This window comes from Anguilla anguilla, chromosome 6, assembly GCF_013347855.1.
Source record: "Anguilla anguilla isolate fAngAng1 chromosome 6, fAngAng1.pri, whole genome shotgun sequence".
NCBI classification, from domain to species: domain Eukaryota; kingdom Metazoa; phylum Chordata; class Actinopteri; order Anguilliformes; family Anguillidae; genus Anguilla; species Anguilla anguilla.
Genome location: NC_049206.1, coordinates 26955495 through 27027583, shown reverse-complemented (window position 1 = coordinate 27027583; position 72089 = coordinate 26955495). Strand labels below are relative to the sequence as shown.

Here is a 72089-nt window from a genome sequence, read left to right as displayed (position 1 = left end):
TGACTGTGCAGAGTAGAGCGGTTGATGGATGGAGATTTGACAGTGTGGAATAGCCGTTTTGGAGTCACTGTGAAGTATATAGTGTGAGATAGACACAGGATCTACTGTGGCAAGTATCTGGTGAGAACGTGTGGGACGCTCCTGTGGGATTAGGCAGACTCAGTGCAAAGTGGGTAATCTGGAGTAATCTGGGTTTATGGGCTAGCGGCTGCAGTGACGCAGGGCTTTATGTGTAGTGCTCAGTGATGGATTCTGGATGACATCTACCCTGCCTTGATACTATGGGCCAGCCACCATGTCCACCAACCCATAATGTACCTAGTTCTCACTCCTCTCACTTGTAATGTAGCTCCCCTAGCCCCAACTTCCCCAGTAGAGACTGTATCTCTTATTCCCCTCTCCAACTGACTTTACTTAATGACTTACTAACTTACTTACTTCTGGCAGTACTGATTAACTCTGGTGGAAATCAGTACTAACCTCATGAGACTAAAATCTCTCCAGGCCTAAAAGCCTGTGCTTTTTCTTCTATTTATCCTTACTGCAATAGGTGGCCCCAGTCAGACATCTTGTCAGACATTAGACACACTTAATTTTCAAAAACTATAAACCACTGAATTACACACGCATGCGTGTGCCCACAAACATGCACATTCATTCACTTTTTTCCTCCAGATGGCAGTATCAAAACATGCAGAAGTCTCCTAAAACTCCTCATGTCATGATGGACACAGATGAAATTGTTGAGGACAGCACATTATATCATTTTTTGAATACATTATATTAAAAGGCACGTGCCAAAAAATATGCATACGTTAAATAATGCTGTATTCTTATTTAATTTACATTTTCCTTTCGAAAGGTGTTTGTTAATTAAAGCTGACTGCTAGTCAGCAAATCCCCTAGCTATTGACATTCATTCATTCTAAGTGTTGAATTCAGCTCACACACAAAGATAAAAACCATATGTGTGTGTGTATATATATATATATATATATATATATATATATATATATATATATATATATATATATGTGAACCCATGCCTTTCTGCATGTGCTATTAAGTGGAACAGCCTTCCCCTATTTTGCCAATTAGCCTTGGTCTTTGCCTACGCAATCTCTTAAAGTTCTCTGGATTACGACTGGCGAGGACAGTTGTCAATCAACCCTACCCTCCCAGGCGTCTACAGGACTGAAGCCAAGTTTGTCAGAATTCCTCTGGCAACCTGCAAATCAGACCTTCGTCAAGTAAGGTGCTACTAATCGGCGAATATACTCGGGAAAGACAGGAACTAACTATGCAATGCCATTCGAGTGGTTAATTTAGTTCATGTTGAAGGTCCGTAAATTTATATGGTTAATTTCTTAGTTATTGTTGATAAATTGCAAGACGTAAGAATATATAATAATACAAATATCGCATGGGGTTATTGGAAAAAAAAAACAAAAAAAAAAAACTTGGTGAACAGCTGTAGCTATGCTACGTGGTTCGAACTTTTATTGAAATGAATACAGTAAGCAGGCTGACATTTTTTAAATATCGGAAAATGTAGCCGTATTGCGTGTGTAAGGCTGAATACACACTTCCATTTGCAGAGAATTGTAAAATGACGATTCAGGTGTTATTCTGCATTGATGCAAAGTGCAAGGCGTGCCCTCGAGCTATGGAGTCACAGCCAGAACTTCAGAAAAGCCTGGGTATACGGAGCCAGACACAGCGGTCCGCAGATGTGGGGAAGAAATAGAGTCCTGCAGATCACAGAGGGAAAATCTGGGGGTTAACGAGTGAAATAATTGTGAGCGTGGAGTATTAGCTACTGACGCTACTCGTTACTTCCCTGGTCATAGGCTATACGGGGCAGCGAGGTGAACAGAAAGCAAGTCTTAACTCTGTCGCTCTTACTTTTAAATGATACGACATACATTTTTATTTAAAGTAACAGACGGACAAATCTATAACTACAGCTTGAATGGACAAAAATAACTAATATGGAGTAATTTGTTGGGAATTTTCCTGCATTAGTTCAAGCAAAACGGAAGCCCGTCTCAATTCGAGCAGTTTTCATATTTGCTCTTTTATCACCACAATGGCCGAACAAGATACTGTCAATTTTAGTGGTGACGGCGACAACAGAAACTTGAGCGTCCTCAGCTGGGAGCAAGTGCAGCGTCTGGACAACATCCTCACCGAGACAATCCCCATCCACGGCCGCTGGAGCTTCCCCACGCTGGAGATGGAGCCGCGGGAAATAGTTAAAATTGTGCGGAGACGGATGGAAGCGAAACAAATAAAAGTCCGTGAGGTCAGATTAAACGGTTCTGCTGCAAGCCACGTTCTGCACGAAGACAGTGGTTTGGGGTACAAGGACCTTGATCTCATCTTCTGCGCAGAGCTGAAAGGCGAAGCAGAATTTCAGACTGTCAAGGAAATTGTTTTAGACTGTCTCCTTGATTTTTTACCAGAGGGGGTGAACAAGGAGAAGATAACGCCATTAACATTAAAGGTAAATTACTTCTATTATCGTAATGTTTCAGACTTTTAAAAATAAATGCAGTTAATGTAAATCAGGATGATGGTGCTATCAGTACCTATCGTTATTATGGCATTGTAATTTGGCCATTGTGCATACAGTATAAGTTTAAACTGCTGTAATATATCTGTGCCGATTATAAAAATATTGGTTTCTGCTACAAAGAGGATTACAATAATCCAATTTAAAGCAGATCCACATTAATCGGTGGACCCTGTTACCTTGATCACATACGTAGGCAGGACAAGGTATTAGACTTTCATTTTAGCAGTTATACACAATATTGGGTTTTGGATGAAAACAATGTGTTACTTCTTAAATGACAGATGTGTTCTTTTGAATTTGTTAGTTATAGATTTTGTTTTCCATTCTCCTTTGAATCAGAATGAAATGAATAAATTTCGTGTTGCTCTTTCTTTAAAATGGTAGCTGTGTTCTTTTGAATTTGTTAGTTATAGATTTGGTTTTCCATTCTCCTTTGAATCAGAATGAAATGAATCAATTTCGTGTTGCTCTTTCTTTAAAATGGTAGCTGTGAGAATTTATTACTGTTCAATAAACAATGAGTACATGGTTACGTAGTTGTTGATTTATTTATTTTTCTTTAACTGTTACATGCAACACACCGTGTCACATTTGTGTGTGATAAATTTGGAACTGAGCTGTTCTTCGTGTGGCCCTGCTGTACAGGAGGCCTATGTCCAGAAGATGGTGAAGGTGTGTAATGACTCGGACCGCTGGAGCCTCATCTCCCTGTCCAACAACAGCGGCAAGAACGTGGAGCTGAAGTTTGTGGACTCGTTACGGCGACAGTTTGAGTTCAGCGTGGACTCCTTCCAGATCAAGCTGGACTCACTGCTGCTCTTCCACGAGTGCTCGGAGAACCCCATGTCGGCCACCTTCCACCCCACCATCATCGGCGAGAGCGTCTACGGCGACTTTGACGCGGCCTTGGCCCACCTTCACCACAAGCTGATCTGCACCCGCAACCCGGAGGAGATCCGGGGCGGCGGGCTGCTCAAGTACTGCCACCTGCTGGTGCGGGATTTCCGCGCGGCCTCGGAGAGCGAGATGAAGATGCTGCAGCGCTACATGTGCTCGCGCTTCTTCATCGACTTCTCCGACGTGGGCGAGCAGCGGCGCAAGCTGGAGTCCTATCTGCAGAACCACTTCGTGGGGCTGGAGGACCGAAAGTACGACTACCTGATGACGTTGCACAGGGTGGTGAACGAGAGCACGGTGTGCCTGATGGGCCACGAGAGGCGGCAGACCCTGGACCTGATCACCGCGCTGGCCATGCGCGTCCTGGCTGAGCAGAACGTCATTCCCAGCACCGCCAATGTCACCTGCTTCTACCAGCCTGCCCCGTACGTGGCCGACTGCAACTTCAGCAACTACTACGTCGCTCAGGTTCAGCCCGTGTTCGCCTGCGCACAGCACGCTTACACCGCCTGGCTGCCCTGCAACTGAACCCGAGAGCCGTGGCTAGGGACGGAGGATTCCTAACACGACAGGGGCTGAAACCCAGCCAGCGGTTGGAAGCAATGTACGCTCCACCATTTTGGCTCGAATTGAACCCTGGAGATATTTGTTTTCTGTCGAGGCCTCAACGGGGAGGTTAAGGCACCTGGTTCCCGGCTCCACCCAAGACTGAGCAGTCTGGCGTTGAGCTTTTCCCCAGGGGGGACGGGACAAACAGAGAGCCTGGCCCCACCCGCTCTTTGTCTTGTCAGGGTTTCGCAGGGGAGCACGCAGGTTTCTGCTCTGCCTCAAATCCGCAGTGGTCTGGACAGAGAGGCAGGAAAAGCCTGCCTAGTTTCCACCACAGAGGTTGATTTTGACTTTGGGCTTCTAAACCTAAGCAGAAATGTTAATGCTGTCAGCGTAATAGGACTAACAGTATCAGTGAATGTGCTTTCAGAACTGGGGCAGGTCTAAGCGCCTCCCCCACCCTCCGGTGCTCAGTGGCAGGAGAGTGGGAGGAGGGAGTAATGAGAGAGGACAGCAGCAAGAAGAGGGAGGGAGCAACCAGGATGGAGGGAGCAGGGGAGAGGGAGGAACGAGTATGGAGAAGAGCAAGGGCTCTGATATTGTTTCCCCTCCAGAAATATAAATTCCATCACTCACATTCTATGTGTGACATGTGGATGGAAAGACACTGACAGTTTTTGAAACCGAAGTTGTTTTTATTAAAAATTTCCAAATATGGAAAAAGAGAAATAACACTGTATTTGTATCCATAGATTAACCACATGTATTAAGTGCCTAATGCCTACTTAGAGGTATAATTTTCTTAATTAAAGACAATGCAACCATAAAGCTTGTTAATGTATTAGCGAAGTTCAGAGCTGCACAGTTCATGAAATAAAGTAAAGTGATATAAAGCTGTTGGTCTTTGGGATAGAGTGGGCTTTCTGTATCTGTAATGCAGGATGTGTGAAAATGTAGTAAATGTATAGAAATCTTCAAATATTGTGAAGTTTTCGTGTTGGGTTCATTTTTACGAGTAACAAGAAGCTTGTTATTCTTCGTTTTTCCTTTCAACCCATCCTGCAGCTGAGAAATCTTGTTTTGTGTCTATCTCAAAGACCTCGGAGTGAAATGACAGGAGAAACGAGGGGATGATTGATCTGTTTCCACAAGCCTGTGCTCTGGCTGAGCGGTGTCCATGCCTTGACTGATAGGAAGAGAGGGAGCTGAGTGGTAGGGTATGACAGCACTGCTGAAAACAAGCAACTGGATGTATTGGGCCTCTAGGGCAGACCTGTGCAGTTGCTGAAGCGAAGAGCCTGGCTGAGTGAATGGGTGCAGCCAATGACGATTCTGAGCCCTTCTCTCTGCAAATACCGGCCCTGAATCGCCTCTTTCTCAGTCTTGCTCACTTCCTCACTCGGTTCTTCTCCCTGAGAGCAAAGGGTTTTTGTACAATGCCAGCAATGTTATGTAGCACAGAGATTTCCATATGCTAACACAACCATAACACTGAGGTTATGGCTGGTCAGCACAGTGAAGAGCACAGCAATTGTACCCAACTCTTTAAAATATTCAAAGCACCTGGGGAACGAAGCACTATTCTTTGGCAAAACCAGATCACTACTGTAATTTGGTGTCTGTCCATCATTCCTGAGGAAATTATATGTATGTAAGGATCTGAGCTGGTGTGTATTGGTACATGTAGAGCCTTGCAGTATCAGAACCTGAGATGGTGGCCTGGATCCACAGCCGAAAAGTAGGGGGGGGGGGGGGGGGTTGTCAGGCTCCAGTGCTTAGTCTGGGGAGCTCACTCAGTCTTCACTCCCCTTTTTATCACCGGTTTAACCTGTCATTCACTCACTCTCCTTTTACATGATGTTATATTTCTATACATTTTTATATCTGTAAGAAACATGCTGTGATCATAATCCAGCAGGACAAGGCTGTAAAGCATCATTTGTGTAGTCCTACACATAGCAAGGGCAGAGTTGCAATGATATTCATGCATTTTTATGTTCGTATGTGTATTCCAGCTTTATTCTGGCACCAAAAAGAAGTGTGTGTGTGTGTCTGTGTGTGGTTGGGGGTGGGTCAGTAAGCCAGGGGATAATTATTATTTTTGTAGTTGTATATTCCTGATGTAACAAAGCTTTGCTGTCTGATGAGATCACACAATGTATATTTTTGATCAGATTATTATTATTGTTTTTTTTTTGGAGGGGGGAAGGGGTATGTCACCTGTGGATCAAGGAACATTTACTTTTTCATTAAAAAAACTTGAGAACCAGTTGATCTCAGTGTAGTTTATATTTTACTTTTAGTAGAAAGAAAATATTTAACTTGTTAATACCCAGTCTCTGCATCATTCATTGCCCTCCACCCCTCTCCTATCATTCCTACCCATCCTCTAGTGCCCCTAGCAACCCTGCATCCCTCCCTCTGCCTTCACACTTGTTTATGCAACCAGTATGTCTAGATATTCATCCAGCAAATAAGCTAAATCATGTTCTTTGCATTCGGAGTGACTAAGAATCTACTATAAAACCTTATTAAAAAAAAAAAAAAAAAAAATTAAAAATAAGACTGCATAGGCAGATCAGTTTCAGTTTAAATAAAACAGCTTATCCATGAGAAAATAAGGCACTTCATTATTCAAAGTGCACTAAAATGTCTGATCGTCAAGTGTGATTTGAAGTTGCAATTACAATTTTGATCCTTAGAAAACCCAGTCAAGCTGGTGGCTTTCCTGGTAAACTCTAAGATGTTTTTGTTAAGTTGGCCTATACCACCCTAAAATATATTGTGTTAGGCTGCGTTAGACTATCCCTAACTACTGTACGGTGTCAGACAAACCCAACCAAAATTTAAATACAGCAGGGATAAAACTGAGTGACCATCCACGTGGTATCTGCTACGCATAGACAGTCCCGTGAACGCACACATCACACAGAGAGCCAATGGCAGGTCCAGCACAGAGACCCCCTCACCTGCAGGACATCCACAGAGGGGCTCCTAGCAGGTATGGCACCACACAGAGGGCCCATCACAGGCGGTCAATACGTTTAATCTGCTAGGTTTCCTAAATCCAGTGGATTTCCTCATCACCTCAACAGGTGTTTATTCCCTGACAAACCAACTTCACATAAAGAAAAGAAATTGGCACTCAAATAAATAAATAAATAAAATTGAACTTGTACTGAAGAGTCTGTTACATTGTGAAATTTCATATATTGATTTTTCTCATCTTTACATGTAAGGGTGTGAGCACACCAGGCCATTAAACAATGTCTAAAGAGGACGAGGGCAATGCTATCCTCATTAGAGAGAGAGCGCTCTATATTTAGTTGTAATGATAAGGATGTTAACTGTCTCTCTCTAAAGCATATTAACGGCTTAATCACTGTGTGCCCAATAGTCTAGTTTGTTTGGAGCACTGGACTTATTAATACTGAAGTGTAACTCGCACATGGCGGGTAAGGAGTGTTTTAGAGAAGTGTCCTCGATTCTGTGATTTGGGTCACTTCCTCATTGGTTTCTGTGCGCGCAATGGCAACAACAACCATAACCATTTAATGCAACAGCGGCCAAATTCACAAATATCTTCAATGTGCCGAATGTACCTTATGCATAAGAAGCTGGAAGAAGCTCATCAAAATGAAAGATTTCAGTTGTTTTGCTGCTGTTTAAAAGTGAATGTATGTATGCATAAAGCTGCATTTGCGTGTGTACAGGTGTGTGTGCAGCTCAGCCTCAGTGTATATTTTTAAATAGGACAATTGTAAGTGAACACCTTCACAGCCAAGCCTTCATTAGACTCATGCAATATACAGAAATAATTTGTTTTTCTCTCTGTATTTAGACGAGCTATATGAATCCTGAAAACCTTGAACCTTGATGTGCTTATTGTACCTATTTACAGCAGTGTGTGGTGTTGCTGAGACTCTCTCTAAAGTGCTTTAGGCATAGATGAAAGGCAAATGTCACATATTAGTGTTATTGTCATTACAAAGAGGGTGTGTGTGAATTGGGGGGGAGGTCATTACAGGGTGTAGAAGAGGATGTACGTGAGGAAGGATGTGGGAGATGGTGTGAGTGTGTGCGTGTGTGTATGTGCGTGGGCGAGGCGTGGGGGGGGTGGGGGTGGTGGGGGGGGATCATTACAGGGTGCGGGAGAGGGTGTGTTCTCTCTAGCTGGCTCAGAAATGACCAGGCTGTGAACTAAGAGCTGGGTTGAGTAGGTGGTGAGGAAGGGGCGGATTCTCCGGATTTTATAAAGGAAGAATCTGCGTGTCTGATATCACAAGGGTTCACAAGGGACTGTTTGTTGTCAAGCGCCACTTGGCAATTCCTGGGAGATGAAGAGGTTGATACTGTGGTGTTTTTGGATGAGAGTTCAAGTGCGGTTGGTGCGGGGGGGCAGGGGGGGCGGGGGGGTGGACAGGTGGTTTGGTGGTGGGGAAGGTGGGGGTGGCCGTATGTCTGGGAAGAATAGCCTGTTGGTCAAGTTCAGTTTCAGCTGATGCCATCCAGTTATCTTGAGATATCTTGTAGGAAACCTGAGATGCATACTGAGACCAGTGTAAAGGAGGAAAAGAAGGAGAGAAGTCGTGTGTTATCAGCGTAGCAGAAATGAGAGAGGACAGGGCAGTGGTAAGGCAATCCCATGTATTTCACTCTTCTGCCTCCACCTCCTCCTTTTCACTATACTGTGCCACAGCCCCCCCTGGTGAAGATAGACGATAGATGTAACAGCAGTGCCTGGTATTCAACACATATTTTTATTTTTGTTTTGACAGAGCAGGAAATAGTTAATTGGGTGAGGTGCGTGAGTGTGACCAATTACTTGATAAGGCATTAGAAATGGACTTCCACAAAGACTTTATGTAAAACTATGTTTCAAAAGAGAAATTGGCAGGCAAAAGCCCAAAGAGACAGAAAGACAGAAATTCACCCCAAAGCCAACAGAGAGATAATGGTGGGCAAAAAGGAAATGCACATGCGAACCTTGCCCATTATCTTGACCACTGCCCTAACTCGGCTTGCAAATCACAGGCCTCAACAAAACATAATTTCAGTCAGCAATCAAATCATTATTTTCAGAGGAATGCAAGACATGAGAGTTGATTCGTTTCTAGAAAAAAACTCCAGAAAACAATTTAAAAAGTACCAATATTTGTCTTGTTACTTTCTAGTACTAGTATTCAATGCTTTGGTAAAGGAACTAAAAGAGGTAATCACTGCTAAAATTGCGTTCCATGACTGAGTGATTATGAAAGAATGAGCACTGTTTCTGCGGCCATAAGAGCAATAATTGGCTCCTCAGCTCTGCGCATAGCTTACATACAGATATGACATTTCTTACAGTATATTGCCATATTATTCCCATGAAGGATTTTCTTTTGATCTGCTGCAAATATGTCTGGTGTAATTTTTTTTCCATTACACTTCAGCTGTGATGATCTTCACTAAAATTATCTTGGGCTTGTTTAAGCAGAATACCGCTGCGTGTGATTGACTGTTTAACCAGGCTATTATTATAATACATCATTCATTTGTGGCAGAGGGCTCTGTGAGGCAATGTGTTGTTTTAGCCAAATGGAAAAGAAATTTGCAATTATTATTATTATTATTATTATTATTATTATTATTATTATTAATAATAATAATAATAATAATAATAATAATAATAATAATAATCATCATCATCATATGGGACTTCACTGAAAGACCTGCCTGTTTTTCAAAAGAAATGTCAGATAATTGGTTACTAGCTAATCTTTGTATACAAAGTCAGGGTTATACCATGAGCTGCTAGATGTATACTTTAACAGACCTGTTTTCAAAAACTAAAGTGTAGCTTTTGAGGACATCCTCAAACCACATTACAGGTTGCTCCAAAACAGAAATAAACTTAGCAAGAGAGTAAAAATTACAGTTACCATACTAAACATAGTAAATCAGAGCCACTGAGCTGGACAGGAGCAGCAGTAGATGTGAATAATATTTACATTGTTCTGGTTGAAAAATCCCACTCCCACCAAATAAAAGACTCCCTGGACCACTCCCCCTAAACCCTGAGGCATATAGTTTCACCCACATCCTCAACACCCTATTTTTATTGGGTGACAACATTCATATTTGAATGTATTTTTAGAGAAAACATATGTGTGTGTGGTTCAAAAAGCCCTTTAATTGTATGCCAGAAAGTAGTGGCAACGCACATGTAGACACCATGAGGAAAGAAGGGGAAAAAATGAAATATGGTTATTCAAGAGGTGCCAATAAGACTTGACTTGGCCACTAAAGTGTGTTTTATTGGTTTGAATGATTTAATGGCATGTACTCACAATTTTCAACAGGCCTCTCTTCCTGTAAATTTAAATTAATATTACACTGGTTAAATATATAATTATATATATAATTCTCGTCAAACCTCAACAGTAAAAAAAAAAAAAAAAAATCTGCTGCGTTCATTAAAAGAGCCCCTTCTAACAGTGGCCAAATCATCTGTTTCCAAGAATGGAGCTCAAACTTATCAACTATACTTTTCTTTTGTGTAATGACAGTCATTACCACATTCTAATCATCTTACACCTGCCAGTGGAATCATATCTGTACCACACACATGTAAATGGGTAAATATACCCTGAAGATGACTGCTGCCTTCATAAAAAATCAATCTACATTTTGTCCTGTTCAAAATGTAAATTTGTTTAAGTATATATTCCTTCATACTCATTGTAATGCAACTGTGCTGTAAATACATGTTTTCAGATAATAATAATTCAAGCTAAAATAAATGGAACGTCAAATTTCCTTGCTCAGCTTACTGATACTACAATCTTGACAAGAAATGTTTTCAATGTAAAAAAGGCATGTTCCTCACAGAAAGAAAAAATAAAATGTATATACATTTGTGTATAAAAATAAAAAATCACACTTCTCTAAAAAATCTCTACATGCAAAATGCAGTTACATCTAATCTTTACCCAATATGTTTCACACAAACTAAACAAGCCATTTTACAAATAATAATAATAATAATTTATTATTATTATTATTATTATTATATAAATTATTATTATTAATAATAATTTATTATTATTATTATTATTATTATTATTATTATTATTGTTATTATTATTATTATACATGGATTTTCTTATATGCCGCTTGTTATTTAAAATTGCAATACAAAACAGAGCGAATGAAACAGAATCAATACAAGAGCAGGTCAAAGTGGTAAAAGGCAAACCAGACACACAAACATGAGCATAATGAAAATATTTTAGAAACACTGAAACTAGGTCAGTTAAAAAAAAAAAAATCTGAGGTAAATGGCAAAATACAAATGAAACAGGTTCTACAGCTCTGATTGTATTCGGAATTCCAGGGCCTTGGGGAGCCTTCACAGCAAGATTTCCTTTAGTTTTGAATCTACTCTCTGGAATAGAATTAGAAAGAAGGGCTTTATTACTAAAATCCTTACGGTGTGGTTTTGTAAGTAGGGGTATCAAAGATTATCATTATATATATAAGTGCTAAACCAAAACATATTTTAAAAGTATTTAATGATACCTTAAAGTCTATCCTTAAACCAACGGGCATCTAGTATAGAGAGGCCCCAGTGGTGAATACGAGTATGCTTGAGTATGGTGAGTATGCTTCCCTTAATTAAGAGACTAGCAGCTAAATTCTACCTAGTTGGAGTCGAGGAAGGGCATGGTGGCATGGTGACATCTATACAAAGAATAGTAGTAGTTCAACTGAGAGGACTGAAAGCATCAATGACAATGATACCGACTTCCTCATTATCATTTAAGGACAAAATAGACGTGACCTTTGACATGTTTATTAGATAAAAGCATTCTGCATATGCATGAGTTTGTGCTTGTGTGTCATAGTATATGGACATAATTGGTTAAAATATTGGTTAAATTGCTGATGTACAATCAGTTTTCCACTCCAGCACACCCACACACACACACACACACACACACACACACGCGCGCGCTCGCGCACACACACCCTGAAGGGTCTTTGCCCAGCTGTCTCTCACATTACAGAAATGTTGATCTTTTTTCCATGGTCTGTAAATGAACCTGTGTGACATGTATGAACAAGGAGGCAGTGGTGCATCTGAAGAAAGCTGAGAGCATTGATGATTCAGTGGGGATGCGGTGGGAATATTGCTTTATGAACTAAACAAATTTGCCTCTAATCTAAAAAAAAGCATGCGCAACTAAACACTGTTTGATCCCTAACCTTTAGGTCCCTGCTTCAGAAAATCTCAGAGCCTTCTTACTGCTTCTGTATGTAACAGTGTAACACTGCTAACAGTGACTTGACCTGCCGAAAAAGTGAGATCCAAATGGGTTTCATCAACAATGTATGGGACTGACTTCGTTGGTGGATTATGTCAAATAATGTATAGTGTGCAGTCTCATTGCAAAACGTAATGCTGGTGGTTCAAAAAAAATCATGACTGGGTTTATTTTTTCTAAAGTTTTATAAATTGATTTCGATCGTAAAAATGTTTGTTTGACTGCTGCATGTCTTAACTTACTGCACACATCAAAGTTGTCTCCAGTTACTGTATTTTTACTTGGCCATTGACTTGGATATGTTATAATGAAAAAGTCATGGATTTAATGGGAAATGGACCCCTTTTTTGTCATGCGGCCATCACATTGTTTAAGGTCAATTTAAGGTCTATGAACTACTCTAGTCATAGCATAGCATTAATTTCTCTGTAAATATAAAATTGACATTTGATCTTTTACGATTCCGAAGAGATTTGTTATCTCTGCTCGGCTGCACAAACCGCTCACAGAGCTGGATTCTTGGGTGAGGGGCTAATATTTGCCCAAGACAGTGAGAGAGTGTAGCCATAGATGACATGTTCTTGGCAACTTTTCAATACAAATACTGAAATTATAAATGAACAGGAACAGGGTTTACCTCTGTGTGAACTCCCCATTCTCTACTATGTAAAGTCTACTTCTCACACACGTTTTTTCTTTATTGACTTAACTGTCCACTGGGGACCTGAGATATACATTTGGCTTAACTTTCCATTTCCCTGCCTGCTGACCTGGGATCGGTATATTGTACATACTGGTTTTAACTCTGTGTTTGTGTTTGTCAGCTTGGTGACCTGGGATAAGAGTGCAGTGCTCCCATACCTCAGTTGATCCAAGTCCAACTAAAACCTCAGGGCTTCTGTAAGGCTTCACTTTTGTGCTCACATTCATACCGTACTGCTCCACTGCCTCCACACACACAGGATGTGTGTGTTAAACTTTTCTGAAAAATACAATATATTTGGTATAATTTTTGAAAATATATTTTGGTCTGTAGGATGTATTTAAATGTATATAAATGACTTTCGGATATTTCTGATAAAAAGCTTTAGTTTCAGCCAGTGCATTTGAAAATATATCAGCCATTTCATTTCACGTTAAAATCCCTAAATTCAGATTTATTTCTGTGCGCGCGTGTGTGCATGTGTGTGTGTGCGTGCATAAAGAAAAATTTTCTTGTTCCTTAGAATTATTCTGTTTTAAACTGGATGTGGCAGGCATGGCCATTTTGGTTCAATGACAGATGTTTACAGAACTCACAAATGCCATTTGTGCCACTGAGAAAATTGTGCAAGAAGGGACCTCCTTGTTAAATTAATCCCAAGAGTGAGAATTTGGTATTTTGTTGTGTTGTAACGTATTGAAATGGAACAAAAGTTATTACGTACACATCTCACAATAATATTTTTCAGCTTTTATACCTTACCTCTGTTCAGTGATGACTGAATTTATGCTGCCAGGAGAAAAAGAAACAACGTGACTTAGTTTTTCTGCGGACAAAAGAATAACAAAGCACCAAAGAGTCCAAAATAGACAGTAAGGATATTCAGTAAACACACACAGTATCAGTCTGTAATAAAGGTTAAAATTATTCAACAAGGGGGAAAGTTTTGTAAATTTAGGGATGGGCACCCATTACTTTCTCAATATTGCACCAAACCTTCCATGTAGTTGAAATAATGTCTCCAAATGTACAATGCATATTCATGTGCCCTACTCCCATGAGGAGCCTATGAGGAAGTACTCGAGCAGCTTCAATAGCTTCAAATTCAATCTACATGGTACCTTAAAATTTGGGTTCAACCAGACCCACATTGCCCTGCTTTTAAAGGCCCAAAAATACTATTTCAGATTGGAAAGGGCAAGATACATTCAAGTTTGGTTCACTGCACAACAGGGAGACTGGTTCTAGGCTGCTTATCTGCCAAAATGAATTTAGATAACATTGTGTTGGTGGTGTGAAAATATTTTGAGGGACATATAAAACAGAAAATTTTATCTAGGGAGCACATTCATTTTTCTAATTTTAACTTGCTTTGAAACCTGTAGCTTTATCCACCTTTCCAGATCTGATTTAACCTTTGGAATAATGTAATTGAAATTGATCTGGATGACCGTAGATAAAGAATAAAAAATATGGATGCATAAATATGTAAATGAATTACAAAAGGGGATGTTAAATGAGAAGGAAGTATCCCTGGTTGTGCTGTTAAGTAGCATTAACAAAGACTTATCCCATCACTAAAACATACGGAATAGATTTGTCTATGTCTGATGGATAAACATGAATATCATTAGCATAAAGTGATATGATGTTGGGAACCATTTTTAGGAATAGGAGATATAGTCTGACTCTGCCTCAGTGCCTGAGCTAGGGAAAGAGTGAAAGAGGGAAAGAGTGAAAAGTACTGGGGAGAGGGGGGAGAGGGAGAGGGGGCTGCGCTGACAACTTCCTCTTTGTAATCAATTAGGGGATGATTGACAAGCACAAGTCATTATTGAAGCAGTAGATGATGCATATATGGTCATATAAATACATTTAGAACCAAAGCCCAAAACTGTGCATGTGTTTTGGTAGGTGTGAGCAGAGCTAATTACTTGTCGCAACTACCGCATATTATCTGATGCAAGCAGGCCTTCCACAAAACCCGTCTGGACCATATGAACCAAATCATCAATAAGGGGCTCAATCCTAAAGACTAAAGCCTTAGCAAAGACCTTGACATCTTGAAATGAGGGAAATGGGCTGAGAACTAAAGCAATCCAAAGGGTCTTTATTACTTATTGGTAATAAGCAGATCAGTTCTACAGTTTGATCTCCATGGAACATGCCTTGCTCAACCGCATAATTTATGGAAATAAGAATAAGTGGGCCCACAACATCCCAGCTAGGTACAGCTTTAGAGGGATTCCATCGAGACCTGCCGATTTGCCCTGTTGTAATGACTCAGTTGTAGAGTAGATCTGCAATGTCAAATGATCTTCTAGACAGTCCCTATCTGATACACATAGTGTTGAGTGATAAGAAAGGCTTTGCATGCATTTTCGTCAAGTCTGACCTCAGAAGTGATTAAGGTGATATAAAATGTCTTGAACACATCATTGATGGCCAGAGGATCATTGACTATATCTCCATCATTAGTTCTGATAACATCAATTAAGGCTTTGGATTCACTCTGTTTCAGTCGGAGAGCTTGTAGTCTGTTTGGTCTAGTGGCGGAAATGTAGCACATTAAGGAACTGGGCTTGTAACCGAAAGGTCATAGGTTCAATTCCTGGGTAGGACACTGCCGTTGTACCCTTGAGCAAGGTACTTCACCTGAATTGCTTCAGTACATATCCAGCTGTATAAATGGATGCTATGTAAAAGTTTTATAAGTCGCTCTGGATAAGAGTGTCTGCTAAATGCCTGTAATGCAATGTAATGTCTACTCGCCATGAAAAAAAGGTTTGTCTGATAGTTGGCAAACTCAGCCTTGGCCATAGACAAAGAATTATACTTTGTACTTAAGATGGAGAGCATGTGCTGCTTATCATCAGAGAAATATATATAATTTTGCATCTGTAAGTCCTATCTCCATGTATGTTTGTATCTCATAGATTTGACATAGAACAGAATGCAATACATCTGCCTCTCAAATAACCTTTTGTTACTTCCCACACTTTTTGGGCTGCGATTAGGGCAGTGGTTATTGTTGCCCTGTTTTAATTTTCACTAAGTCATAGCAGCAGGTAAACTTCATATGATGAATAACACAGCAGAATTTTCTTTTTTTTTTCATTATTTACACGATAAAGCATAAGACAACTTGCAGAAGCCAATATAGCTATCAGATACTGTTAAGGGCAGGTATGCTAAAAAGAGTTCTCTCATCACAACGAGGCACCAGTCATCAGAGCTAATAGAAGACACAGAGGAAAATGGCAAAATAGAATAAGACAGGAGTAGATCTTTTACCCAAGAACTACCTTCTTTCAGTTAACATAACAGCAAATAATGAAGCAATGAAAGTTGATCAAACAACTTAACACTACAGGAGGACACACAATAACACTACAGGAGGATTTTAGGGGAACCTTGACCCCTGTGAAGATCAATGAAAAATTTATATTTGTATCTATATTTGTCAAGCAAAAAATTATTTGTATTTGTTTAAAAAAAAAAAAAAAAAAGTAGGTGTGGCTAAAACTGGAAGTGGGTGGAGTTTAACCCAAAGTTGTATAAAATTCCCAAAACCCACTATTTTTACCACTATAATCACTGGCACTGATATTATTGAGATAGTAATGCATTAAGTCATGGTTTTACAATGACAACAATAATAATGCAGTTCAACAAGAGGTAATTTTCTTTTTAAAGATGTGTTTAATAAACAGTAACCCACATAAGTGGCTTTAATAACACTGAGGCAAACAAACAGTCAAATCAAGTTTCAAACATAGGGAAATGTTTTTATAAATCAAAACAGTTACTCATCCTTACTGTGAACTGCAGAGTATGGACTGCATAAACTCCACCACCACCCCTACCTGAGGGACACTGAAGTCAATTATATAACTTAAAAATTATTTTATAATTCAAAAAATAGTTCCTCATCTTCATTATGAACTACTGTATACTATTACCTCCTGATGAAATAAAAACTAGGGAATGTAAAGCTAACATGTTTTGTTATGCTTTAGTCATAACAAATTCAGCACATTTCTCCCTCCCTTCTCCTTGGAGTGCACTTTTACATAACTGTCGATGTCCTCTTATCAGTCCCACAAACAGCACACAGCTTTGGTGGTTTCCTGGGACCACACACACACAAATTGGATTAATTTCACTCAGTTGTCATGCAGCTGCTCTATTGAGTTTATTCAAAGCCTTGGCTTCAGAGAACCTGAAAATATGTTGGTGGCGTTATCTTCGTGGAGTTCGAATCATTTCTATAACTACAGCATCCACAATTATTCATCCCCACCCTAAGGGCTTTATCAACTACATCAGACGATTGCAGGGAATTAATTTTGTGTGATTAGAAGTAAGTTTCGATCACGCTTGATTGATTGGGAAACTCGTATCGAAGTGCTGGTTGTTCAGTTGTTGAACAGCGTACTGAACTAGACGGTGACACATTCACGCCTCGGTAAAAGCACCTGTTGTCTATTGTCAGGGAGTTGCAAAGAAAATGTTTTGAAATGCCTGAATTTTGAGTCAATTTTTTAACATTTTAAAAACGCAGTCAGCTTAAGCCCAGATATTTAGGAAAGTCGTAGAAGGATAAGGATATAGCATTTACGACATTGGAGTAATTTTTATTATAAAGTCCACAAAGCATGATGGCATCACTCTGGCCTACCTAGTGTTAATGGAAACTCTCTCTCACGGTGCTGCAGGTGTGTGTGTGTGTCTACTTGAAAAACTTGGTGCTGACTTCTGAGTGAATCGCATCAAAGAGATAGGAAAAACGATCCAAATACGAATAATATTTGGCAAATTCGGAAGGAGAAAACATTTGAGGAGAACGCATTATTTGAGGGTTTGCTGAATATGGCATCTTCAGATGCTCTGCGGCCTTCTCCTGTCCAGTTAAGCCCTGTCTATTTTTTCCGCCCCCATAATGTTCACTTTGCAAGTATTATTCCAAGTATTGTTATATTGGTGTAAATATTGTTTCCATGCACCACTGCCTGTATCATTTGTCAACATTATGCTGAAGGAAAAGTTATTTTCTTTTGTACGCCACCTAACATCATGTTGTGTGTTTTCTTTACATTGACTACTACAGTTCATGTTGCTATGCCTAATCAATTAATTTGGTTGGTGATATCACTCCAAATTTCTCTTCATAGGAGGGAATAAGAACCATTTCTGTAATTCAGTTTTCTGATAATGTATCTATAATTTAAGTTTTCCTTTTTGTTGTGGTTACCTCGCTACTTGTTCCTGATTGCCATATTGTTTCAGGCCCCTTTTTATGGCTGTCTCTTGAATGACTCACTGCAAAATTATGAATGAGGGCATTTCATTTAATTGCTTCCATTTCATAATTAGAACCAGTCTTAGTATAAATTGCTCTATTAATGTGTTGGTATGTGTGACTGCAAAAGAGCTGCCATACAGTGAATGCTTTGACTATTGACTATTAGTTTATGTGGTCCTGTGTGTCTTTTACTGTATAATACATTTGCAGACTAGCAAAAGAGAATTGTCCAGGACAACTGACTGCATTATTAATAGCCTAGTAATTCCCAAGAGAATGTTGCTGGCTACAAAGGTTGATGGAATGATTGGACAGGGTATTTGAAGTGCTCAAGGCAAAGAGCACAGATTCCCCAGCATCAGGAAAAAAAAAAACTAATTTAAAAGGCTTTACCCTATCATTAGATTTTCAAAACTGCTAGAGGCAATTGCACATACACATATCTTGTTACTGTACATGTCACTCAACAGACTTGTGCATAGGAATTGTAAGTGTACTCCTATTAATGTGTGGGTTATATGTGACTTATTTGATGAGTCAAAATGAAAACTGTTGAAAAATATGTTCCCCTTGGGAATTAATTAAGTACCTTTCTATCCTAGTCTTCTCAAAGCTTGTTGGCATCACTCATACTGTTTTTGTATACACTCACCGGCCACTTCATTAGGTACTTGCTAGTACCGAGTGTGGTCTTCTGCTGCTGTAGCCCATCTGCTTCAAGGTTTGATGTTTTGTGCGTTCAGAGATGCTCTTCTGCATACCTTGGTTGTAACGAGTGGTTATTTGAGTTACTGTTGCCTTTCTATCAGCTCGAACCAGTCTGGCCAGATTCTCCTCTAACCTCTGCCATCAACAAGGCATTTTTGCCCAGGGAACTGCCGCTCACTGGATATTTTCTCATTTTCGAACCATTCTCTGTAAACCCTAGAGATGGTTGTGCGTGAAAATCCCAGCAGTTTCTGAAATACTCAGACCAGCCCTTCTGGCACCAACAACCATGCCACGTTCAAAGTCATTTAAATCACCTTTCTTCCTCATTCTGATGCTGGGTTTGAACTTCAGCAGATCGTCTTGACTGAGGCTATGAGAATCACAAATGTAGAACTGTACCTATCATACTTATCATTTCATTAGTTCATATGTGTACATAAATTACCCATCACTTGATAGGAAACAAATACAAAATGACTCTCGACTTTTCAGCATGTTTGCAACAAATATCAAAACTTGGCTATAAAACCTTCAGAGATCTTCATGTGTCACTCATTTTGATTAAGTCATGTTTCTTTTCTTCAAGGACATGTGATGTTTTTGCCTATAATGCTGCCATAAGGCTCTGCCCAAAATTGCAGTCTACATACATACCACTTATGCACCACAGTTAGCAATAGGCATTGTCAATTGAAGGCTTCCATTGGCTTTCTCCAAATGTAAACCCATCCAGATGTAGAAAAGACAGCTCATGACAGCTCATTAGACCATTTTTTTTCCCATGGTTCATTGGTCCAGGTTTTGTGCTCCTTACACCAGGTTATGCATCTTTGTGCATTAGCCTATGATAAAAGTGGTTTCTGAATAACAGCCCTGCCATAAATACTAGCTTTATGAAGCTCACAATGAACTGTTTTTGTGACAGCTGGGTCACAGAGGTGATGATTTAATTTTGTGGTAATTTTTGAAGCCATAGTTTTTGGAAGTTTATCAACTATCCTGTTAAGTGTCTGACTGTCCCTGTTGATTACTTCAACTTGTGGCCACTGTTCTTCTTTGCCGATACTGCCTGGTAGTGCTCGGCATATGTTGTCATAGTTTTCTAAGCTGTTCCCCTTTCTACATTAAATAATATTGTAGTGTGACTGGCGCAATGTGGCCTTTTAGTAACTCTCTTAGTTGCCTCGTGTTGCTTTGGATACTCACATATCAAAGTGCTGTTTTTCAGATCTCTTTTACAGCTGATAAATACTGATAATTGACCTTCAGCTTAATATGATTCAATCGTGTAGCTGCCTTTGCAACTGTGATTCAGTTATGTCAAAGCTGAAGTCCTTTTCATGTGTTGTTTCAGTACTTTTTCAATGCTGGGAAGTCGGGTATATAATTCTATTGCGCATATGTGCATGTAAGGGGAGAATGACTGCAGAAATGGGATGTGATTTCAGAGGCAAATGAGGCTTGGGTGTCACACTTTAAGAGACGTACACCAATGCTTACTTTATTCAGACAGGAAATACATTCCTATGAACTCTAGATACCAAGCATAAAATTGGTAAAATTATTCATAATTTACAAATTGTGTGACTGAATGTGACTGTCCAAGTGAGACAGTGAATTTACTGTATAGTGCTGGGACCTTCTTTCATAATTGAGTGTCTTCTTCTCAGTCTTTCCCATGAATCTGTCCTCTGGTCCAGGCAGTGTGACTTCATTCTCTGCAGCTTTATCACTAACCTCATTCTCTCTGAAGCACTGATCCAAGCATGGAGTTGATTCAATGGGTTAATAAAGAACATATATGAGTGCAGAAAAAGAATAATTTATTATAGAAACACTGACAACTGCAGCAGGATATTGCTTACAGTCACTGTGCAATATGGAGACCCTTACTTGGGGATTATGGTATGATTATTCACTGCTTTAGGATAATTTAGTGCTCATTACACAGTGCATTGAGAGTTGCCAAACAATGTGATTTCCCCCCAGCTGAGGATAAGAGATTGATTCCTTGTTAAAGCATGAGAGGGAAGCCTGGAGTAGTGGAATTTCATGGCTATTCTCTCCAACATGTTATGCAGATCACTCAAGATTACTTTTGAGGATGTGTGGGATTGCGGAAAGTTTGAAATTCACTAGTGGTCACTACAATACCTCTAATAACCTCTAATAAGTAATAAATGATGCCAAAAAAGAAAAGCTTCCCCCTTGAAGCCCATTTTACATATGCTACCCCGGTGTGATGACTATTTTAATCAGCGTACTTTAAAACTTTTATGTAACAGTTATTCATGAACACGTTAAGTCCAGTTCACACAGTAAGCATAGGCTAGGGAGAGTAATGTTAAGTCAAACTAGGAGGCATGACAACAAGCTACAACATCAAGATATCGATACAAGTGCTGGATATAGGTACATGTAATATGAAAGTGGTAGAAGAGGTACATGTGTTACATGAATGTGCTACAGGAACAAAGTGGAAGGATATAAGTGATCCTAGAATGGGAGTGTCCTGCAGAGTGGTGATCGTTAGTTGTTAGTTAGTGTTGGTTTCCAGTGTTGGATCGTTAGTGTTGGTTTCCAACGAACACTAGTACTTATGTGTGTTGAAAGAAATTAAACACTTTGGCTAGTAACAGAGGTTTTACAGTACTTTTATATTTGTAATTACTTTATTATTTATCAGAGTCTGTTCAGCTTTTCGTGTGACTTTGGCTGGTAAAATGACCAATTAAAAATAAATAAATAAAAGAGGTTTAGATTACAATAATTAGGCTACATTTTGAGAATGGCATTTTCATGGCATTTCACAACTTTGGTGATAATCAAATGCTTGAAATAGCAACATGTTACTTGTTTTACTTTTTTATTTATTTTACATGTTCCTCGGAGAAAGTATCGCACCTCCTTAGCCTTTCCTAAAAGTGGTGGAAGTGGTGAAAGTAGAGGAGAGGGCCTCATGATAAAAACGGGCCCCCGCGGGCCACAGAATGTTCCTGATCAATATAAAACCATCCTACCACAATCCTAAAGAATATACATTGGGAAGAAAAAATAATTGTGGGAATTTCATGAAAGTTGAAGACTTTGTTGCTGTTACTACACCCTGCGGCAATGCAATGTTGTCCTCCACATTTTGCAGGCTCTTGTGATGCTATATCCTATCTGACAATATGTTAACAAAAGACATCACTCACAGCCAAACCATTCCTTTGATGGTATAAAAAAGTCATCAAACAATATGGATTCAACCCAGGTCCATATCCTGAAATTTCACACTCGATTTTGCTTTGAACGCCTTTTCTTTATTTATAACAGCTGGCATGCATTACATTATACATTTTCTGTTCCTAAGTTACCCAAACTTGGTGAGTGACATCCTTTCTCTAACTCACCCAAACTTCCCAAACTGTTGCCATTCTGCTAAAGAGTAATGAGTTAACCTCCAAAAATGAACACCTGATGCAAACAGCAAAAGGAATTCCCTCAAATGTGTCACTGTTGAGGGTTTCCCTGAGTGAAAGTACATTTTACTCTGTTATAATGTGATAGTATAAGAAAGGTGGATGAATCCAAGGGTACAAAAGATTTCTCTGAATTACTGGCATTCAGTAAAGTGGAAATACCAAAAGCATCAATGGAATATATACTTTAAAACTGTTTTTCATTGAAACATATGTTAATGTTAGACACATTTGTTTGTTAGAAAGAGACATTTTTTCACAGGGTGCAAAACATTTATCAAGTTCATGTCTCCAGGTTGAAGAGATCATCAATCCAAACAGTTTGGCAAGTATTTTGAGCTAAGAATGATGGTTTGTACCATTTTCCTGTCCACCCAACATCCCCCTCTACGATTTCTGAGCATTTCTTATGACATACCAGATCTCAGGATTCCCCCACCTCCAAAATTGAATTCAACACTTGTTGTATAAACCCAAGTGTAATGAAGAATTTTTTTTGTCAGAAACAGAATAGAGTGCATTGTATTCAATTTATGTGAACAAATGTATGGCCATGAGTCAATAGAGCTGATACTAGACTACTGCTTTTTAGTTCCAGCTTGCAATTCAAGATTGCATGCCCCCATGGTTTGCTAGGTATCATAATCTCTAAGTGTTCACTGTAATCCTTTAATTTGACCACACTGCAAATGTTATGTCCGATTTAGGCAAGATTACAGCCAACCGTAACATTATTTCCAGGGTGTCATGCACCATTTGGAATTAATTGAAACCCATTGATGACAAGGACATGGCTGTCTCCAGTTATTCTTTATATTTCCATAATGTTTTCCAACTTAGCCACATTTAAATGGTTCTTATCATGTCACGGGCATATGCAGTATTTTGTGAATGAGGTAAATCACCTGTCACATCTTAATGCCATTGAAAACCGGAATCTTGACATGTTGTTTAGTAAATCCATTGGAGTGCCTTGTGCAGCTTGCAGAAGAGCACTTGTTCTCTGTGAACATATTCATGAGAAGCGAGGAGGATTTCTATATAAATATGAGAAAACACTCTTCTCTGCCTCTACTGCAAACCAGGTTTTTTTTTTTTTTCAGGGGTAATGGGCACATGATCTGATTACTATCTGCCCCAGGCTAGCCAAAAATCAGGCGTGCTAACCTAAGTGGCAGTAGCCATTGAGAAAAGAAGGAAATGGGACTATGCACCCTGCTGCAGCTGAGTAGAGAAGGCCTGTATTGTTACCAATATAATGTTGTGGTAGCCACTCAACAAATATGACGAATCACATTTGGCTGCTATTCATCAGTCTAACATATGTTCTCAAAATCACTGTGAAGTACATAAACCGTCTCCAAAAAGAGGCTCTTTGTCCACTTGATTCAAGCCAAGTGGGAATATTTTACAACAGGGAATAATGGAAAATATCACTACTATCATTCTTACCCCCTTATGAAAACGAGTAAAAAAAGGCTGTATGACATAAATGTAATGAGCTGTGCTACCTTCAAAAAAAGGAAATTATGTTCTTTTGCTCTGATACATTGCTCAGAGAAAAGCATTTTTTGGTTTGAATGGAAGCACAGCCTGAAAGATGTTGAACAATTCAGTATGTTGGAATGGTCAAGGATCCACCAAATTATTTTCACCAATCACAAAAAACACTATAGAAGGCCAGTAGTAGTATCCTTGTGAAGGGGGTGTCAAGAGGACAGCTATTAATAATAATTATAATAATATTTCTTCCCCAAAAAATATAAGTTTTATTGTAATCTGTCCTCTGAGCAATTATAATCATACTAAATAATTTATCCCACTATTGAACACACAATATCTTATTTCCAGTTTATTTTATAGAGCTTTTTTTACTCATCTTGATTAAGGGGTGTGAATAATTTTTGAGGACACTGTATAAGTCTGTAGCAAGGGACAATGCAGAAGGCAGATGTGATAGCTCACATGGTTTCTCCCGCAGTCTCCAGTGTTGTGATGGAGAATAGGTCAATACCCAGAGACATTTTAACCGTGTTGAGTATGTGGTTGCACAGCTTGTTTTAATTAGGCATTGAATGAACCGCTAGCCAATGCCATGCACATCTGTTTTGCATTTGGGGAGAGGTTATTAATATGATTCAGTGTGTCTAAGTTTCCAGCCGGGGAAAGGATGCTGACCCATATAGTCTATATGAGACCTAGGGGTATGACAAGCATAGCAAATCATTGGAAACAGGCTATTTAGCATGTATTTAGCATGTCAATGAAAAAAGGCTATTTTGTATGGATTTGTCATCCAAGTCATGACGTAAAGACTAAGAATCCAATGCTCTACAATATCTTATTTGCTTTGTCCAGAGACGCTGAGCTTAAAAATTGCATTTGAGTGTCTGTTACATTTCTTTTTTCTCTCTGAGTGGCCCCTGCTTTTTATCAATTCTGAGCTGCAGGGCTGGTGATCATTTAAATACCTCTGGAGATTAAATTTAAGGAAACAATATGTCATGTCTGTCAATAGTTGAACTTCAGAGGATTTCTCTTTCAACAGTGCAGACGTGCACATGGAGTGTGTTATCATTTATGAGTATCACACTGTTCATGATTATTATGGAGATTCATATAAATACTACAATGATGTGTGGCCACTGTGGGTAACTACATGATCAAAGTGTTATTTCACAAAAAACCTTGTTATATAACAGATATAACATAAGATATCAAGAGAAGGTAACCATACATTATTAGTTTAAAACTGTTTTAACTGTTATAACATGTTAAAGGTTCATGGGGGATGTGTTTTTCCTGTTGAAGAAACAATAAAGCTATGCATTTTATTAACAATGTGTTATTTATAGGTGTTTATTAGGCTTTTCAGAAAATACATGTCTATTTGCAAAATGAACATGAATGTATGGTATATGGTCCCGTACTGTGACCTTTGATACGCACTAGAACTGTTTGCAGTTGAGTGTGACACAGTCAGGATAAGGATCAGCACCTCCAAGTCTGTGGCCATGGTCCCCTCCTGGAAAAAACATGGCTTGTTCTCTTCAAGTAAGGGGGGAGCAACTGAGCGGAAAAGGGATTTGGAGATCAACCATCATCTAGGTGCAGCGGGCGCAGTAATGCGGGCATTGTATCAGGCGGTGGTGGTGAAGGAGGAGCTGAACCGAAAAGCAAAGCTCTCGATATACCAGTCGATCTTTGTCCCTACTCTCACCTATGGCCATGAGCTATGGGTAGTGACCAAAAGAGTGAGATTGCAAATACAGCAGCCCTGCCACCCTACAAAAAATGGGGGTTTTTTGTAGGGTGGCAGGGCTTGCTCTCCTTGATAGGGCGATTAACTCAGCTGTCCGGAAGGACCTCAGAGATGAGCCTCTGCTCCTCCACATTGAAAGGAATCAATTTAAGTTGTTCAGGCATCTGATAAGGATGCCTCTTGGGCACCTCCCTTTGGAGGTGATCAGGACACGGCACCAGGGAGGAGACCCAGGGGCAGACCTAGGACACACTGAAGGGATTATTTCCACGGGCTGCCCTGAGATCACCTTGGGATCCCCCAGGAAGAGTTGGGCTGTTCTACTTGCCCTGTTTCCACTGCGAACCAGATCTGCATGAAGTGGTTAGAAAATCTATGGATAGATGTATGGTATATGCATTACATTATTATTTTATTCTGTTTTATTTTAATGTTGATGTGACAGTCGAGTTAGATCCCAATAATTTGATTGTTTCCCTTTGACACAGAGGGTCATCTACTGTACAAAAATACTGTTTCACCTCACCTTTTACAAATCTTGTTTTGTTAAGGTACTACAGCATGAGTGTAATGCGGATGTAACCCCAGCATCATGGTTTTGTTGTGTTTGCCTCTATTTAAGTCCCATCAAGCATTGTGAGTGAGGGAAATAATGACATTTTCAGAGCTCTATGCAACAAGAGCACAATAGTCTTTAATTCACCAATAGCAGCTCTCAAGCTTGCGGTACAATTGGAGAGTGAGTACCTTGGTTCTTCCATATAAACGTATGCAACTTTCTTAAACTTTAAACTGATTCACAAACTCTTTTCAATGTGATATTGCAAGTAATTTAGATTGTATTAAGAATATTTTTGTGAGAAAGATTCAATATAGCCCTAACAAATACAGTATACTGGACAAATGAATGTCTCCAGGACATGACTGGAGAAGTATTCAAATCATGGGTAAGACCAGAAGGTTCTCAATAGGTGTGAAGGGTCCTACTGAACCACATTGTATTTGGTTATTCTTCTAGACAGTAAACACTCAGGACTGCAAACAGATTTCCATCCTTAGCTTTCAGAAGTGGACAGACAATGTTCATGATGTTAGGGCTATTCACTGAGCTAGACTCTATGGTGTCTCTTATCAACAGCAGGACATGCAAAATCAATAAGAGCAATTCCTCACAAAAAGTGATGACCAAAATTGTCAAATGATGGTGGCATATAAAATTATTGGAAGATGCAAGCTAAAAGTCCATATTTCCTGGAAATTAAGTCAGATACCTTTCACCACTTTCAAGAATACTGCACTACATGAAAAATTACTCCATAAAATCTACAATCATCAGCTTGACATAGGATATTTTATTAACCGGTAACATTCAAATATTTTACTTGGACCCCTGCTCCCCTTGCATTGCTGTTTGAAGCTAAATTTCAAGAGTGTTTTCGGAAAAAATAAAGAGCTCTATAAATTGTCAAGTACTGTAGTCATATGCAAATAACTGTCTGAATTATTTGCCTTGTCAGTAAACAGTTTTGCACACATTTGAAAACTGAGTTGAATCTGGATGTCCCTGTGTTACTATGGAACTGCTCATTAGTTACCATGATAGTACTATGGGTTTCTTAAGGACGTGGAATGCTAATTGTTTTTTTTTTTTTTAGTAACTGAACATATATGGAAGCCTAGAGCTAAGGACGCATGGAAAAATCACCAAAATTTCTGTATCAAATATTCAATAGTAATTTGCAGTGCTTCTTCACCAGTCCAAAAAACCAAGGGGCAATTTCATGTAGGCTATGAGTCACTTTAGATTATCAGATTTCTTTCAGCCTTTGATGCAAACCAGTTGTCTGGCTTTTGTCACAATAGGCAATACTGTACAACTGCTGGTGCCGATAGAATGATTGGTGTGCTTCCAGCATTCACGGTAGTAATGACATTTCATGTTCTGCTTGCCTTCAGGAAGTGGAATGAAATGAATCTCAGCATCATAATTCAGATATGCATCACCGGGGGGATGGATACTAGTGCCATGCAAGGGCAGGCTGGCTTTGGTTATAGAAATACAGGTTATACAGAAGTAAAACTTTTTTTGCACCACAGGTCCTATTTTGGTGGCAACGGTAGTGTGAATGCACATGGAAGTTAGTGGAATTGCTCATTTTTTCCGCCATGAATTGATACCCCTCTCGGCAGGAAAGAAATGCTGCAACATGTGGTGAAGATTATGGACTCAATATCATTAAGAAGTGATGCACATTTACCTTGCCATGTATGAAGATGAGTGTGCTTAAACAATTTAAGAGAAACTACTTGAACCCTTCACTGTTGGAATCAAGCACTCAGGCCAGGAGGCTTCTTTCGTTGTGCACCGCACATGCTCTGATCCATTTTTCAAGAACATGGTGAAAGATGATTCATCTAACCATATAACATTTCTCCACTGCTTGATCAGTCAAATGTCTGCGCTCTTCACCCCACTGTGCATGCAGATGTGCTGAGTAATGATTGGCTTGCACGCTGCTACCATATCAAACTATGATATCGTCCACTGTAGAATTCTTTATGAACCATTCTTGATGAAACTGTGTGCACAAGTACTCGACTTAGATTATAGCTGATTTAGAGCTGTTTGCCTGTTTATCCCTGACCTCATACATGAGCTAATGCACAGATAGATAGGATCATAATCCAGAAGTATGTGCTTCTGACCGCAGCTGCCCTTTTCTGATGTCCTTCCCTCAGAGGTCTATGACAACATCACCTCAACCATTTCCGCAACATAAGCAAGTTTAACTGTCTTCATCAATGAAGCTCCTGCCAAATATGCCCCCACAACCAGCCCTCAACCCATCTACCTGTTTTTGTATGAAACATGCGTAATGAGGTATATTGAATGCTCAAAAATGGGAAAATTATTTAAAATAACAATACATCTAATTTATCAGAGAGAAAAAAATTCAACAAGTTTTTTCTTTCCAAAAAGATATGTCATAGTTATTCACAACCCTGTTAGTGTACTGTCTATTGAGATTGGTGAATATGCATGAGGGATGTTTGACCATTTCATGCATAATCTTTTAAGATTCTTCAGATTCTTTGGCTTGTGCTTAAGGACTGTCATCTTCACTTCAAACACAATTTTTTTCATTGTTCTGGAGTCTAGGGACTTGTATTACCTTTGTTGTAGTCTGTATTTCCGGTCACTTGTCTCCCCAGTACTGTCTCTGTGTCTGTGTTCCCTGAGCTGCTTCACTCCCCTGTACTTGTGTGATTTCACTATTCGGGTGGTTCCGGGTTTTCGTGGTTTCCCCCCTTTTTTCCAGTCTCGCTTTACTTTCTTCCTGCTGATTTCTAGTTTTACTAATTTCTACTAATCCCTACTAATTTATAGATTGTAAAGTACTAACCTCACTAATATACTAACATGTGAATATTACTAATGGACTAACACACACTAGTTTTGGGTTTTTGATAGTTTAGATCACTATACTAATACATTAACCAGTCTCCCCTTTTCCATGCTGCGCTGTAGCTCTGCCCCTTTTCTTTCTAGCCTGCTCTAACGCTGAGTTCTGCAATTGCCTGCACCTGTCTCTTGCTCTAACTGCACCTCTCTCTCTCTGCACGTGTTTTACCTGCTAAACCCAGGCCGTCTGTTATCATTGTTGTCTATGTGATTCCAGTCCGCGTTTTGTCAGTCCCCTGTCATTTAATTAGTTATCCTAATGTTCTTCACCTGGATGTTGTTTGTTACTCCGCCCTCACTCACTTAACCCCTCCTTGATTGTTATCTTCCCCAGTGTATAAATGTCAGTCTTTTCCACTTGTTTCTTGTCAGAACGTTGATCAGATTCATTGTGCCGATTATTTGTAAGCCTTTGTATTTTGAGATTCTTGCGACACCCCTTTGCCCGACTTCGAGTTTGCCTGCCCCTTTTGGTTTTGTTTGATCTGGTTCGACCTTCGCTTTTCTTTGACTTCTCTTTTGCCTGCCCCTTTGTACCTTCGCTATCTCTGATCTCCTGGTTTTTGACTTTTTGCCTGTCTTTTTACTTTTCTTCTGGAAACTCGATTCTGTACCGCACTATCTCTGATCACCTGGCTTCGAACTTCGCACGGAATAAAGACAACGTTTTCTTGGATTTCCCTGGTCTGCGTGTGGGTCCTTACTCTGAACGTAACAGTACGTTCTGACCAGGATGGACCCAGCGGACCCTGCCCAGGTACAATTTGTACTTGGGCAGCAGGGAGCCATGTTGGGACGCCACCAGTCCCACTTGGAGTCGGTTTCTCACCAGCTGCAGACTCTAACCTCCTGCGTGGCAGAGCTGACATCTGCACTCCGGGCCTCCTCGCCTGGCTTCGCTCCCCAGCAACCTGCGGCTCCCGCTACGCCTGACATCCCACCTGCACGTGCTCGTGAACCCCACCTTCCTCCTCCGGAGAAGTACGACGGAGAACCTGGTGGCTGCCGCCCATTCCTTACCCAGTGCCGGCTGATCTTCCAGCTACAGCCAGCTACCTTCCCCACTGAGCAGGCCCGAGTTGCCTACATAATCACGCAGCTCACCGGGCGAGCTAGGAAGTGGGGAACGGCTGCCTGGGAGGAGGGGCTTCCCTGCGTGCAGACCTCCACGCTGCTCGCAGAAGAGATGAAACGGGTCTTTGACCGCTCCAAGCACGGCCACGATGCGGCGCAAGAACTCCTGCACATGCGCCAAGGTGGTATGACGGTGTCGGACTTCGCCATCGATTTTCGTACTCTGGCTACCGCCAGTGGCTGGGAGAAGAAGGCTCAATACGACACCTTCCTCAATGGCCTGTCTGAGCGCGTGAAGGACGAGCTGCTGACCCGGGACCTACCCGAGGACTTCAACGATCTCATTGCCCTGGCTATCCGCGTGGATTCACGCATCCAGGAGCGCCAACGGGCTCGCAGTCAAGGTGTCTACAACCGAGCAGTCACTGAGAGGTCCAGGACCACTGCTGCATCCCCTACCAACCCCAAACCTCCTCCAGTCATGATGCCGGACCCGGAACCCATGCAAGTCAACCGTGCTCGCCTGACCCAGGAGGAGAGGGATAGAAGGATGCACACCAGGTCCTGCCTCTACTGTGGGAAACCAGGTCACTATGTCGCAGCCTGCCCGTTAAAAGACAACGCCCGCTAGTGTATCGAGGAGCACTAGTGGGCATGATTCCGACTGAATCCTCCTCAAAACACCGGACTTGCCTGCCTGTCACCATTGAGTGGGGGGGACGAACCAAAGGGACCACCGCTCTCATCGACTCCGGGGCCGAGGAGAACTTCCTGGACGCTGGGGCCGCCGAGAGATGGGGAATCCCCTTGGAGAAGGTATCATGCCCCCTAGTGGCCAACTCGCTCAATGGTCAGAAGTTGGCAAACATCACCCACACCAGCGTTCCACTCAAGGTTCGGCTCTCCGGTAACCATCAAGAAGAGCTTCGGCTCCACATCATTGAATCTCCCCACTCACCCATCATTCTCGGGCACCCCTGGCTTGAGAAGCACAACCCCACCTTGGAATGGAACTCGCACAAGATTTTGGGCTGGAGCCCATTCTGTTTAGCATCTTGTCTGCGAGAGGCCCATTCTTCTGTTCCCGAGTCACCTCATCCCGAGAAGCCGACGGATCTGTCGGCGGTTCCTCCCGAGTACCTGGACCTTAAAGAGGTCTTCAGCAAATCCCGAGCCACCTCTCTGCCTCCTCACCGCCCCTACGACTGCGCCATTGACCTGAAGCCCGGCACCACTCCCACCAGAGGTCGATAGTTCTCCCTGTCTCGGCCGGAGACGGAAGCAATGAACAAATACCTCCAGGAGTCCGTGACTGCCGGCATCATCCGTCCTTCATCCTCACCAGCGGGGGCCGGATTCTTCTTCGTGGGGAAGAAGGATGGCTCACTCCGGCCGTGCGTCGACTACCGTGCCCTCAATGACATTACGGTCAAGAACCGTTACCCACTTCCCCTCATGGCTTCCGCCTTCGAACTCCTGCAAGGAGCCACGATATTCACCAAGCTGGACCTGCGCAACGCCTATCACCTGGTGCGCATTCGAGAGGGCGACGAATGGAAGACAGCCTTCAACACCCCTACCGGACACTGGGAGTATCTGGTGATGCCCTTCGGGCTCACAAACGCACCAGCTGTTTTCCAGACACTGGTCAATGATGTTCTGAGGGATTGGATAAATAAGTTTGTTTTCGTATACCTGGATGATATCCTGATCTTTTCCAAAACTAAGGAGGAACATATCATCCAGGTCCGCAAGGTGCTCCAGAGACTTTTGGAGAACCGCTTATTCGTCAAGGCGGAGAAATGTGAGTTTAGCTGTAACACCACTTCTTTCCTGGGGTACATCATCTCCGCCGGCAGCATTCAGATGGACCCCCAGAAGATCCGGGCGGTTGTGGAATGGCCTCAGCCAGACTGTCGTCGGGAACTGCAACGTTTCCTGGGCTTCGCCAATTTCTACCGTCGTTTCATCCGTAATTACAGTTCTCTGGCAGCCCCACTCACCGCCCTCACATCCATTAAGACCCGATTCCAGTGGAACGCCCAGGCTGAAACAGCCTTCCGAGCCCTCAAGAACCACTTCACCTCTGCACCCATCCTTGTTCATCCTGACTCTGCTGCCCAGTTCATCGTAGAGGTTGATGCCTCCAACATTGGGGTGGGAGCCGTTCTCTCTCAGCGTTCACCCAGAGACAATAAGATCCATCCCTGTGCCTACTTTTCTCACCGCCTGACACCCACGGAACAGAACTACGACATTGGGAACCGTGAGCTGTTGGCGGTGAGGATGGCTTTGGGAGAGTGGCGCCACTGGCTGGAGGGCTCTCAAACACCTTTTCTGGTGTGGACTGATCACAAGAACCTGGAGTACCTTCACACAGCCAAACGCCTCAACTCTCGCCAGGCCCGATGGGCACTCTTCTTCTCCAGATTTGACTTTACCCTTGCTTACCGCCCTGGGTCGAAGAATACCAAACCTGACGCCCTCTCCCGCCGGTTTGAACCACCCACCAAGGATCCCTCACCTGACACCATCCTCCCGCGGAGCTGTTTCATCAATGCCATCCACTTGGACATCGAGGAGAGGGTTCGTAAGGCCCAGGAGGATGAGGCTGGTCCAAGTAATTGCCCAGCGGATCGTCTCTACGTTCCTGCCCAAGTCCGCTCAAGTTCTCCTTTGGGGCCACGCTTCGCAACTTTCATGCCACCCGGGGGCCACCAGAACCAGGACCTTTATTCAGAGACGCTTTTGGTGGCCCTCCATGAAACAAGAGATCTTGGACTTTGTGGCTGCCTGCTTGGTCTGTGCCCAGAACAAACCCTCTCACCACCCACCCTCAGGTCTGTTACAACCCCTCCCCATCCCACACCGCCCCTGGTCTCACATAGCGTTAGATTTCATCACAGGCCTACCCCCATCCAACACTTTCACCACTATCCTCACCATAGTTGATAGGTTCTCTAAAGCTGTTCACTTCGTTCCCCTCACCAAGCTTCCCTCTGCTAAAGAAACCGCCAACTTACTCATTCATCACGTTATTAGACTACACGGCATCCCCACTAACATAGTTTCCGATAGAGGCCCCCAGTTCACTGCACGTTTCTGGAAAGCTTTCTGCTCACTGTTGGGTTCCTCCATTAGTCTATCCTCTGGATTTCACCCCCAGACCAATGGCCAGACCGAGCGGGCCAATCAAGTTATTGAAACCGTCCTTAGATGCCTCTGCTCCAAGAATCCCTCCTCATGGTTTTATCAGCTACCCTGGGCAGAGTATGCCATAAACTCTCACACCTCCTCTTCCAAACTTTCTCCATTCGAGTGCTGCCTAGGGTACCAGCCGCCTCTGTTCCCTAGTCAGGAGGAGGAGGTGGGGGTCCCCTCAGCGGAAGCCTTCATTCGGCGCTGCAGAAGGACATGGAAGACCGCTCGCTTCAACTTGCTTCGCGCCAGCGCCAGGATGAAGGTGACGGCCGATCGCCGCCGCTCTAAAGCCCCCTCCTACAGAGTTGGACAGCGTGTTTGGCTCACCACCAGAGACATTCCCCTACATGTTGAGTCCCAGAAATTAGCTCCTCGTTTTATTGGCCCCTTTCCTATTGTTAAAATCCTCAGCCCCACTGCTGTTATATTAAAGTTACCCTCCACCATGCGCAGAATTCACCCCACTTTTCATGTTTCCCGCTTAAAACCCGTTGTTACCCATCCCCTCTGCCCTGCCCCTGAGCCCCCACCTCCCCCCCGACTCATTGATGGTGGTGATGCCTACACCGTGAACAAACTGCTGGATGTTCGTCGTCGGGGTCGCGGCCTTCAGTACCTGGTGGACTGGGAAGGCTACGGCCCCGAGGAAAGAAGCTGGATCCCCTCTCGCTTCATTTTGGATAAGCAGATTGTTAAGGACTTTCATGTTAAACACCCTGTGCCACCGGTGAAAACGCCAAGAGGCGTTTCCTAGGGGGGGGGGTACTGTTGTAGTCTGTATTTCCGGTCACTTGTCTCCCCAGTACTGTCTCTGTGTCTGTGTTCCCTGAGCTGCTTCACTCCCCTGTACTTGTGTGATTTCACTATTCGGGTGGTTCCGGGTTTTCGTGGTTTCCCCCCTTTTTTCCAGTCTCGCTTTACTTTCTTCCTGCTGATTTCTAGTTTTACTAATTTCTACTAATCCCTACTAACTTATAGATTGTAAAGTACTAACCTCACTAATATACTAACATGTGAATATTACTAATGGACTAACACACACTAGTTTTGGGTTTTTGATAGTTTAGATCACTATACTAATACATTAACCAGTCTCCCCTTTTCCATGCTGCGCTGTAGCTCTGCCCCTTTTCTTTCTAGCCTGCTCTAACGCTGAGTTCTGCAATTGCCTGCACCTGTCTCTTGCTCTAACTGCACCTCTCTCTCTCTGCACGTGTTTTACCTGCTAAACCCAGGCCGTCTGTTATCATTGTTGTCTATGTGATTCCAGTCCGCGTTTTGTCAGTCCCCTGTCATTTAATTAGTTATCCTAATGTTCTTCACCTGGATGTTGTTTGTTACTCCGCCCTCACTCACTTAACCCCTCCTTGATTGTTATCTTCCCCAGTGTATAAATGTCAGTCTTTTCCACTTGTTTCTTGTCAGAACGTTGATCAGATTCATTGTGCCGATTATTTGTAAGCCTTTGTATTTTGAGATTCTTGCGACACCCCTTTGCCCGACTTCGAGTTTGCCTGCCCCTTTTGGTTTTGTTTGATCTGGTTCGACCTTCGCTTTTCTTTGACTTCTCTTTTGCCTGCCCCTTTGTACCTTCGCTATCTCTGATCTCCTGGTTTTTGACTTTTTGCCTGTCTTTTTACTTTTCTTCTGGAAACTCGATTCTGTACCGCACTATCTCTGATCACCTGGCTTCGAACTTCGCACGGAATAAAGACAACGTTTTCTTGGATTTCCCTGGTCTGCGTGTGGGTCCTTACTCTGAACGTAACAACCTTTGCAAAGAAAATATTTTTCTGGCCATTTTTCTTAACCATTTCTTGGTTGATTTGTGATCATTATCTTGTGCAATGGTCCATCTGCAGCCATGTTTGAGCTCCCTGAGGGCTGGCCAAAAAAAAACTTTTAAAAATTTTTGTCTCACATGATCATAGCATCCAGTTCCAATCAAACCAATAAAAGTAAAAGTTACACCTCCTTTCTTATCTATTGTATCTTTTATTGTTTTACTCTATTATTGCTTATGTTGATTTACTACAGTAGGTTTTCCGTTCGCATATACAAAGATGTTCAAAGGCTCATGTTAAGCATTCCAATGCCAGCTAACAACTAGTTACCTATCTGTGGTATTGTTAACTGAGCATGTGACCAATAATCTTTGCTAACTCTAGCCATTAGACTAGATATGTTATCTGATGTTATTAATAGGCAGAATGGCCTATGGCCTACCTTCAAGTAAATGTATGTGCATCTGTCAAAGGTATTGCCATTAAGTTGCAAGTGTCAAAATGTTTTATTCACAACGGATACTTTACAAATTTTGTCTTTGGCTTGGGGAATGGAAGATAACATACCATCCTGTAGGATTTCACGCCAACCCTAACAAAGCACAGCTCATTCAACAGCGAGAGATCTCATTGAGCTGCTATTTAGTAGAATCAGGTGTGCAAAATTAGGTTTGAAATGAAAACTTACAGGACGGTAGATCTTCAGGATTCGGAAGCCCTGCCCTAAAGGAAGATCTTGTGAGATTTTGCAAAAGTTTTGCGTTCTACTGTGAACAAAATATGTATTAATTAGAGCACATAAATTACATTTCCAAAAGTATGTGGACATGGCTTTTAATTAGTAGTTTCAGCTATTTAAGCCATACGCATTTCTAACAGGTGCATCAAATCAAGCATACTATCATGCATATCCATAGACAAACATTGTCAGTATACTGAAGAATAGAATACTGAAGAGCACAGTGACTTTAAAAATCATAGCATGCCACTTTTCCAACAAGTCAGTTTATCAAATTTCTGCCCCACTAAAGCTGCCCCAGTCACCTGTAAGAGCTGTTATTGTGAAGTGAAAATGTATAGGAGCAACAACAGCTCAGCCCAGGAGTGGTAGGCCACACTAGCTCACAGAACGAGAATTTCGAGTGCTGAAGCGTGTAGCACGTAAAAATCATCTGTACTCACTACAGAATTCCAAACTACCTCTGGAAACGTCAGCACAAGAACTGTTTGTCAAGAGCTTCATAAAATGGGTTTCCATGGCTGAGCAGCCCTACACAAGCCTAAGACCACCATGTGCAATGCCAAGTGTCGGCTGGAGTGGTGTAAAGCACACGGGCATTGGACTCTGGAGCAGTGGGTTAGGGTTAGTGGAAATGTGTTCTCTGGAGCGATGAATCATGCTTCATTATCTGGCAGTCTGATGGATGAATCTAGGTTTAGCGGAATGCATATTACCAAATGTACTGGCCTGAATAGTCTTAGCTGTAAAGATTGGTGGATTAATGGTCTGTGTCTGTTTTTCATGGTTTGGGCTAGGCCTCTTAGTTCCAGGGAAAGGAAATCTTAATGCAACAACATTCAATGATATTCTAGAGAATTGTGTGCTTCTAACTTTTTAGAAACAGTTTAGGGAAGGTCCATTCATGTTTCAGCATGACAATGACCCCTGCAAAAAGCAAGGTCCATAAAGAAATGGTTTGCTGAGTTTTGTGGGGAAGAACTTGACTGGCCTGCACAAAGCCCTGACCTCTGCCCCATCAACATATTTTGGATGCATTGGAATGCCGACTGCAAGCCAAGCCATGCCCAACATCAGTGCCCAACCTCACGAATGCTCTTGTAGCTGAATGGAAGCAAATCCCTGCAACCATGTTCAAAAATCTAGCCTTCCCAGAAGAGTGGAGGCTGTTATAGCCATAAAGGGGGGTCCAAATCTATATTAATGCCCATGGTTTTGAAATGAGATGTTCAAATAGTACATATGGGTGTGATGTTCAGGTGTCCACATACTTTTGGAAATGTTGGTAATGTATGTACTTGTCACGGTGCCTGGGGAACTGTGAAAATAGAGCAGCTACTTGTGTTTTACTTTTAACTAGGCTTTAAATATAACTATGCTTGCAAGACTATTTTCAATGCATATAGCATTCATTACTCTGACACGCAGGAGTAAATAAATACATATTATGTTGTTTTTGCTGGGGAATTCTAAATATTTACTCGTAAAAATATTTTGTTTTTTTTTCTTAGCCATGTCCCTTTAGGGGCTTCGTAGAAACAATGCGGAATCATGTTTTTTCAAAGATTAACAGAGAGAAAGAAGAGACCACCACAAATTTATACCACAATGTAAAGGAAATAACTTCATGTGTATCTTACAACATGTGTCTACAATTAAAGCGCAACCACTAACTTTCCTTCAGACCCACATCACCTGCACCAATTTGAGAGATGCAAATAGTTACACTGTTAGCATTTATAATCAGCATGTTCAAAACACAAACATTTTCTGAACCTACCATGACTTCAAACTAAATTTATAAGAGTCAGACATTTTCATTTTCAGTTAAATGAAACTAGACATTTTTACTCTGATTATACCAGCATTTTCATTTTTTTCTCTCATGAATTTACATTCTTCTTTGTGCCTTGTATACAAATGGTGCAGCCAATTATGAAGTGAAAGAAGGAAATTTTGATTCCCTGCTCTCATATCTTGAGGATGTGAAGTAAAAACAAAATACAAACGGATAAACAATTGATTACAATAAATTAAAAATATGGTTCTGAAATAACCAAACTCACATCTGATTTTAATTTCTTCCTTTCAGCAAAAGGTATCTACACACACACATTAATATTTGCAAACAAATATTTTGTGTTGTCATAGTACCAAATAGCAGTCAACCAGAACCAGTGTGCTTCCAGAACCAAAGCAATCCCGTGACTCAAGTTAAACCACTGTAGAACACTGAAAACATCACTAAAACAGCTGTTGTGTTACAAGGCAGTAAATTATAACAACATTATATCATACAAGTGTACATAATACATCCACATTTGTAACAATGTAAAACACTGCTCCAAAAAACACCAGGTTGCATAAATGATGTTATTTTGTTGTTATTAATCCTTTTAGGTACACATTGTAGGCTACAAGTTGAACCCATGTACAAAGGAGGCTGTGTCAACATTTTGAAAGCAGACTAAATGGACTGTAAAACTGTGATCCTAGCAACACTGCACCTGATGTACCCTACTTGCAGATGACTTGAAAAATCTTTTGAAAACATGTCCTTCTCAACCTTGTTTTCTTTGTAGTTCGTACTGTTTCTTCTAAGCTTTTGCTTATGAAATCTGAAACTGAATGTTTCCGTGCTCACAGGTTTATTCAAGAAGCTTTTTCGGTGCAAGTTATGTTACATGCCATGACCCTCTACTTTCTTTAAATTATTATTATTTTTTTTTTAATTTTGTGAAATTTTAAATTTAATACATTAATTAAAACCAATAAAATGGCTATTTATTGCTAGAGGTGTTGAGACTCAGACAAGATTAGTGCTGCAGGAAGCAAGCTCACAGAATACAACACTGCACCAATTTGAGGACCAGTGGACCAGAAATGCTGTTCAGAATCTGACTGACAATTACATAGTTAAAGACATAGAACATTGCAGACTCTGACCCCAGATATCAAGAGACTCTCACCAAACCATCTAGCAGCATTGCTTATTACTGCAACAACAGGCATGCCAAAGATGTGGCCATGTGTGTATGTCCTGAATCCAGTGGTTTTAAATCAGTTAACACCCCTGTTTAATGTCCAGCATTCTGAATATCGAATGCAAGTGCATCAACAGTTAAATCGCCTCACAGCATGTACAATATATTTATTTGATTTATTTGGCTAATTATTATCAAATATATCAATTTTCAATTAAATTGCCAAATTTGTTGATAGACAGAGAAAACTGTTGGATCAACCTTCAGTCAAACCAAACCGTACCATCATGGTTTCCTTATATAAATTGAATGGTTCTAAAACTATCAGGCCTCAACAACCATTGTCTATATAGACACGATTTTCACTCAGTAATTTTAATTACATGTCACAGACATGGTCCATATCGGGCCTCTGGTCCTGTAAATAGCTTCGTCCTCTGGTTTGTCTCCCCCGAGACAAACTCTGCTGGAGGCGGGACCCACAGATCGTCTACCTAGATCAGGGTATCAGCATGAATTTCAATTGGCCTAAGGATGGTTGCTTAGATGTTTGTGGAGGGCAGGCAGCATTCTTATAAGCAATTTAATATTGTATCCAATTCACTGTTTCTCTCTCTGAGGCCATAATCTAAACACTATATATATGTGACAATGCATATACACTCACTGGTTTGGTAATGTTGGTAGCCAGATCTGACACGGTTCCGCATATACCTTATGTGAATGTATTTAGGTTCTTGTACAGCGTAAGTCACTCTGGATAAGTACTTTGTTTGAAGTTGTTTACTTCAAACAATGTATCTGTAAGGTTTTGTCTTTATTTGCTTGTTAGGATCTGGCCATTACAAGCACAAGAATGCCATTGGTCATTCCCATGGAAACCTATATGAATAACGGTACGTAATATTTACGAAGTAAAACAGTCTGCATTCTCATATACTCAGCAGCGGATACCTACAAAGTAATTGCATTTTATGCTTTTTCTAATGACAGTACAAGATCTCTCGCACACACACTCACTAACAAACACACAGACACAAAGCAAATGAAAAACACTTGATCAGATCTAAAAACAGTAATTTAGTAGGAACAGAAGTAAACAAATAGGCATATGATTACCTTTAAAGGGTGCAGTCCTGCGGGCAGAAACTTGAAGGAGGATGTTTTCAGAGCCACTGGAAAATAGTTGTGGCTTTAGTTCTGTTGTTTCTTTTTTTGTATTTAGACAACTTGCTAAGACATGGAATGATTCATTCTGGGTGATTTCATTTTGCATCATCAACCTAACTCGTGGTGCACATTTTGGGTCCAACGTCACGTCAATTTTGCCTTGTTTGATCTTTCTTTTGTAAAACTTTTGTCTCAAAGGGCATAAAAAAACACTTTAACAACAGATATTTATTTTGGTCTCCATCTCAGTATGTTACTATAGCAACATAACAGCTGAACTGAGGAGACCTGCTTAAGGTCCAAGAGCAGGGAAGAATTCATATTTATTGTACTAAAACCCCAATATGTCTAATCAGAGAAGCACATGACGAGTGAATATTTAACAGGAAGTAGATGTAAGTCCAAAGGTATGTATCAGGGATATGACCTTTCATTAAGTGAATGATTCTCAGTCGACTGAGCAGTCATTAATTGTAGAAATTATTGCAGTTATGATTAGCAAGGTTGGAGCCTATACTAATGGCTTTGCCAAAACGTGCCAGTCACTCTGATCTTGAATCTAATGAATTAATATTACAAATTAATCTGAGTGACCTCTATTACATTCTTAACACTGCTGGATCTCACTCTCTTAGATTTGTATAGGCCTTTCTCTATACATCTCAATCCAGAGCACTGCCATTAACTGTAACAATATGAAAGATTTCACAGCGTGACTGTAAATTCAGTTTAAATGACGATTCCCTAATTTTTTCTGGATGTTCCACACAGGATTTAATAAGATCAACTTACACAGCATTCACCCTCACAAAGAAACACATTCACGGTGATGCACATTCTTATGTTTGTATTTGAAATGGGCTAGTCTTTTGTTTGGTTATAATCTGAAACAGTCTATATTTTTCATGAGTCTGAGTAAGTATCAAAGGCTCTCTGAAACATCACTGTTTCCATCACATTGGATCTGTAGTTATTTAAATAATATGTTTGAGGTTTTTTCTTTTGTTAGTTTGTAACTCTAGTGTTTGATTCAAATACTTGTTTGGAATCCCCAAATAGAGTATTTATAACCACAAGAAATTTTTCCTTCAAAATAAAAATGTGATCTGCTTTCCATAATTCCATGCAATTCCTGCAGAGATTTTTAGGAGCAGAGATGGAGTGGCTAAACACTGTGCATTTCTGAATAATACACAGTGCAGAATATGCAGATCAAACTACTCTCCAATCAGGTATGTCAGGTTCCTCATTCAGGGAGCCATCATTAGCAGGGGAAACAAATATCAGCAGCTTCTCTGATCAGTACTGGATCAAACTTATTCTCATTTATTCCCAAAGAACTGGGATCTGGAAACACAGCTGCAGTAATTTTGACCACTTGCCCATGTGTCATCACTAGTGTATTCTGTCTTCAACCACAAATGTTGTCATTTTGAGGTCTGGAATATGCGGAAATGCCAAGACGCTATGTGAACGCTATGAGCAGATAATATTTCAAATTTTTCATTGCTATCATTTTGGGTAACACATAATTTGAACTGTACATCATAAAGCAGAGATAACAATAATAAGTATGGCATAATCCATTATAATGTGCCCCAACCATTCATGACTGTGTTATTATTAAATCTTACCACCAATGTTATTATTGCAACATAAGCCACTCTACATTGTGACTGAAAAACCTTGAAGACAAATGTGCAGCTATATTGCAGGTATGAGGCATGTATCTTCCTAATCTTTCAAGACATATTGTGATATTTATAGAGCACAAAGTGTATATGAATGGGGTAGAACAAATACATCAGTTTGGTTGGTTAAAAGCCACAGCAATCTATGAATAATTTAGTCTAAATTCAAACAATATCATCATTAATGTCTTCTTTGAGCTCATGGAATTTTCCACTGTTATGTGTTGCCCGTGTCTGCATGCTGTAATGTGTTGTGCACTTTCATGTACAGATGTTCTCGTAATTGTTTATTGTTTTTTTGTTTTTTTGTGTTCACCAATTGATTTAATTGTTCAATTATTCATTTACTTTCCTGTCCTGAAACCACCGTGTGTTTCTCTATCTGGAAAGCATAATGGAAGGTTATTTGTGATCAAGGTGTATGTTGCGTTTTTATCATCTTTCACCAGTACTTGAGCTTTATGCAGTACAACGTTTATGTGTATATTTTTCTAAGCATTTCAATATTTGTTTTTCCTCCTTTTTGGGATGTCCCCCTTTTTAAAGTGGCATTTCTGTCCTTTCGCTCTTTATGTTTCAATTAAATAACAATTAAATCCATCATATGACCATAACATTACTATACTTATGTCCTTATATCCATATTCACATTCAAAGGAGCATGGCTGTGTCAGCACTGTTGGAAGACCTTGCGAACAAACTGTTATGCCATGAGCATGTTCAGCATCCAAGTGACTCACAGTAAAAAGTGAGACAAGTTATAATAAGCCATTGCACAGTGATGTGAAAAAGAAAGTACACCCTCTTTAAAGTAACCTAGTTGAAACAGATAGGCAAGAGCTATGATCCAGTCACAAACAATGATAAATGTGTGTCTGTATGTGCGCCCGGGTGCATGTGGGTAGTGTATGGCGTATGGATATTTTCTTGAACAGAGGCCAGGAGCGCACAGCACACAGCACATGGTGCAGGTGGAAAATGGGCTGGATTATGCTGAATATATTATTAGGGGGTGTGTTGTAGCCAATCAAATTAAATCTTCAATCATAGCCATTTTTAGAAATTGTGCCTGGGCGGATATTTTTCGTCCCATATTTTTTAGGGGGTGTAAAAAAAAAATTAACAGGAATTAACATTCTAAAAAATAAAAAAGACAATTAACGATAAAGGCAAAGCATGCATTCTTCCTGCTTGGGGGATTTATCAAAGACAAATGGGACAGCATATCACCCACAAAAACAGGTGACTGGCTTTTGAATAGGTTATGATTCTGTGCACATTGCTTAGAAAGCCCCAAAATTAACAATGTGCCATACACTGGGCTGTGACATGTAAAATAGACCTTATCTTAGCAGGCGGGGCACACATGCACAAATACCAGACTACGCTGACACTAAAATTGCAATCCGCTGCACCAAAATTGCAGTGTGCTGCTTAATCTTCACAGACACACCCCCAATACATGATTCAATTACCACTTCGCCAGTGCAACGGCTCGCCATTTGCCATGTGCCAGCCGAAAAATACAGCCTAGGTTGATGGGTTGACTGGTGTGTTTGGCATCATTATCTTCGATGATCCACTTTCACACAGATGGTCTCACATTTTCTTTTAGAATACCCTGGTACACAGAGTAATTCATGGTGAACTTAATGAGACATCTAGGTACTGTGGCTGAAAAACAGTCCCAAATCATTACCCCTCCTTCACCATGGTTGACAGTTGGCATGAGGTTCCTGTTGTGATTTATGGGTTTTGTTTTTTGCTAAACATCGCATTGTGTATTATAACCGAGCGACTCCACTTCGGTCTTATCTGTCCAGAGCAGTGGTTCTTAACCTCGGTCCTGGGGGAATCTTGTGTCTGCTGGTTCTTGCTCCAACCACAGGTGCAATCACAGAATTTTCACAGACTATTCATTTTTCTTAATTTGGTGCTTCTCATGTTTACAGGGACTATTTACCATCTGAAGCCAAATTATGTCAAACATGGCTATGCATGCCACAAGGAATAAAAATCCCATGTTCACATTGCTGATTGTGCTCGATTGCAAACATTTTTTTTTTTTTTTTAAGTTTCAGTTTTTTAAACTAATCAAATTAAAGACTGAGGTGAATCAATATAGAAGGCTCACTGTGCCAGGGGTGCTATAACACCGATTCATCACGGCATGTGAAAATGACTATGCCAATAATTAGTTGAAAGGTAAAAAAAAAAGTTGTATAATTTTATTCTTTTCTTTTGTTGGTTGTTATAAGTTGATTGATTATATACCAATGTTCATTTGTGTACCATGGTGAAATTACATTCTAATTATGTTCTTAATTGATAAGGAAGGAGTAAGGGTGCACTTGCTTTTTACCAATTTTATTTAAGTGACACATATCTTCTATAAATGTGACTGAGTGTAGATAGTGATCCAAGGAATCTGGTCTGCAGCCTATCTGCTAGCTATATGCTAAAATGAACCTTCCTGAACACAATACCATTGTCTACTTCATTTGGAAGTTAATGTTAATGTGCTAGCAAACTAACTCGAGGCAACAGTAACATTCAATAACTGTTTCAAATGTGTCTGAAGCTAAAATGTCCAGAATAGCATTAAACTATGTGTATGTAGATAGTAGATCAATTGGATCCTGAAGATTAGGCATCCTCCATACGCAAGAAGTTTACTTAGGGAACTGAACCTCTCCAGTCCATCACTCTCATAAGATTTGGACAGAAGAATGTAAACCTAAATAAATAATTTTAATAAAATTGACCATTTTATTACATAGTTTTTCCTGGCTGCAGTTCTCTCCTGTGTCTTCTGTTTCGGCTCTTACTGTTTACTGCTGAAGTAAAACACAGCTATAATTAGGCACAGGTGTGCGTGCAAAATCCCTTCAGGTGTGGCCCATAATCACCCAGACACTCCTTCAGCCCAGACCAAGCCTTGCCAGGTTACTGTCTGGGTCATATGGAGCTTGCTTTTTTGTTTGGAACAAAAATTAGGAAAGAAAAAAAGAATGGAAAAGTAAGTCTAACTGATGGTTTATGGCTTCTATTAGCTAAAGGAAATCAGCCACAATGTATTGAAAAAAGGTTTAACTGCACAGAGATAACATAAGGGATCCATGTAACAATACATGAATCTCTAAAAGCCAACGAAGGAAAAGCCAGAAGAAAGTTGAAAGGTGGTGCAGACTAACTAATTGCGGTTGGCTCAGAATGAACAGGAACAGGAAGAGTCACTTCTCTGTGAACATTGTGTGCCACCACAGTCCCAGCAGACCAAACACACTTGTCTTTCTGTAAGGTTGAAAATGTTTGACTTGAATTCAGGAATGCAGAGACAAGAGAAACTTGAATGTCTCTTGGCTGAATATAAGGCCTATTCACAGCATACTCATTTCAGAGCGGGGCGGTTGGAGGGGGGGTGGGGGTGGGGGGGCTGGGCAACAGAACTGCCACCACTACAATTTCATAGTGTCCCCTGTCATCAACCTGGCCTGAACCTTCTCACCTCAGCAGTATCCTCTGTTTCAGACTCACAGGAGCAGGGTTCATCTGGAGGGTGAACATAGCAAGATTACAGGTGAGTAAGCTAACTTAAGCTTTTGCTCTGGGTTTTCTGTTATCACAAAACTTACTCACGTTAAATCTGGATACATCACCATGGTACCTTATACAGTACTGCACAGCTAACCCGGTCTAGGGCAGGTTATGTTCGGGCTAATGGAGTGAAACATAAAAGCATCGCCCTTTAACCGATCAGCTCCTTGGAAAAAGGTGTTTCTATTCCTGGAGGATGGCCGTATTTCTTGGGGTCTCTTCGCAGGGCAGAGATTATTTAGAGACCAAATTAATATGCAGGCTTTTTCCAAAGATACGCTATACCAATGTTTCTCAACCTCAGTCCTGGGGACCCACTGTGTATTCTGGTTCTTGTTAATGCCAATCTCATGATTCAGTCCCTTAGAATTGTAAACTTGTTTCAATTTTACCTTAATTGTGTGGTTAAACATATGTTAACACAATGCAGGTTTGGCTTGTTGCCATTTGCTGTCAGTAATCTCCATTCATTTTACACAGATGGTTCCAGGCTTCCTCACTATCAGAAAATAGAACCAAACAGATTTCACCAGTATATTTGTAACTGAATCAATTAAAATTATATGCCATATAATGGATATGGCACAGAAAATGAAAGCAATAATTAATGTGACTGACTGACCTCACATTCCAGGGATGTCAATATGCTACATTTATTTTTTAGAGTACACATAGCTCTTTCTGGCAAATAGATAGCAAAACTGTCTAATTGAGAACAATTAGCAGTTTGTTACAATACAGAGCTTTTTTATTACGATGGGAACAAAAACCAGCATTGGCCCGGTCCAATTCATCATTCAGCTAGGAACAGTGGCTGTTCTGCTCCCCAACGATTCCTCAATAATGGGGAAATTAAAGTGCTTGCTTAAAAGCCAGTGCTTACCCAGCAGGCATTGTATTGCTTAATGCCATTACCACAGTTGTTAAAGCATGGCGGAGCCTACCACATTCAAATGTAACTTGACTGCCTCGTCATACCTTTTCAAACAACAATTATTATGGACATTGCAGTATTGTCTTGTTTGCAAACTAGTGCTGTCTTGAATGAAGCACATTTTTTGATTACAGTGTGCTGATAACAGCTATTTAAATTGCTGTAGTTATTATTTGTAATGCAAATGCAGTGATTCAAAGTAGCTTACTGTGTCCAGTAACTGTTAAGTGTTCATTTAAATTGTGATGATTTATTATTGATAATAATTAATTATTTGGAAATTCCAATCTTGGTCGCCAGAGCAGACCAAAAGTGCGTCCCACACCTACTGGTTTTTATGCTCCCTATCACTTCAATGTCTACCATTGCTTGTGAGTGGCCCTAACATTTATATATACATATACATATATAACACTTATAAATAAGCATAGCTCAAAACAGAGGGGGAGTGAATCTGGAGGCAAATTGGGACCGGGGAGTTGGTCATATAGACATATAGATGAGTGACAAATTAAAGGAAAAACCAACATAAAATGTTCGTAAGGTAAGGTGTTGGGCCACCACGAGCCACCAGAACAGCTTCAATGGGCCTTAGAATAGATTCTACAAGTCTCTGGAACTCTACTGGAGGGATGGAACACCATTCTTCCAAAAGATATTCCCGCATTTGGTGTTTTGATGATGGTGGTAGAGAGTGCCGTCTAACACATCCGAAATCTCCCAAAGGTGTTTAATGGGGTTGAGATCTGGTGACTGAGAAGGCCAGAGCATATGATTCACATCATTTTCATATTCTTCAAACCATTCAGTGACCCCTCGTGCCCTGTGGATGGGGGCATTGTCATTGTGGAAGAGACCCCCCCTCATCAGGAAAGAAATGTTTCATCGTAGGATAAAGGTGATCACACAGAATAACTTTGCATTGATTTGCAGTGACCCTTCCCTCTAAGGGTACAAGTGGACCAAAACCATGCCAAATAAAATTACCCCCACAACATAACAGATCCATCGGACACCCCCATTGTAGGGGTCAAGCATTCAGGCCTGTACCATTCTCTTGGTGTACACCACACATGAAACTTTCGAAAATGTGGTCATCTGACCAAATCACTTTTTTCCACATATCTGTACACCAGTGCAGATGATTTTTGAACCACTGAACTCACAAATGTGCATTTGTCTTTGTAATGAGGGGTAAATGCACTGCTACCCTATTGAAATATCACCCTCTATATAGATGGAGATGGACTGTTCTTGCTGACACAGTCTGATCACACCCTGCATTAACATTCTCAGTCACCTGAGGAAGAGTTTCTCTTCTGTTTGTCCTTACATATCGCTTCCTATTCGCACCCAAAGCCATGCCAAGCAAGGACAGTGATATTCCATTTGTACAATAGACTAAATGTTCAAATTTACCTCATAAAATCACAATGCTGCTCCAATATCTTCTATTAGCAATGCTTTGTGCGAGAATTGTGTTAAGGGGAAATTCTGTAGCCTAAAAAAATTAATTAATAAACTGTGCTAGAAATAAGGCTGTAAGAAAGAACGTCATAACCTTTTACATGCTTTATCCGTAAACATTACTGTTTTTGTTCATAATACTGCTGTGGTGGAAAATTTCATAAATTTTACTTGGAGGAAGGTCTTACATGCAGTGATGGTGGCACGTTGTAGCACTGTGGGCCTAGGCTTCCCCACTTTTCTTATTGCCCCCCAACACTGATCCAGTGTAGCGTTGTTAATGTGGCAGAGCAATTTTAACTGTGACGTGACTATTTATGTAACTCTGTGAAGTCAGGCCAATGAAACAGTGGTTGTGTGATTGCTGGGAATAGTATCAGGGAATAGTTTGACTAGTTAGCCTATCTAATAAGATCAGTTGTGGACCAAGGTTAGTTGTTCTGGACAAATGTTGTATGTTTACGTGGTTAGGGTTCTAGTCCAGAATCAAATGTTAAGTTTATTTTTGGCCAGTTTCATTGTTTAGTAGCATATACAAAATATAACAGTTTTAGTCAGCCTGATCATAATGTTACTCAAGGAAAAACCAGTAAGGTATTCCAGAAAGCTGTCTTGCAGAATCATATATTGTAGCATGAACTCTGAGTTCACTGCATGAGAAGTGAGAATTTTTGATCTCTCGGTTCCACAACAGCTGACTCTGTTTAAAGTAACCAATTTCAGCCCACTCTGGTCTGTATGAAAAAACATGCACATGCACACATCATTTCAAAAGCAATCTTGATTTCCACTATAGGTCTGAACAGATTTTGTTGCCTTGCTAAAACCACCTTCTGCAATACCCTTCTTGATACCTGGGGGAAATTCTAGCATTACAAGGCATTATAACTCACTTTAGCTATATTCTGAAACACCAACTGGTACGTGCTTCAGAAGGTACTATAGTCTGTGCTTGGCAACCTCTAAAACATCGTATTTACTGTACATAGTAGTAAATGTCATTGTAATGTCTAAAATGTAAATGCTGCAGCAGATAAATACAAGAAACCATCCTTAGGGCAAATACGTGAAATGGGTAAGGAACTGGTCCTGATCACAGATTCGATTCCCGGGAAGAACACTTCCATTGTACCCTTGAGCAAGGTACTTAACCTGCATTACTTCAGCATATATCCAGCTGTATAAATGGATGCAATGTAAATGCTGATTAAAAAGTCACTCTGGATAAGAGCATCCACTAACATTCCTGCAATGTAATACGTTAGCTCAAAGGAGTTTTTGCTGCAGGCATATAGGTGTATAAGGCATTATAACTCACTTTAGCTATATTCTGAAACACCAACTGGTACGTGCTTCAGAAGGTACTATAGTCTGTGCTTGGCAACCTCTAAAACATCGTATTTACTGTACATAGTAGTAAATGTCATTGTAATGTCTAAAATGTAAATGCTGCAGCAGATAAATACAAGAAACCATCCTTAGGGCAAATACGTGACTTAAATCTCATCTTACTTATGTTTTCATATTTTGACTTTTCATAATTTTTATTTTCTCGTATAGATTTTAGTCATTGTCAAAAATAGTTTTTTTGTGGTTCATTGTGCTTCTAGCCCTAACTATTAATTAGTGATGGAAGCACAACCAATTTTCCTAGAAGGAAAGAAAAACCAGCATACAAATAAAAAAAATAAAAAAAATCATACCATCAACAAAATTGATTCCTGGAATGAAAGATAAAAGCTATGAGGAAAGACTTAAGATGCTTAACCTCTTCAAGCTTAGTAAAAGGAGACTCAGGGGTGATTTTATTGAGGCTTTTAAATTCATAAAGGGATCAACTAAGTGAACTACAAAAGATTCTTCAAGTTGAGTTCTGTTAGTAGAACAAGGGGACATAAATGGAAATTAAGAAAAGGTAGATTCCATACAGACATTAGGAAGAATTTTTTTTCACACAGAGAGTAGTCAATGTGTGGAATAGCCTGCCAGGTCACCTAGTAGAGGTAGAAACTCTGGGGATTTTCAAGACTAGGCTTGATACAGTGTTAGATACTGCCTAGTCTGTAGGTAATCAGACCACTAATTTAGTTAGGAAGATGGTGAGCATTGTTGGGCTGAATGGCCTGTTCTCGTCATTATACTATGTTATGTTATTATGTCATGTTAAATAAAATTTCACCATGTCAATAACTCTGGGTAAAAATTGTATCAGAGGTCATCACGACTCAGAGACTCACTCAAATGATGTTAAAAGCTCATTATTTGCATGAAATTTGAGACCACAGGAATGGAGCATTTCACTTCAGAAGCACATCAGAGCAGCCCAAATCTGAAAAATGTTTGAATTTGGGTCATTATTGAATAGCTGAATATTTGTGCCCTTTCAAACGCTAAATCAATGGTTTTATTTATCCAGAGTCATGTGTTGTTACACCCAGTAGACTGGTGATTCATGATGTCCAGAACCCTGACACTGAATATATTTTGCAGGCACGATTTCCTAACATCTACAATCACAGAAATCTGATTGGGCAGGTGAAACGTACTTGGCAGTAGGAAAGTGTTAGCTCCAGAGGTCTCTAAAGTTTAACATGCTTTAAAAGAGTGCACCTGCAAAGCTACAAAGCTACAAAAAGTTATGTTAAAATAGGCTTTGTTTTGTTAGTGGGACAAACTCTTGTGTGTGTGTATGTGTCTGTTGGGGTATTGGTTGGTTGGGTTCGTTTTGTTTTTTGTTCATGACCCTGCCCAGAGTTTTTTTTTTTAATTCATTACAATCAGTAATGTAGCCAGGAATACATTTTAGGGAATTTCCAGTTTTCCTTGAATGTTCTTTTGGGGGGGGGGGGGTGGAGGCTACTCTTTGCCAAGGTCATAATTTACACGTTTATATCTGTCCTATTACTGAGATTGACAAAGAGACAGGTTTTGTAAGAAATGCAGTTTTCCTTAGTAATGATCTCACAAACCTCAACCTAAGGCCATGGTCTGTATAATCAAGACCTTCTGCCTGTTTTTTTGAATACAGACCTCCCAGGTAGTAAAGGAATTTAGTTTTGACGGCTAGGCACATCTGCATTCATGGCAGGTGGCTATAGAAAATCCCACCTTCTTTGCTAAGAGCACCATATTATTTGGTAAATACGTGAGCCATTTTTTAGTGCAGAATTGCACTTAACTACAAAATTAGAATGAAAACAAGACACCCAGTGAGCTCATATTTTGACAATTAATTACAAATAACTTCAAATATCCAGACATTGGTACAACAGTGAACTTCTATTACAGTCTTAAGAAAGATTGCTAGTTAGCCAACCCTAGATTTATTTTGCTGTCAGATTTAAATGTCAGCAGCTAAAATGCCAGATTCAGGAGCTTTTCAACCTGATTGTTCAGCTTGAATTGATTGCCTAGGGACGTTATACCGAATAACCTGAAAAGAGGTTGGTGCTTTCAAAGGGGTTAGGTTTTTCAACACCTATATGCCTGCAGCAAAAACTCCGTATTACATTGCAGGAATGTTAGTGGATGCTCTTATCCAGAGTGACTTTTTAATCAGCATTTACATTGCATCCATTTATACAGCTGGATATATGCTGAAGTAATGCAGGTTAAGTACCTTGCTCAAGGGTACAATGGAAGTGTTCTTCCCGGGAATCGAATCTGTGATCAGGACCAGTTCCTTACTCATTTTACCATATTGCCATGACATGAGACATCAGAAGATTTACAGCCCTTCCATACAAGCAATTACATATTTTGAGCCTGGTAGATATAGTGTCATTGTAGTTTTATTTTTATTTATTTATTTATTTTTTTGTGTGTAATATAGTGTCAATGAAATAGTTTTGCTGAAAGTAAATACATCACGGAGCAAAAAGTTTAGAATGGCCTCCAAGGAGTCTGGGGAAGGATCATTTTATATATAGCACCAAAATGACATAGTGTTACAGAGACATGCAGAGTCTTAAAGTCATTATTTCAGAGGTCATCTGGTCAGCCTCTCCCAGGGTGGAGACCTCATTGCCATGGTCACAGCCCAGTTTCTCTGCCCAAAATGACAGACAGGGATTTCATCTTTATATTCGGTGAGTGGCCTGAGGTTTGGGCGTAAGTGCTGAGAGCCATTCAGAGGTCTATGTGGTTAACAGAGATTCACTCACCAGCAGTGGTGTCTGCGTGATTGCGTGTTTTTTTTTTTTTTTTTTAAACCACAACTCTATGTCATTGTCAGTAAACTGACATGGGTAATCAGGCATCATAGCCTTAAAAAAAAAAACAAAAAAAAAACAGAAATTCAGTGCTCATTCTCCTAAAGAATGCTCACAACTATCTACGCGAGGACAGTGGTGAAAAATTCAGTAGTGCAGTGCTCTAGACTGACCAAAACATTCTTCCTCTACAACTGATTGGTTGGTTGTATTGTCCTTCACTCTGTTGTACAGTTGTTGTGACTGCAAGGAGTTATTTCCTCTTACAACAAATTATTTTGCACAAAGCTTTGCGCATCTGTAAATTCGCATTCCTCACAGTCATGAATCACTGCTCTGACAACAGCAGTATATTGAACCAAACTGCCTCTTTGATCATAGAGCAAGTGATCATTATCAGAACAAGGAATGATACTGTAGCTCTCGTAATGATTGCAATGTGTAAAATTCAAATTTTGAATGTTAGTCTGTGAGGTCATCATGATTCAAATAATTTAATTACTAATTGGTTGTTAATCGACTGACCACCTTATTAGAGTACAGTTACAAGCTTAGAGTACAAGCTGTAGCTCCCAATAAATCTTTAACTTCTTTGTTAGCTGACTGTAAGGGACAATTAATCAATCAAATTTTCTATGTATATTGTATTTTACAGCAGTTGTCACAACAAGCTTCACAGACCACCCTGGCATAGACCACCACAGGAGCAAGCCTAAGGCAACAGTGGCAGGGAAAATCTCCCTGTGGCAGATGGGAAGAAACCTCGGAAAGAACCAGGCTCAAGGGGGAAACCCATCCTCCTCTGGTAGGCGCAGGGTGTTGATTAATGACCAACATGTCAGTAAATTTTACAGTGTTCATAATATGGCTCAGATGATGGGCGGGGCCGGGTGGTGGTAGTAGGGAGCAGCAGGTGGCGACGGATGTGGGCAGGGTGGAGGCTGGACAGCAGCGATGGAGGAGACCAGACGACAGATATTTTAGATATTCAGTCAAGTTTATCATAACCTACTAACTTTACAATGATGAGAATAGATATCTACAAATCAGCTTGAACTGGACAGTTATGCCTCAAGAGATCATACATATGTATATCAGTCTTTACAAAATATATTTTAAATGATTTTGCATTGAAACAATTTCCTATGAAACATGCAATCTGGGACTGTTGCTTCAAGGAAATAAGTACTAGCACAATAATAAACTGATATTTATGCTCATAACTGAATAATACCAATGAATCTATTTTCAGGAGACATCACTGTACAAGCTGCTTTGGATTTTGCAGTGCATTCGTGGTTGTATTTGATTGGTATGCTTCAGATCTTTGTGGTGCTCCACCAATTCCTTATGTGCCTTTGTCACTTAAATGCATACCCTGCAGGATTTTTACCTTGAAAATATTATAAAATTAGGACGCTAAGGCATGTGTATGATGCACTGTAAATATCTGTCTTTGTGCACATTCGCCAAATTTGTGCACCTTTACTCTTGCCTTTCTTTTTATTAGATTGTTCACTGTAAGCAATGTGCTCCTCGTGTAGTAGAATGGTGGCTCTTGGACCCTCTCCCTCACTTTAGCAAGGGCAAGAGGTTCCCAGAGCTTGTGGAGTTTGTGGAAGGCTTTGCTTTTCCCATGAACATGAAGTAACTTAACTTGGTTAAGGCTATGGACCTCTGCTTATACCTAATCAGGGGAGGATGTCTCTGTTGACTGAGAACAACCCTGTTGCCTAAGCACTCTCCACACATGCAGTTTTATTAAAATAATGGGATTTGTTTAGCTTTGAGCCAGCGGTTTTCTTGTTCCACCTCCAAATCTTATCACGCCAGTAGTGTTTTGAGACTTCTAAGAACTGCTTCGGCGGCTGGCTGCAGCACATGGCTGGTTTGAGCAGGGGAGCACGTAACATGCACCTTATGCCTTTTCATGAGTTTGAGAAATTCCATGTGGCCAACCAGTATGAGGAGAAGGAGCCATTTGTCTGCCTTTGACAGCTGCTGGACAAACACCTCCCACTAAAGAAACAGCTCAGTGTCTGACACTTTCTCTGCAGTGTTTTCTGGGGATCACGAAAGCTACTATTGCTGAACCCTTTCCGTTGCAGATAGCTCAACAATCCTGTGGAATTGAAGGCTGCAGGAGCTGTCTTTTTTTTTTTTTCCTCCATTCTCCCCTGCAGTGAATTCAAAACAGTTTTACCAAATTTCTTCCACAACTCACGTGGAGCAGACATTCCAGTCCTGTTCCACCGGTGTGATGTACATCTTTCATTTTCATATCCTCCAGTGGATGTTCATATTGTATCAAACCATTTGCACATTACTTCTGAGTTTGTTCATTCCTGGGGCCCTTGCCATGGAGGGAGGCTCTGGCTTTTTGACATTCAGTTCTGGGTTCCTTTTCATAAAGTTTTGGAGCTAGTAGCAGCCTGCCTTTTCCTTGGCTTCTAAAAAGCCCCCTGACATCATTTGATTTGGCAAAATCAACAATGCATTGAATCTTGTTTTTGTTCAAAAAGAAACCTCTGGCACAGCAAATTTTTGGTAACATTTTCTTCCTCAGATGCCTCTGACAAATAAGTGTATCTGGCATAGCAGGAGCAAAACCTTTGTAAGGCTGATTTTGGTACATTCCACACTCTGGCTAAAAACAAAGTTTTGGTTCCTTTCTTGCCTCCACTTCAGTCATCAATCATTTATTTCACCTCTCATTCTTTCCTCCCTCCATTTTTTATTCATCCATCTGCTTGCCCTTCCCATTGCTCTTAACTTTCATTCCCTTTCGCAGTCTTGAAGTCATATTCTCTGTTATTAATGGTTTCAAATATGTGAATATGTTCTTTAATCTATGTAAAATAGCATTTACATGAATGGGAGTTGCGCATTCCTGTTCAGCTCATTGCCCGTCTGATAACTCAGTGTGCATGTTTTTGTGAGTATGTAGGCACTTATGCCCATACTCAAGAATGTGTAAATGTGGTGGGGTGCAGGATGGGCTATGTGTGTGTATTTGTTTCTGTGAAGGTGCATGCACATGTGTGTACATGCAGGATTGTCTGCATCTTATTTGCACATTGCCATTCAAGGTTCAAATGCCCTAACATACCCCCAAAACAAATTGTTTCAAATAACACTTTAAAAAATAGTCTATAACGACATGGAAGTACATTTTTCTGGCTACTTTTATCGCATGCAGTGCCAAAAAAAGGTTGAAGAAAAGACTTCATAAACATTTATGTTAGTGCATAAACCACTTATTCATAATACATCTGTGTACATTAAGACATTTTCTGTGGTTTAGCACCCTTATTCATGAAAAGTGAAAATTGATATTTGTTTATGGCCAAGTACAACTGCAGCCGCAATTCACAGACAGTTTCAGTGTTTGGCCATTGTTGCTTACATTGCATGCCATGGCTTACATAATTGAGCTCCTACATTACTTGATTTATGTATTTCCTTATATACAGTGCCTTTCAAAAGTATGGAAACGGTAGAGTGACATTTGTTGTTTTGTGATATACATAAGGCATTTGGATTTGTGATCACAAGATGAATGAGACGAAAAGTATAGACAGCTTTTATTTCATGTGTATATATACACTTAACGCTTAACTTACGTCAACACAAAAACAGCTAAATATATATTTCGCTGTATATATATATATATATATGTGTGTGTGTGTGTGTGTGTACTTACATGTGTATATGATTTACGGTTTTACAGTAGCAGCTGTTTTTGTGTTGACGTAAGTTAAGTGTTTGTTTGCTTGTGATTGTAATAGTACAAGGAGAGAGAGAACCAGATACCATTGGGGAGGAGACAGAGCAGGACATTGAGAGACTCATATGGAGAGAGGGGGAGGGAGAGAGAGAGAGAGAGAGAGAGAAAAAGAGAGAGACACAGAGAGAGAGAGAGACCATGAGAGACAGAGAGAGAGAGAGAGAGAGACCACATATGAAGATAAAGCAGGACAGAGGGACCACATATGAAGGCAAGGACAGAGCGCAGGGAGACTTCATATGGAGAAAGAAAGAGACAGAGAGATAGAGAAAGAAAGAGAGTGGGGGAGATAGATAAAGCAGGACAGAGACCACATATAAATACAGAAAGAGAGGGCAGGATATAGGCCAAGCACAGGCAGCAGCGTATTTTGATCGGAATGACTTGGGGGGGGATAAGGACATGTTCTAAACAACCAAACTTGCTACACTACCCCAGGAGCGCTTTGGTTGACAGAAAAGATTTGGTTCGGTTCCAAAGTTTTAGATGGCTGGGACACAAAAAAAAATTCAGCTTTCTGCTTCTCGTGCCGAATATTTGGTAGAAACCTGAAACATGGTAATCTGAATAATAAGCAAAAAAAATGGATCTGGTGTTTCTTCTCATCACATCACAGAATGTTTAAATTTATGACATCACTTATTAAAAATGTATGTATGCATTTGAAATATAAAGAGAGAAAAAAATTTTATGCGTGTCGAACTAGTGTTGGGTACAATGTATAATTCAGACTCGAAAACAAATTTATTAAAATCTGTGCTGTTTCATGAGCATTTAAACTGCAGGATCTTTACATGGCATATTGACATTTTATGTCATTTTATATAATCATAAATATGGATATTCACAAGTTTATGATGCAAAGAACAATAATGCTCACCTTAATCTCAAAATAATAATTGGTTATTGAGCAAATCAATTGTTTGGCAGTCAATCAGGCAAAGGGAACGGAAAGAGGTTGAGAGAGTGGCTGTGGAGACGAACCTAGAAGTGCTTGATGCGAGATGTTTACAAACATTTTAATTTCTTCTATAGAAATGATTGCTGTAGGTATAGGGAACATACAAAAATGTCTGCTGTCGATAGAAGGAAGCTAATGGTCAGCAGTGACCTACAAGTTTCCTCTTCAGAGGGAGAAGGCTGTGGGTCATTTGGTCACATGGTCAGCAGTGTGGGCAGATTAGTGCTAATGAGTGGCGACAGATTTGGGAGGCTTAGGGCTGTCAAATGGACTGAGGAGATTATCAGCTGCATATACATACAGTGCACTCCCCACACCCAGCCCCTCATTTAGCCATCCTGCACACATTTACGTATTTAACTAAAATAATCTCTATTTCATGGCAGCTTTGTGATTTAAATTATCACACTTCACATATAGAAAAGTGTCTGCCTCTATACAAACTTCGGGCCATGCATGCACAAAACTAGTGGATAAAAAGCCATAATGGAAAACTGGTATGTTTTATTCTTTTGTTATAGCAAATAAAAGATGGGGCATGTGTACATATTTAACAGGTATTTTGCCAGCATTTAATTTTAACAAGCAACAAGAAAATGGGGTTGTTGGGTGGCGTTTCCAGTTAAGGCACCATTCTTGTTCTTGAAGTGTCTTCCTCCAGCTCATCCCTGTGTAAGCCTGACTTACGGGCTGGAGTGTGATAAGAAGTGGCAACTGGTATTGTGTACTTCTGGGGAGAGCACATGCTTGTCTGCGCTCTCCAAGATCAACAGCACAGGTTCCAGCAGTGCTGATATATGCATTTTTGTATTCCAAATTGGAGGGAACAGGGAGAAAAAGCAAAAGTAAAACAACAATCAATCAGTATACTTGAAGCTCAATGTCACAAAATCATCAATCTTAATAGTTATATAATTATTAACAGATGGTTTCACAAATCAACGATTAAAATAAGAATATATAGTTAATATGTATCCTATAAAATAAATGCATTGGCATAAGTGGATAAACATAATGTGATACCTTGATAAGCTAAAACAATGCTATAACTAACTAAGGTGTAAGTACGCAGAGTAAACAATAAAATCATTATTCAAGGCTTTATGCTGTTCTGTATGTGATGCAGTGGCCCTAGTCCATTTTCTAGCTGTATAAAATATGTAGGTATACCATGTGCTTTGGCATGTGCATGTGTTGAGCAGCCAATCTATGTTTATGAATGAATGGCCCACTGTAGAATGGTAAGCATGCTCAGTGGTCATGGAAGTTTGTGCACACACGTACAGACATTTGAATTTGATTTGTGCTTCAGTTAGGCCTATATGTCTGTAACTTTGGTGCTTTGCTACTTACATATTTTTGTCATCCGTACACAGGATTATGCCTCAGCAATCCAAACTCTCAGATGAATCAAAGTTGGACAAGCTCTCTCTGACCAATCAGCAGAGGTGGACCGGAGCACAAGTCTCCAAGACAACTCAACAGAGTAGGACTCATCAGAACCTCTCAGCAGACCAACGGACCAATCAGCAGAAACAGACTATAGCAGAAGCTTATCTGACCAATCAGCAGAGATGGACAACAGCTGAAGCCTCTCTCCCCTGAGAACCTTGGAGCAGAAGGTACGTAATTCAATTGGTCCAAAAAGAGAAAAGGATAGTATGAACGACAAAAAGGGGCAGGCAAACCACAATGGTCAGGATTTTAGCTGCATGCTCACTGTTGGCTGCAACACATAACGTACCAGCATGCCAGAGCTCCCAGAAGATTTGTGCTATGCTATGCTTTGAAGTCCTAGCAGTTATTTATTATCTGAAGCCAAACTGTCAACAGATTTTTTTGTCCAGTCACCAGTGGCTGTGTAAAATTGACACTGCATGTCATGCATCAGGGAATTCAGACTTTATCAACATCAGAAAATCCTAGCAGTATGACTGAGTGTGCTCCTTACGGCTTTGTTCTGATTGGAGAAAACCACATGTACACATCCCAACACTGGAACTGAAGCCATAAAAAGATTTACAATGTTTATTGGGATTTCTTAATTCGGGATTAAACTGTAAAAATCCTATATTTTCAATTATACAATTATACATGTCCTAATAATTCTTGAATTAATTGGTATACAAGTTGAATCTGGTTGACGAAGACAACCGTTAGTTATTTTTACAGAGCTGACAGAGTAATCCCTTCTACATGTACAAATGGTTAGCAAAAACATACATGCATACATACTTTTTACAAAACCACAAAGCATCCCATTGTGCCTCAGGAACCCAGTATCACTATCTCTGCAAAATATAAGCATAGTGCTGTACAAAATAAATATCATTTATGACAACATATTCATGATTTAATAAAATAATAAATATGAAGTATATGTCTTTCCTGCTACACTTAGAAAAGCAGTTTTTTGCAGCAAGGTAATACTCCTCTCCAATATTCTCCAGTGGCATACTATATGTCAGCATTTCCAATATGAGGTTGCCAGGGCAACAGGTTTTACATTGGAAGGACAGACCTTCCGCTAGAGCAGGGGTACACAACTCCGGTCCTGGGGGGCCGGTGTGCATGCTGGTTTTTGTTCCAACCAATTACCTTAGTTTTAGTTTTTTAACAGCTCCTGAACTAGGCTGGTTAACTGCTGAACTTGAGCAGAGTAAACTCTTTAGAATATGCTTGCAGTGTGCAGCTGTAGCTGGTGCTTATGCAATTTTCAGATCAAGATATGATTGAACTAATTGAATAATTAAGAAGAGAAGTTGGCACAAAATCCTGAAACGGATCGGCCCTTGTTGTGCACCCCTGCACTAGAGCAAGGATCCCATCCCTGGCAGTACATAACCAATCTCTTTGATCAGTTAAAGTTATTGAAAACACATGTTTTCAGCACTTCCATAATTTAAACACAACTATGTCATGGTCTGTAATGTTTTATGATATTTGGAGATCTCTGACCATTGATCCACACACAATCTTTCAAGATCATTCAGAAACAGTTTGTGCTTATGGAAGCATTGGTCAGCATCGGAACTTCAACTGGAACTGGGTGTTATGGAAAGATGAGACCAAAAATTGAGCTTTTCAGCCAAGCATGCCAATGGTATCCACTATATTACATGACTATCCTTGCTAGGGTAAGATGTAGAAGTTTTTTTTTTTTTTAAATGTGCGTCAACCTTCTTCAACCAATCTTTTTTTGTGGAAAATTGTGTCGAACAATCTTTTTTACATTTTTTTTATGAGCAACAATGTTAATATGAAAGACTATCATTTCCCCTTTTTTGAGCATACAATATAGCTATTTGCCTATTTTTTATTGTTAATTAATTTGATTGTTTTGCTCATTTTCAATATGGTGTAAATATTTTTGTTGGGTGCTGTACATTTAACTAAAATGTGGCCTGCTGTGGTCCTAATTTTCATTTATGTATTTATAAAAATAAAAATAAAAGAAATGTGGGGATCATTTCACACATGCTGGGGTATTACATGGGAAACAGCATTTAATGCAATTACTACTGTTAAATGTGTAATACCTATCAAAAGTAATAATTTGTCACAGCACATTATAGAAAGTGATAGTATTTATCCCTTTCGCTTTTGCACATTTGAGCCAAGCTGTAATCAACCTGAATAGATCTGAGCTGTCAGATAATGGCTTGATTTGCCTTTTCATTATATGATGTTGGCCTCAAGCAACCCAGGGTATACCAAATAACACTGTCGACACTGCAGTGCATTTTGGGTATCACTGGCTTTTCAGATGGATTCAAACATGATGGCAATGAGGAGCTGATTTTATTTCTGATGCTTATGTTTTGTTTTTTCCTCAAATAGAAGCATACATTTGGTGACACAGACATGCAGTCTTGATGGATGTAGGCTATGTGGGTGTCGAATGATACAGAAAGCATGGTACTGGTACTGCTATAAAATTGTGGCTTGCTTTGTGTTTAGCAATACAGGCCTTGTGCAGTTTAAAGTGCATAAATATAGCTTAGTCTCATGGAATAAGTGATCAGTTCAGTTACATATTGCCATGGTTAAAAAAGCCAGAGTTTAATAATTCAGTAGGGGTCTGTTTTTCCATGTATTCTCTTTGTCACGGTACCATGAGATAAACAGTTTCGTTTTATGTGTTATTATGTGCATTCTTCTGTTCCATGGTTTACTGGCATGCCCTTGTGGAAAAAGTCTGAAGTGATCATTGTTGATGTAACTGCTAGCTTCCAGCTCGATTATAATTGTACCATCAGCAGGAATGCAATCAGGCCATTTGTGGGTCAAGTTCTGGATCGGATCACATTTAAAAAATTGAAAAAGCTTCATCGTGGGTCCAGAACAGGTTCAATTCTGCTTGGATGTGCCAATGCAAAAGGGGTATGAGTTGTCTGAGAACGGAGTATTCATTTTTTGAAATACAGAATGAGTAGACATTCATGTTCTGATAACGTGACATAACATCCTTCGCTAGATATTAAAGGAATAGTTCGCATTTTTTAGACCCAGTTCCGCTGAGCTACTCACCACAAATTATGTAATAAACTGGGGGACATGTCGGACTCAAGTCGTCCTAACTTGAGTAAGCATAGCTCACTGTATGTCAGCCATTAGCTTTGTTAGCAAAATAACATTGAGTTAATGGGGGCTGAGAATCGCCACCTGACAGCTATTTAACAAAGACACTATTGATAAAACAAACTCAAATAAACACTTTGCATTATGTTAATTTGCTTGCAAAAATGCATATCTTGTAATTGTTTTGGGATTCCCATTACACAGACAACAATACATAAATAAATAAATATTGGTACATGTTTAACAATTGATAATACAATGAAATAAAATAATAAAATGCAATAAAAAAATATGAAAATCTAACCATTCTCTCTGCAACAATAGATGCTGCAGTTACAGTATGCCTGAAAGGCATTTTCCAAAATTGACAGCAATATAAAGTCCTGAACCACAGAGATGAAGTGAGGAATGAACGACTCCAGCTGTTTCCACACGCTGTCCTTTATCAGAGATCCTGGGCTGGGAGAGCTCTCTGCTCTGTTATTCATTATAGCCAGATGTGCAAGGCTGTCAGCAGCCCGATGCAGAGGACACAGACGTGCGTATACTCACGTACATTTACACATTGTCAATCACCGGCACTCCCTTTCAAACTGTCTCTTCCACAGCACAGAGCCACAATGTCAGTCAATGGTTCGGTGCATCCCTGTGTTGTCTGGTTTACACGCGGCCAGAGGACTCATACTTGGATCAGTCTGATTACTGCCACTGCAATTTCCATCATCATGGTCAATCTGTTCCATTCACGATCAGCACTGTCGTCACTGTCAATTAGTTCCTGTATAATTTAATCCCATTTTTGTTATTTATGTGGTGACTCATGCAACCGCATCCACATTCAGCCGCAACACTCGTCAATGGTCGTGGCTAAATCCATAGCGACTCGTCCATGACGACAGTTAAGTCTGTAAAGGCCATTGTCCGTGAATACAGCCTATGACGGCAATAGCATATGATTAGCATAAAGTGGTAATATATCATCTTCACCGTATGGTAAAATTAGATCCTACACTCTATGCACAAACAAAAGTACATGCAGGTACACACATGCATAATCCCAGCAAAGCAAGATTTGACTCATTTGGTATAGTGCATCTGACAAAACCACAGTTGGGTATGCCGTGCATTAAAATTCATTAAAGGATTATTCTAGCCATGAGCTCAATTGACCCCAGACAACTTTTAATAAACAAAGATTGACATTTTTTACAGGGGCAGTCAAGCATGATAATTTTACTCAGTATCGGCTTACACGAGCTAAAAGCCGAACACCGCTCTTCAACCCAATATGGCCTTCTCAGTTGACCTGGCAACGACATTTAAATGCAGCTTCATTTTCATTATGTCTGCAATTATGTAGAGAATGTCAAGTTCTCTTTGAATGCAGGTATCTGATTCAGACTGAGATTCGGTGACTTTGTTTTTTTTAACTCTGAAGAGAAGACAATGTCCTGTTTTTTGATGGGGGTTGCTGTCGGCGGCTGTGAAAAATGTATGACTAATTCACTAAAACTATTTAGACAAAGCTGGCAAACGTGTAATTGTATTTGCACAGGTTACGGTAGCAAACTCCTGAATTAAAAACACATTTCAGCAAAAACCATGTACACAGTTCAGATAACCAATAGAAAGGACAGTCTACGGCAAATTCACAATAAAGATACAGTAGATAAAAGTCAGAGAGAGAGGATTTGGTGTACAGGAAGCAGGCTGTTATCATGTGAGTCTATATTCTATAAAATGCAATAACTATGTTTTCGGTAAAGTGTTTGCGTTTGACGAAAGCCTCAAAAGACGGGTAATAAAATTATAAAATTGATCAACCCTAACACTAACATCAACTTCCTCCATCAAATCTTCATCAAGATGTATCAGCACAGATCTTTGAGAACTGCTATGGCCCTGTATGTGTACTGTACTTCAAACAACGTACTCACTACTGGGCAGACTGCTAAAAATTCAAACCTTCTCTCAAAGAATCTAATTTATGTTCTTAGAGTAATGTTCTGTACAAATGCGATCAATTGTGTATATTAAAGCCAGAGGCAATACAGATTTTTCACTTTCATAAAGCGGGCTTCATGTCCCAATATGCCTATGTGTCCTATTTGGTAACACATACCTTATATCATTCTTTCAGCAGAGCTTATCCATGAAGATTTTTGGTACATAGCATACAGTTTTTAAACTAGTGTGATTAACGGATAGATCTTGCATTAGGCTGTATATTATAGAGTGTAGAGTGTATATTTGCTATAATCTCTTATGAATCTAATTTTCAACTCATAACTCCAGGGCCCATATTTACTATATCAATACATCATATTCATCAGAATACTAGACTAGTTGGTGGAGCATTTCGCACAACGCAAAGGTACTAGTGGGTTCGAACAGGGGACTATATACTGAAAAATATATGCATTCATATACTGTTGTAAGGGAAAACACCTGTACGAATTGTAGAATAGTGGGGATAAATTATTAAAACATGTCCGTTTTAACAATCTTCCCAAGTAGGCACCAAGGAATGTTGGAGATATATTGCATGTTTCTTCAAATGGTGTATATATATATAATCAGACTCATAATTAATCAGGCTCATGAAATTAATAATTAGATCATGATTATAAATTTCAATTAAATATTAAAGTAATAATAAATTATGTAACGACATGCATACAAGTCTTTTGAGGTGGTAGGCTCAAGTATTTATCGAATAATATGGTGGTGGTGGGGGTGCCAGTTTTTGCATGGTTTTCTTTTTCTTTGAAGCATTTGATTGCCAGATTGGCCTTTTTTTAAATTTTTTTTTTAGATTTCTATTGTTTTAGTGTTTTTGGACCAATAAAAGATGGTAAGCCATGCTTTTTTGGTTGTGTTTGTCTGTTCACCAGTGAGTAGTGGCTACCCCCAGCCCTGCCTCACAATTGTTACTTGCTTCATCATAGATGAAAATTGTTGATAAATAGGGGCAGCTTTAACTATTTCTAGATAATGTTAGATAACTAGCTGCAAACCAGCTGTTAATGGTAGGTTAACCAGTGTGCTAGCTGTAAGTCTGTATGCAACTGTTCTGTTAACTCAGCCAATTAGCTACCATTAAGTTACAGCCATTTGTAATGCCTCCAAACCAGCTCAATACCACTGTTGGGGAAACTATTCTGAAAGTGTAGTAGTAGTAAGCGTACCAATTACTTCACACTCAAAGTAATTGAACTACAGCAAAGCTACCCTAAAAAAATGTAGTGTGCAAAACTGCAATTACTCAAGAGAAATATAGCTCAAAATGCTTTAGAAAATAAAATAAAAAATTTTTTTTAATTATCTTGCTATGCAGACATGATGTGTGTGTGTGTGTGTGTGTGTGTGTGACAATGCTTTATTTTACACATAGAGAGAATCATACAGCTCAGTGAGCAGAGAACTAGTAATGTGTAGCAATTATTAATTGACTGTTGGCAACCACAGTGGAGCGGAGTGCTTCTCACCAATCAGGATTTGAGGAAACAGAGAGAGAGTAGGTAGCAGTGGTGGAGATATAGGTGGTGCAGGCAGTGCAGCTGCACTGGGGCTTGTGGTCTGGGAGGGCCTACGATCCTCTCACAGAGAGCTAGCCCTACATAATGCAAAGACTGTCAAGTGCAGGCCCTTACATTTGAGACCATTCTTAAAGACAATAAACATGCTTATTTTAGTCATGCCATCTGTTTTATATATCGTTCAATGAGCAAACTCGATCAAGATTATTATGCTTTCTTTGTAGCCTACAATTGTCTGTGATTATGTCAAACATAGCCTACATGCCCATTCTACAGAAAACATATTTGTCACACGCCGCGACACACCCCCTTTTCTGAACAGAAGAGTTGTACACAGGGAGATACGAGAATCCCAGAATGTTCTGGTGTTTATTTGGTAATTGAGAGAGAGCGAGAACATGGTCACTACAAAAATAAATAAAATAGCTTTGCCTTTCACCCTAACGAGATCCGGGTAGAAATAATAAAGCAACGCAACAAAGTAAAACAACAAAAACAAAAATAACAAAATCTACAAAACAACTTTTCAGTCCTTTTCGTACTGGAACCGTCGCCTCTCTCTCAGGTTGTGTTTTCCTGATCACAGACACCTACTGGGAAGAAAGCACACTTTAATTACCTGGATTAATTATTGATGCATTCCAGGTGCGTGTGCCTACATAACCAGTAGGCGTGGTCCTCTGATTGCTCTGAACCTCTCCCACAAACTGAGCCCTGCCACAATATAAGATATTCGATTTAATAATGTGTGGCCATTTCATTGGTACTAGTATTATTTTCAGATTTGCAAAGATTGCTGGGAAATAAGTTTGTGTATGTTGTTGTTCAGTGTCAAGTGTCTATTTTTCATCATATGATACAGAATAATTAAACTGTTTGCTAGTTTTGGCAGTGACATTTTAAGGTCAGTTAGCTAGTTGAGCATGAGAGCTAAGAGGAGTCCTAGCTACAGCTAAGAATATAAAATTACCTTATTAACACGAAAAGTGGATCTCAGAACTGAAAAGAGCAAAATTGACCAGGAGAGAAAGGTAGCCAAGTTGGGATGGCTTTTTAGAAAAGCAATCGCCAAACCTGTGACTCACCTGTGTCAAAACATCTGTCTGACCACTACAGTAGGGATATATCAACAGTCTTCCCTGCTCAACTGCTGTCATTCATGACATGTTTTAAAACTGTAAAAATCACTCAACAAACACCTCAGTCTCGTAACTTGCTAAAATTATCATTGTGGAACGGCATTTGGTAACCTTGTGAGGTGTGTAGGCTAGAGTTGTTGTTTATTTACCTGTCACAGTTTTAACAGCAGAGTGCTGTTTAAATTAATAAATTGTTTTAAAAATGAAAATTAATCAATTAATCTCAAGAGCAGCATTGTGCAGGAGAGACTGAATGGGCAGGCTATAGGCTATTTTCTGTCACAAGGGTCAGAGCTGAATTTGAAGAAAATTACTGATGATTTTGTAGATGTAAGGCTCATTGGATGCCCATCAAATTATTGAGTAGATAAAGTGCTTTTCAAACGGTTTGGTGTTGGGTTTCTGATGGTGCCAGCCTGTTATAGCCTGTTATAGTTTCAATTGGGCCACCGTTGCATGTTTATCCGCTTATACTGTATATTTTTACACAGACAAAAGCTTAAAAATGTTACAATTTACGTTTTGTTCCAAACATGCTCCACTGAAATGTTATTTGTTGGCTGATTTTTTTGTTGCACTGACATTACAATATCCAAATTGTTATATTGTGACTGCACAAGCACAGGATAAGTCTGACTGTTTGTGTTATATCTGGCAGAGTAAAATGGATACTGAGAAAGAAAAGTTGAAGTGGAAGTTTTAAAGATAATTGTAGCAATTATTATATTATTAGTCAAGGCAAGCCAGTGTGCAATATGTAGGAATATGTAAGAATGCTGTGATGAAAACAGAAAACCCTGAGAGTTACAGCACAAAAAAGTCCAGTTTTGAATTTTAATTAAGTGGACAATTGCAGCTGTATGAATTCAATGTTTTTGGATGCACAGCAAGTTACTTTCACGAGACCTTTGTCTGAAACAGACAGCTCTGCCCAGTTTTTGTGGTGAGTGAGCTAGTCACCAAAAAGGCTGACCTTATGCAGAGGGAGATTTTTGTGAAAGCGTGTATCATTGCTACTGCAGAGGCTTTAGCTCCAGACAAACTCAGATGGTTTAGTGCGTGTAAATCAGTCCTGCAGAACCATGTCAAACTGGTTTAGTGATATTCGGCGAATCAAACTTCTGGCCTGAGACTGCAGATTCCAGTAGAGGGGAAGTGCCATCGTGGTTAGAGAGAGAAGCAGTCATTTCCGTGAAACACTGGTGCAGAATGATACTCACCCCTTTCTCTCTCCCTTGCCTTAATGACTGCGGTATCAATGGGGGGGGTGGGGGGGTGGTCCTTGGAGGCAAGCTTTCCAGTAAGGGAGAACAAAGGCATCCAAGGTGGGGGTGTGGGGTGGTTGGGGGCTTGTGTGCTCTGAAGCTGGGTGTATCTTTGACACAAAGGCGAACTCAAGGTATACTTCAAGTGTATACTTGACACAAAGGCGAACTCAGCTGAAATCGGACTACAGCCAAACACAGTGCAGCATAAAAAAACATGTGTATACTCATTGCAAACTGTTCGTTTAGTGACACTCCTCGCCAGCGGGAGGCACAGATTAACATTCTGCGGTTCTGATAACCACGGGAAACACAGAAGCGATAACATTTCCTCACCAAAACAAAAAACAACAATGGCTCTGGTGAAGGACCAGAAACTTCAGCAGATGGAAGAGGATGATTTAGAAGTTGCTCTAGTTTATTTACTGTGCAAAATAAAACAAACGAAAAAAAAACAAATAAGGCAATTAGGCCACCCATGTGATATTTTAGCCAAATTGCAGACGATCTCTGAAAACAGCGGAATGTACTCTGACAGGAAATGAACATCTGCCCTGGGATGTGAAATGTGTTATTGTGGGCCCACTTTCATTCTGCATGGAGAATGGGGGTGGGCGGAGGAGAACAAAGCAGTCGGAGCCAGGAATCAGGTTCCAACTTCTTTCTGGAGTAATGGAAATCAATTGTGACGCATCAAGCGTTTTCATTGCTTCCATATTTTGGATTGCAGCTACAGTAAATGTGAGTGCAGGCAGCTGTCATACTTTCAGTGTGTGATGTTCCTTGCAAGGTTATGGGGAGTCGAATTAGATCACATCTAGGGAAGTTTGTTGTGACTGAATGTGGCCAGTGATGGAGGATTGTGTGTCAGGTCAGTGAAAGGGGGTCAGGTCGCAAATGCGTCAAAGTGCAGAACCACATTAACTTTGTAATTTAGGCGTTCTAGCATCACATAATATATTAAGCCCAGTTCCATTTCAATATCACTCTGACATCATTTTCTGTGAAAGAAGATGTTACAACATAAAATATCCACACAAAAATGTATCTCCCAGCAAACCCAGTACAGAAGGGTCTAGTTTCAGAAACGCTTTTATCCAACAGCAAAAGATCAGGAGCCTGCAGAGAAAGCAGAACCTTCACTATAGCACAGCTGTTGGAATTGCTGGTCTGGATTATATTCTCTACATGTCTGTGACCAGCTCACAGGAGGTACAAATCAAATCCACTGACATTTACATATATTTAAGGCACATTTTTTACAAAATTTCAAGATGATTGATCATTTTTTTGAAATCATCCATTTTTTCTGCTAGGCTCTGTGTTTCATAAAACAAGTTCAGGCAGATTTTCACCAAAACTGTAGCAACCATATGTTTCATTTAATAGTTGCCATGCCAAATTACTGAATATACATTACAGCATCCTTTCAGAGCAATTACATTTTCAGCGTACTAAAAAGGTAAGCCTTGAAGTAAATCAAAGCTAAATGATGCATACAAACAGCTTTTCCAGAACGGTGAAGCTTGGCTAGTTATTTCCTTTTTTTTATTCATAAATTTGTTTCATCTTGTCACACCTTAATCAGTCTTCTATGTTCTTTCTAAAATGGTGCAGTGCCTCACAAATAAAGGAAAGTACAACAATTGCACAAGATATGCCCATTTCCTTCAAATAAATGTATTTTGTAAATGTATTTGTTTTTATCAATTCACAGGCCAGGACTAAACCAAATAACAAAATATTTGTCACCAAAGCAAAAAGAAATGTTCTTGTGTAGGATTTATTTTATTTTATTTTTTTTTGCCGTAATGTCATCTGAAGGGGTGTTCTAATGGGACTCTTGCATGCTTCATTTTTGCCCTATAAAGTGCCCCTCTGGTAGAGTTCTTTGTGACCTGAATGCAAAAATGAATATGGAAATGTCCCATTAGGATGTCCTTTTGGGTGAAAAACATTATTTCATGTGCTACTAGGGTGCTCCTATGGTATATAAAAAACATGCTTCAGTTTTGCCCTCAGGTCACACCAGAGGGGCACTTGAGCTGCTGAAGAGTAGATTTAGCAACAAGACTTTTCCCACAGCATTTGGAAGGAAGCTGCTGCCTATTAGAAGAATAAGTTATGTGCTTTCAATTAAATAGGTGTCAGTTAGCTAGCCACCTCAGCTTGTTCATACTTAATGTGTGTACTTTTGTGTTTATGTGCACCTAACCAGTAATGGCGCACTGTACAGTAAGTACCTGTATTTGCAAACGGATTCATGTGACAGCAAAAAACTTGGAATGTGGAATGGCCAGGGGGTTAGACTTTACACAACAATGGACCAAAATGGTGCATGGCAGTGGGTGTGGATTTTCAGAAAAAGGCATGCAACATCCAAACAGGTTAACATAATACCACAAAACTTTGTGGACATGTTAGTCATGGGACAAGGAAGAAAAGATCAACATTTTACACAGATTGCCAAAAGGGATGTGTGACAGGATTCTTACAAAAAGCCATAAAATTTTGTAACAGAATCATTTAATACCATGAAACGTGTCCCTATTAGCATACATAAGGCAGGCCATATATTATTGGCTTAATCAATAAAACAAATGGAGGTGCTGGAGAGATCATTTCTGACCACTGAGCAAGTATAGTGCTGATTGGCTATGTGATATTATTGGCCCAATAAAACAAAGGGGGGTGCTAAAGAGTACTCATTTGCTGCATGGCAATGGCACATGGAAGAAATGATTACATTTTGGCAAATATCTGACGTGTAACTGTCATATATTGACAATTGCATAGTGTTGGTAGAAGTATGTGCTCTACTGAATGGGAGGCAGTGCAGTATAATGAGTAAGGAGTTGGTCTTATAACCTAAAGGTCACAGGCAGGTTTGATTCCCCAGTAGGACACTGCCGTTGTACCCTTGAGCAAGGTACGTAACCTGCAATGCTTCGGTATATATCCTGCTGTATAATTGGATACAATGTAAATGCAAAGTAAAAGTTGTGTAAGTTGCTCTGGATAAGAGTGTCTGCTAAATGCCTGTAATGTACTGTAATGCATGCCATCTTGTAGGTTTATATATACAGTACCCTCCATAATTGTCGGCCTAATGCAATAGAAGAGATAAGCAAGAAAGGATACAAAAAATGTAAATGGACTGCATTTATCCAAAACGCTGTACAATTGATGCCTCTCATTCACCCATTCACACACACACTCACTCACACACCAACGGTGAAAGGCTGCCATGCAAGGTAGGGGTTAAGTGTCTTGCTCAGGGACACTTTGACACGCTCAAGGCAGGGGATCGAACCGGCAACTCTCCGACTGCCAGACAACTGCTCTTACCTCTTGAGCTATGCCACCCCAAATGTCAGTATATAGTTTAATTTGAAAAATTCTCCAAGGATCACAGTTGAAAAATTGCAGAAGTTGTTTGCATCTTGGTGTCACAAAATCTCCAAAACTACAATTAGATGTTATTGCCAGGCCAAGCTGTTTAGAAGACTTGTCAGATGAAAGCCTCATCTGTCATCAAAGATCAGACAGAAATAGAGCCCCTTTCCCACAAAAACCAGAGGTGGGTTTGAAAAAAAGAGGGATGGTCATAAAGAAAAAACCTAATCACCATTATGAGGTATGGCTGAGGATATGTAATCTTGTGGAGCTGTTTTGCATCTAAAGGTCCTGGGAACCTTCTTAGGCTACTTGACATGGACTCCATTAAGTACCAGGAGACAAAAAGTTGTCTACTTTGGCCTAGAGGCTAAAACTGGGTCATGGCTGGGTCTTCCAGCAGAACAATAAACCAAAGCATTCCTTCAAACCTCAAAAATGGTTAACTCACCACAGAATCAACCTTTTTAATAGGGCATCTCAGTCGCTTGGCATAGCCCAATTGAGAACCTGTGTTTCTTTCTCAGAAATGTACTTGAGTGAGAGTACAGCCGTACAAAATTAATAATACTCAAGTAAAGTAAAAACCCACCAAAATAGTTTAAGTATAGTTGTGAAGTTCAATTACAAACATTCTTTCCATCCATAGTCCTAAAAGTAGATTAAATAAGCTCATGTAACTCATAATATGTACACAAATATAATGTTGTTATTATATTCAACCAAAAATAAGCTAACTTGCAGAAGCCATGTGTGAAAAAACAAGTGCACACATAAGGCTAATTTATACTTTGTTGCATGTTGTGCAACAAAAATGAAAGTGTTATACAATGTTTTTTGGTACTTATACTTTGGCAAAAACCTGCAGGGATGGTCCAAGTTGTGGGAAAGTATGACAGTGTCTGCAACATTACAAAATTTTAGAGTTGTGCGACATCGAGAAAAAATGTACTGCAACACTTTTAAAAAATGTCATTTTTGTTGAATGACACTTGTTGGAAGTGTTGTGCCACAAAATAAAACTTAGCCTTCACTCCTTCCATATCATTTAAGGATGTAATTTCAACCAGGTACTGCTAATCAAGTGCACATGATTAGATTATTATTGTGCTACCACTTGTATATAAAAGCAGAAAACTTTCAATTACTGTGTTAGCATTCATGTTTATGTTAACACAGCATGACAAAGACCAACGATATCTGTGATGATCTCAGAGAAGTTATTTTTGCTTCTCATTTTATGAGCTTGGAACGCTCATAAAAGCATTTCCAAACAACATGAAGTTCTGCACTGCACAGTGAGAAAGATAATTTACAAATGGAGAACATTC

General features: G+C 40.0%; 1 protein-coding gene and 1 long non-coding RNA gene across 2 annotated transcripts; both read left to right on the top strand.

Moving 5' to 3' along the window:
• Nucleotides 1-1173: 1173 nt before the first annotated feature.
• Nucleotides 1174-6293, top strand: LOC118229041 (terminal nucleotidyltransferase 5A-like). The gene is made up of 2 exons (XM_035420695.1): nt 1174-2506; nt 3224-6293. Exons 1-2 carry the CDS (start codon nt 2090-2092, stop codon nt 4001-4003), a joined length of 1197 nt encoding a protein of 398 aa, XP_035276586.1. The 5' UTR covers nt 1174-2089; the 3' UTR covers nt 4004-6293.
• A 38582-nt stretch (nt 6294-44875) lies between these two features.
• Nucleotides 44876-59168, top strand: LOC118230795. The gene is made up of 3 exons (XR_004765923.1): nt 44876-44900; nt 45413-45461; nt 58215-59168. It is a non-coding gene; the product is annotated as an uncharacterized LOC118230795 (long non-coding RNA).
• The last annotated feature ends 12921 nt before the right edge of the window (nt 59169-72089 follow it).

What these genes read in the sequence shown, in the direction of transcription:
- LOC118229041 (XM_035420695.1), top strand. Translation starts at nt 2,090, where the DNA reads ATGGCCGAACAAGATACTGTCAATTTTAGTGGTGACGGCGACAACAGA. An exon ending in TAACGCCATTAACATTAAAG is followed by an intron (nt 2,507 to 3,223) that starts GTAAATTACTTC and finishes CCTGCTGTACAG; the next exon opens with GAGGCCTATGTCCAGAAGAT.